The 71,041-nt window shown below is 48.1% G+C and overlaps 2 protein-coding genes and 1 pseudogene across 2 annotated transcripts; 2 read left to right on the top strand and 1 right to left on the bottom strand.

The window, feature by feature from the left end:
- The first annotated feature begins 12,319 nt into the window (after window positions 1–12,319).
- Window positions 12,320–19,633, top strand: NMUR1 (neuromedin U receptor 1). The gene is made up of 3 exons (XM_025405172.1): window positions 12,320–12,450; window positions 13,809–14,703; window positions 17,361–19,633. The coding sequence occupies exons 1-3, from the start codon at window positions 12,448–12,450 to the stop codon at window positions 17,741–17,743; spliced, it is 1,281 nt and encodes a 426-aa protein (XP_025260957.1). The 5' UTR covers window positions 12,320–12,447; the 3' UTR covers window positions 17,744–19,633.
- A 6,470-nt stretch (window positions 19,634–26,103) lies between these two features.
- Window positions 26,104–26,371, bottom strand: LOC112636436 (40S ribosomal protein S27-like). Its single transcript, XM_025405115.1, has one exon. The coding sequence runs from the start codon at window positions 26,356–26,358 to the stop codon at window positions 26,104–26,106; it is 255 nt and encodes an 84-aa protein (XP_025260900.1). The 5' UTR covers window positions 26,359–26,371.
- Window positions 26,372–40,443: 14,072 nt separating this feature from the next.
- On the top strand, window positions 40,444–40,576 carry LOC112636858 (annotated as a pseudogene).
- Window positions 40,577–71,041: the final 30,465 nt, after the last annotated feature.

Genomic DNA, 71,041 nt, shown 5'->3' with positions numbered 1-71,041 from the left:
GCGGGACTTTGATTCCAGCTGCATCTACGGAGGAGGAGTCCCAACTCAGCTTGGTGCCTTGCATCTCCTGCTTTCTGCCCCAGGACCAATTATCTCACACACAGGAGCCCTCCGGACCCTTGTACAAACACAGTCAGAAAGGGCTGCAAAGTTAACATCTCTGGAGGAAGTCAATTATCCACAAATTATCTGATCTTTCAGGGAGATGGTCCTAGGAGGCGTGCAGGACACTCTGCTTTCAGAAGCTAAGACAAAGACAAGTCTCTAGGGACCGAAGACAAGGAAAATTTATCTGGTCTCTAATTTTTCCTTATCACGACAAGGTTATAACTAGTACCACTTATCTCTCTATATTTGAGCAACCATTTATTTATTTTTGAGATGGGAGTCTTGCTGTGTCACCCAGGCTGGAGTGCAGTGGCATGATCTCAGCTCACTGCAGCCTCCATCCCCCCGGTTCAAGCAATCCTCCTGTCTCAGCCTCCTCAGTAGCTGGGACTACAGGCACGCACCACCATGCCCAGCTAATTTTTGTACTTTTTTTTAGTAGAGTTGGGGTTTTACCACGTTGGCCAGGCTTTTCTCGAACTCCTGACCTCGAGTGATCCACCGGCCTCAGCCTCCCAAAGTACTGGTATTACAGGTGTGAGCCATTGAGCCTGGCTTGAGCTACTATTTTTTTCTATAAATTTCTAGAGGAAAAGTTTCAGAGCCAAAAGGATAGACTTTTATATATTGGTACCTGTTGCTAAACTTGTCCTCTAGAAATGTTGTCATTCCCATCTACAGTGATGGAGCGTGTTTCCTTCTACCTGGGAGCCTGGGTGCTGTGAGGAGGGTGTCTGTGCAGTGAGTGGGCGACAGCTCGGAGTGAGGATGCAGAGTGGGTTAGGAGGGGTCTGGTAGGGGCAGTGATGGTAGCAATGGAAGGTGAATTACACACTGAGGAGGTTGGCCCGAAGAGGAAATGTGCCGAAAATAACAGAAGACGAGTTTCTTCCTCTCAGGGAGGTGTCTAGGGATGAATGCTGTGGTATCAAATTGGAATTAGAGGCACTGATGTCAGTGCATGCTTTTCAACGTTTATAGATAGATATAAAAATAAGTATCAGGCCAGGTGCGGTGGCTCACACCTGTAATCCCAGCACTTTGGGAGGCCAAGGCAGGCAGATAGCCTGAGGTCAGGAGTTTGAGACCAGCCTGGCCAACACGGTGAAACCCTGTCTCTACTAAAAATACAAAAATTAGCTGGGCGTGGTGGTAGGTGCCTGTGATCCCAGCTACTTGGGAGACTGAAGCAGGAGAATTGTTTGAACCCAGGAGATGAGGTTGGCAGTGAGCTGAGATCACGCCACTGTACTCCAGCCTGGGTGACAGAGCAAAACTCCGTCTCAAAAAAAAAGAAAAAGTATCAATATATATGTGTGTGTACATACAGTGTGTGTGTATATATCTATATATTTATACATACATATATTCCCTAGCTCAGCCCACTGAGAGGGCCTGGGAGCAGCAACACCCCAACAGTAATGAGCACACTCAGCACACAGATCTTGAGCACTGATTTCATTACCACCAGATCTGACCCAGATCTCATGACTATTATTATATATACATATTTTTTGAGGCAGAGTTTCACTCTTGTTGCCCAGGCTGGAGTGCAGTGGCATGATCTCAGCTCACTGCAACCTCTGCCTCCCAGGGTTCAAGTGATTCTCCTGCCTCAGCCTCCTGAGTAGCTGGGATTACAGGCAAACACTACCACACCCTGCTAATTTTGTATTTTTAGTAGAGTCGGGGTTTCACCATGTTGGTCAGGCTGATCTTGAACTCCTGATCTCAGGTGATCCACCTGCCTCAGCCTCCCAAAGTGCTGGGATTACAGGTGTGAGCCACCACACCTGGCCTTTATTTATCTATCTATTTATTTATTTATTTATTGAGACAGGGTCTTGCTCTGTCCCCACACTTGTGTGCAGTGGTACAATCATAGCTCACTACAGCCTTGACCTCCTGGGCTTAGGTGATCCTTCCGTGTTAGATTCCCAGGTAGCTTGGACTACAGGCAAGCACGATCACACCTGGCTAGTTTCCATATTTTGGGTAGAGATGGGGTTTCGCCATGTTGCCCAGGCTGGTCTCGAACTTCTGGGCTCAAGCAATCTGCTCACCTTGGCCTCCCAAAGTGCTGGGATTACAGGCATGAGTCACCGTGCCCGGTCGATCTTGGTTTCCATCATTCTCCACTAAAAGGAACCAGAACTCCTTGGAAAAATGGCTTATTCCAGGATAGCCCAGAGAAATAGGAGATGAGCCTAGAACATTGTCTTGTGCCAGAAAATACAAAATATTCATAATGACACGTCGAAAGGATACAGGATCCAACTTGAAGGGGCTCCCACTGGTCAAATCTGGGACAAATTTGAACATCAACACAAACAATGATAATGAATTTTTATCCTTTGAATAGAATAAGAAATCATGGGTCCACATGGATATAAATAAAAGTGATAAGAGGAATTTTCTCCTTCTAGTCAAAGTCAGCTCATAAATGAAGGGATGATTTAGAATCACTATTTGGCAGCCAACATAGTAATAATTTTTTTTTTTTTTTGAGATGGAGTCTCTCTCTGTCCCCCAGGCTGGAGTGCAGTGGTGCGATCTCAGCTCACTGCAAGCTCTGCCTCCCGGGTTCACACCATTTTCCTGCCTCACCCTCCCAAGTAGCTGGGACTACAAGTGCCCGACACCATGCCCGGCTAATTTTTTTTGTGTTTTTTTAGTAGAGGTGGGGTTTCACCGTGTTTGCCAGAATGGACTCGATCTCCTGACCTCGTGATCCGCCCACCTCAGCCTCCCAAAGTGCTGGGATTACAAGTGTGAGCCACTGTGCCCGGCCCATCATAGTAATAATTTATGCATACAAGAATCATACACAGGCCAAGCATGATGGTTCCTGAATGTAATCCCAGCATTCTGGGAGGCCAAGGTGGGTAGATCCCTTGGGCACAGAAGTTCGAGACCAGTCTGGGCAATATGGTGAAACCTCATCTCTACGAAAAAATAGAAAAATTAGTGGACATGGTGGTGTGTGCCTATAGTCTCAGCTACTCAGGAGGCTGAGGTGGGAGGATCAGCTGAGCTCGGGAAGTCAGGGCTGCAGTGAGCCATGATTGCACCACTGCACTCCAGCACCTGGGTGACAAAGCAAGACCCTGTCTAAAACAAACAAACAAACAAAAAAAACATAAACAGATGCTAAACTTTAAAGAAAAATGGGATATAGGCCGGGTGCGGTGGCTCACGCCTGTAATCCCAGCACTTTGGGAAGCTGAGGCGGACGGATCACTTGAGGTCAGGAGTTCAAGACCGGCCTGGCTAACTTGGTGAAACCCTGTTTGTACTAAAAATACAAAAAATTATCTGGGCTTGGTGGTGCATGCCTATAATCCCAGCTACTTGTGAGGCTGGGTCAGGACAGTCACTTGAACCCGGGAGGCAGAGGTTGCAGTGAGCCAAGATCGTGCCATTCCACTCCAGCTTGGGCAACAAGAGTGAAACTCAGTCTAAAAAAAAAAAAAAAAAAAAAAGGAAAAGAAAAATGGGATATTGACATAACCTTCAAGTACCTCCCTCCCCACAACCCACCTATTAATTCCCAAAGGGAAAGTAGTAACTCTCCAGAGGAGAAAATGTCTTCAGTATAGTGTGGGTGGACACTTCATGCTTCTTCTTGGGGTGCAGTGGAAAGAATGCACCCCCAGGTCACAGGCCTGCCTTGTCCCAGTGCTGACTCTTGCCTCAGCAGCCCTCCCTCACTGCAAGGAGGCTTTGCCTGAAAGCAGAGCCCTTCCCTGCTCAGAAGTGATGTCTGCTCAGGGAAAGAGCAGGGCCTGGAGCAGGGTGGAGGGGACAGAATCTTCCTGGGGTCCTTCAGGGCCCTGCAACAATTTGGGACCCTTTCCTGCAGCTGGGGCTCCGTGCAGGCCTGCCGAGCGCTGGTCAGCCCTAACAAAGGCCTGTTAATGGAGCCCACTCTTCCCTCCTTGTTTATGGCGCCTCTACACAAACACACTTGAGCGTTTCTTGGGAATTATGAGTGGCCAGAAGGCAGGATCCTAGCAAGACCCCTGCCAAGGGAAGACAAGGACAGCCCAGTCTTTGTGGCTGACGGAGCCTGGGCTCGGTCTGTGGCCTCCTTGTCCTGCAGCCTCACTCTCTCTACCCACCCTTCCCAGGGGCTAAAGAGAGAATCCTTGAGAGTATTTTCACTTGCTGCCTTGGAAGAAACGTATTGAGAATTACTTCCTTGTAGCAATCTCTGAGACCTATTCCCATTTATTTGAAAAATTGTTATGAATGCCCACTAAGTGTCATCTGGGCACTCATTTAATCTTCATAATAACCTCATGAAGTTGGTACTGTTGTCACTCCCGCTTTTCAGATGGAGAAACTGAGGCATAGAAAATCTAAGCAGCATTCCCCCAACAGCATGCTTCCCTAAAGGATGAAGGGGATTAAAACTGCTGTCGCTTTAAAACAAAATTAGTTCTCTAAAACCAGAAAAAAGGAGAAAATAACAACAACAACAACTGCTGCTCCTGGAGAGCATCTCACAGCCTCTCCGAGCTGCAACCACACATTGAAGCCTCTTGGAAGGCACTAAGCTCTAACCAGGGAACTTGAATTTTTACCAAAAGTTGCAGAGCCAGTTTACTACAAACACTAGATCCTTTGGGAAAGGTACTCAAGGGGATTGACTGGTCTTCCCAGAGTAGCTGCCCCTGGGCCAGAAGGTGCCAGGCTAGCCCATGGGAGGTGCCAGGCTAGCCCATGGGAGGTCTCAGGCTGGCTCATGGGAGGTGCCAGGCTGGCTATGGGAGGTGCCAGGCTAGTCCATGGAAGGTGCCAGGCTGACCTATGGGAGGTACCAGGCTGGCCCATGGGAGGTGCCAGGCTGGCCACGGGAGGTGCCAGACTAGCCCATGGGAGGTGCCAGGCTAGCCCATGGGAGGTGCCAGGCAAGACCATGGGAGGTCCCAGGCTGGTCCATGGAAGGTGCTGCCCACAAGCCGTTCAGGAGCAGTTAAGAACAGCACCCAGGCAGGGCAGTTTTTGGAGCAAACATAACCCAGTGAGAGAAAGGGGACATGAACTTCAGAGGGGAATGAGGCCAGACAAGTCTACAAAAATCCTGCTTTCTGAGAGTGATAAATATGCACATGCACCAGAGTCAGAGCTGTAGGTAAAAGGCAGAAAGCTTTGTACCTAGAAACATTTCAATGCAAATCCCAGAGACCAGCCTGGGCAACATGGCGACACCCCATCTCCACCAAAAATACAAAAAATTAGCCGGGTATGGTGGCGTGGGCCTGTGGTCCCAGCTACTTGGGAGGCTGAAGTGAGAGGATTGCTTGAGCTTGGGAGGCAGAGGCTGCAGTGAGCTGAGATCACACCACTGTGCTCCAGCCTGGGTGACAGAGTGAGACTCCATCTCAGTTAAAAAAAAAAAAAAATCCCAGCTCCAACACTTGTGAGCTGTGAGACTTTGGGTGTGTTACTTAACATTAAAGACTTGTTGCTTCTTTGGGTTTAAAGCCAATTTGACATAAACTCTGTCTCAGGGTAGCTGGGAGGGGTAGCTGAAATTTCCTACTTCAGAACAGGCTGTGTAGAATCTGCCGTTGTGAGTTTCATGAGTCCAAATGGAAAAAGAAGTGTTTGAACTTCCAGTTCCCAGATATGGTTCCCCAAATAGGCATGCGTATCGGCCCTTCAGAGTTTTAAAATCTGGATTTTCTTATCTTCTTCGCAGCCACATATTCTCCTGGGCATCTTTTTGCAAAACAGTTTTGCCAACCTTGTGAGCCTGCTGGGACAAGCTGTCCCCCAACCCTGGGTCTCACAATGCCTTGTGACTCCATTGTGCCCACACTAGCTGTGCCTTTGACGAGGGCTTGAATCCCTGAGTGGCAGGGTCATCTGTGGTTTGTTCGGGCTGCTTGGCACCTGGGCTGTCTGCCAGGGGCTGTGGATGACCCACTGGGTGGGTAATCTGCCCTCCTCCCCTCCAGAAGGCTACAAGACCCATGCTCACCCCACCCATGCAGCAAGAGTGCAGCAGCAGAACCTGATTTTGTGGCATCCTGTCTCTCACCCTGGGGCAGGGGGTCCAGGGCAAGTGCTTCAAAAGGCGGGGACATGGTCCCAGCCTGGGGCTAGTGTCCACGAGCTGCAGGGTCACACTGCCGACACTTCTAGCTGCAGCCCCACCGTCTCCCTGCCCCTCCAGCCTTGTTGATTCTGTGAGCTGCCGGATGTTCTTCAGGAAATCCGGCCTAAATCAGCCAGAGCCAGCTCTGATTTTTGAAAACCAAGATCCTTACCTGTTGCAGTAGCTCACACCTGTAATCCCAGCACTTTGGGAGGCCGAGATGGGGGGATCACTTAAGGCCAGGAGTTCGAGACCAGCCTGGACAACATAGTGAAACCCCATCTCTACAAGAAATACAAAAATTAGGCTAGGCACGGTGGCTCACGCCTGTAATCCCAGCATTTTGGGAGGAAGAAGCAGGTGGATCACGAGGTCAGGAGATCGAGACCATCCTAACACAGTGAAACCCTGTCTCTACTAAAAATACAAAAAAGTAGCTGGGCGTGGTGGCGGGCGCCTGTAGTTCCAGCTACTCTGGAAGCTGAGGCAGGAGAGTGGCGTGAACCCGGGAGGCGGAACTTGCAGTGAGCCAAGATCGAGCCACTGCACTCCAGCCTGAGCTAGTGAGACTCCGTCTCAGAAAAGAAAAAGAAATACAAAAATTAGCCAGGCATGATGGCACGTGCCTGCAGTTACAACTACTTGAGAAGCTGAGGTGGGAGGATCGATTGAGCCAGGCAGGTTGAGGCTGCAGTGAGCCGAGATCGCACCACTGCACTCCAGCCTGGGTGACAGACCGAGACCCTCTCTCAAAAAACAAAACAACAACAACAACAAAAAACCATTCAACAGGAACGTCTTCTGGCACCCTGTCTTTCAGTCTTCACATACCTGGCCTTCTCTTAGCTTTAGGCCAACCGTGCCCGTGCTGGTGCCCGCTCCTCCATCACACACCCTCAGTGCACCTGCCTTTGGTCCCCTTTCCCTGTGTCCAACAGTTGCTGTTGATACGCCCAGCACTGTTTACTTACTTCCTGATTCAGTCTTTATTCCTAAGAACACCCCAACCCTAGAAAGACGCATTCCGTATGCATGCACCACTGTCATTTCATTACCACTTTCCAGTTCTTTGATATTATTTCCCCCAATTTAGTGTTATTCCCTTTGTAATGCTGACCTTCCTCGCACTCTGAATATTTACTGCTTTAGTATCTATTGGCTGTGGCAGCAGCCTGCCTTGGGAACAGGCGGTAATGGAGAAGGTTTGGAAAAGAGTAATTGAATTGACTAAAAGTGGCCTGCTTTTTAGTATCACGATGTGCCGGTGGGTGATTCTTTTTTTTTTTTTTTTTTTTTTTTGAGACGGAGTCTCGCTCTGTGGCCCAGGCTGGAGTGCAGTGGCCAGATCTCAGCTCACTGCAAGCTCCGCCTCCTGGGTTTACGCCATTCTCCTGCCTCAGCCTCCCGAGTAGCTGGGACTACAGGCGCCCGCCACCTCGCCCGGCTAGTTTTTTGTATTTTTTTTAGTAGAGACGGGGTTTCACCGTGTTAGCCAGGATGGTCTCGATCTCCTGACCTCGTGATCCGCCCGTCTCGGCCTCCCAAAGTGCTGGGATTACAGGCTTGAGCCACCGCGCCCGGCCCACCGGTGGGTGATTCTAATCATTGTCGGTGACAAACTATTACTCCCGCCAGGCGGACTGCCACCTTAACACCCACTCCCTGGTAGGCCACTGCCTACTGGACAGGAGGAACTAATGGTATTCATAGAACACTTCGAAACTCAACCAAAACAGAAACATCTAGTGGTAAAGGCGCATTATGTCTGCAACTGACTCTCATAGTCCCCCCCAAAATTAGGAATCCTTTGTACTATTCTTTCAACTTTCCTGTAGGTCTGAAATAATGCTAATATAAAAGGTTAAAAAGGTCAGGACCGGGTGCGGTGGCTCATACCTGTAATCCCAGCACTTTGGGAGGCCAAGGTGGATGCATGACCTGAGGTCAGGAGTTCAAAACTAGCCTGACCAAGATAGTGAAACCATGTCTCTACCAAAAATACAAAATTAGCCGGGTGTGGTGGCATGCACCTGTAATCTCAACTACTTGGGAGGTTGAGGCAGGAGAATTGCTTAAACTGGAGAGGTGGAGGTTGCAGTGAGCTGAGATTGCACCATTGCACTCCAGCCTGGGCAATAAGAATGAAATTCCGTCTCAGAAGAAAAAAAAAAAGTTAAAAGGGAAAAGAAAACAAAACTACTAAATTAGCGCAGCAAACTGCTGCAGACTAACAAGTTCCTGAGTCCTGATGCCGGTCAGCTGTTGCTGGGGGAGAAACTTTTGTTCTTAAACCTCCCTCTGATCGTGACTATGATATGAGCATTTATGAACGGGAAGACCCCAAGAGGAGCTTCTGTAACACACCCAAGTGTGGTTTGTTAGCTGGGAAGGCTGGTGGACTTGAGGGTGGCCTTTATTGCTTGGAGGAGTGGGTGCCATGAGCACCCTGTGGGCCCACAGTAAGATCTGGCCCCAGTCCAGGATGGCATGAGGGACACACAGGCCCTAGACATGAGAGACCCAGGCTTTTTCTGGCCTTCTCACTGTGTGACTTGAACATGTCCTCTCTTTGGCCACAAGCGGAGGTTGGGGGCTGGTACACAGGCTGAGCCCCTGGGAGGAGGTGGCTGGTGCCCTGTGCCCAGCACCCTTCCTGAAGCCTGCGTGCTGGCTGTCTCTGGGAGAGCTCAGGAACAGGTCTCACAGCCCTCAGGGGGCAAGGGACTAGACAATCCCCAGTGGTCCCCTCGAGGAGCAGGAGAGGCAGGGGCGACACTCCCCTGAGGTCTCCTCCACTGCTGGTCCCCACCCGACTGCAGGGCCCCGGCTGCCTGCACTGTGGCTGGACTCCCTGCAAGCCTGTATGTTCCCTTCCACTGGGACTCAGCTCTCCTGCCCGGGGTGCTGGGGACCTTGCTCTTCCAAACCCTGCTAAGGACAGCTCCCACGCCAGCCCTGCCTCCCAGCAGCTTTCTAGTGTCTTCCAGAGAATTCCAGGCTCTTCAACCCTGCACTGAGTGTTTAAACCCACATTATCCCTCTTAATCTTCATGGTATCCCTGAAGGACAGGGGCTATTTTTGTGTTTTACAGGCAAGGAAGCTGAGGCCTGAAGTGCAAAGTGGCTTATCTGAGGCCACACTGGCAGAACATGGATTCTCACTCTGGCCTCACAGCGTCCAAAGCCTGTACTCACTGTGTTCCCTGCCTGGCTTGACCATCTCTCCCACCAGTTTCTATGAGCAGACCAAGGCTGGTGGCTCAGGGAGCATGGGTGGATGATCACACACAAGCCACGTGGCTCCCTGAGGTGCAATCCCAGCCCCCAAGTTGGGAGCCCCATCACCTGAGGGGCCCAGACCTTCCTCCTCTTTCTCCTGGCCATGGCCAGGCTGACCCTGCAGAGCAGAGCTGGGTGGGGAGCTCTCTGACCTTGGGAGGTGCCCAGATGGGTACAGTGACTCCCCCTTGCTTCGGATATTTACTTTTCTGGTTCTCCATGTTTGCCCGATGACGCCCAGTGATGGGGGGTCCTGGGTGGTCCCCACTGCCCAGGCTGCAGAACAGTGCCTCCCTTGTGTCCAGAGCTATAGTGTCCCCAAGCTCATCTCATCCTCCCTGCCTCCCCTCTGTAGGCAGTAAAGTGGGATGGGTGTGGGGCGTTTCTAGGGGAACCATGGGCTTGCCAGGAGCTGCTGGTCACCCCAAGGCTGAGAAGGTTCTGGTTTAAACCTGCCCTGGGTTTAAGCAGCCCCTCTTGGCTCTCAGGGAATCAGCCGGGTAAGGAGGGGATACAGAGCTACTCACATGCCTCTGGCCCCATGAGTGCTGCACATGCCTGGGACCTGGGTGGTATCTCAGCAGCTCCTGGAGGTCCTGGTGGCCCCCCCCAAGTGCATTTGCTGTTGTGTAGAGTTGGGTCCTTGACCCCCTCATCTGGGCAGACGCCCACCAGCCAAGCTTAGAAGATGGATGTGTACACCCAGAAAACCGGGGGACGCCACCTCAGGACAGAGCAGGAGCAGCAGGATGTCATACATTTCTGATGGGACACTACCGTGGTGGCCTTGAGCTCAGGCCCAGAGGCCAGGACCCCTAGGGCCCTCTGCACAGTGGCAGAAGTGAGGGCCACAGCCATTGTGGCCACTGAGCCTCTCCTTTATGGGGGCTGCTCTTTAGCCTTTGATGGCTGCTAGTGCTGTGCGAATGATGCAGCCTGCTGTAGGAATTTCTGACTGGCAAGAGTCACTCTGCCTCTGCAAGGCTGGGTGGGTCCTTCCCCATCCCCTTCAGGGCTGTGTGCACCAAAGGGTCCACAGGGACTTTCGGACTGCTCAGAGTGTGTGCGGAGTGGTATGTGTGTATGTGTGTGTGCGGTGGTATGTGCAGAGTGATGTGTGCATGCATGTGTGTGTACATGCATGTGCGTGTGTGTGCGTGCGTGTGTTCCAGTGAAAGGCTGGGGTCCAAATGCTCATCACTTGCTATAAGCAGCCTGTGATGCCACAGTGGGCTCTGTTGCTGAGTGATGTCATCCCTCCTTGCCCGTCTCTTGTGTTGGCAGACCCGTTATTGAGAATTTCTCCTGGACTAGCTCATCCGGGGCTGAATAGTTAATTCTCAGGGCACCACAGAATCCTTTCTCCCAAGGCCCTGGGGACCATGTGCCCCTGCACTTCCCACAACCGTCCCCTGCCTGGGACTCTGTTTACATGTGGAGTTCGTGGGAAGGCCGGCCTGGTGCTGGTGCCTTGAGGGCCTAACTCCCATCCCCAAGCCCAGACAGTGACTTATGGAATTGGGCGGCAGTGGGGAGGAGAAGGGTGCAGGAAAGCTGGGGGAAGAAGGAGCCTCCCACCACTAAATGATGACAATCCTACCCCACATTTCTTGATTGCTGGCCACGTGCCAGCCTCTGTGCTGAATCTTGACGCTCAGTGTCTCATGTCATCCTCACAATAGTGGCGATGGTGGTTAGCGCATTCTACAGGAAGGGGAACTGAGGCACAGAGCTTGGGAGCTCACAGTGGCTCTCGGGGTCCTGCGGCTTTGTAGCCTCTCCTGGCGCTCCTCAAAGTGTGATTCCTGGGTATGGGCTCTCCAGAGAGCGTTGGTCAGACATGAGGATTTCTGGGCCTTGCCCAGACTAAGGAGACCAAACTCTGGGCAAAGGCCCCGGAACCAGCATTTTAGTCTGCGTGATCCGTCGTTTCTAGGGTCCCTAGAAGTTCCTGATGAAACAGCTTCCAGCTAAGGAGCTGATTGCAGGACTAGGGAGTGGGGGCAGGTGAGGCACTGGGATTTGCATGTGCAGTGTGGGGGAGCAGGAGGCTGTGGCTGGGCATCCTTAGCCTTCCCTAAATTCCCTCCATCCTTGTTATACCCCCACCCTTTGTACAGTGATGGGGGCAGAAGAACATTTGAACGGATAAGGGGGACAGTATTTGGGGCTGAGGACCATGGTGAGGAGAGGGTGGCCCAGGGAGGCAGGTGAGGAGTGGGGGGGTCCACCACCAGGCTAGACTTGGGTGTGCTCTTTTTCAGAAGGCAGCGGGGAGCCCCAAGGAAGGGTTTTGAGGCGTGATGCTCATTGGTGGCTGTGGGAGGATGGACTGGGAGGAGAATGGGGGCTCCTGCCCAGTCCCGCAGGGCCGAGCCCCTGGACTTAGGGCCTGGAGGCCCCGAAGGGAGCGGCGGGTGGGAGGGGCTGCGGAGGCCGCAATCGTGGGCCCTGGGACGGAAGAAGAGGGCTGGAGCCTGGGAGGATGAACCCCACCGGCGCATGTCGACTTCAAGGGGCTAGTGGGCCGTCAGTGTCCTTGGAGGTGGGTCTGAATGTGGGGCAGGAGGAGCTGGAGGCTGCAGGGACACTGTGACACAGGGTTATGCTAAACTCAGCACGCTAGAGAGCGGGAACCGCATGTGAGCCCCAGGTCTCTCGGGCTCCTCCTCTGCAGCTCTCTAAGGCTCGGTTTTCTCATCTGTAAAATGGGTTCGCCAGATAACGCTGCTTGTGAAGACGTCGCCTGCGACAGCCGCGTACTTCGCCGGTGCCGGAGGGGGCGCAGCCCGGGCTGCAGGGACTGCACTGCCCCCTGGCGGCGTTCCAGGTCGGACAGGCGGGGCGTAGTGGGGCTGGGACAGCCGTCAGTCAGTCCAGTCCACCGGCTCCCGCGCAGCGTCTGTGTCAGTCGCTCAGAGGGTGGACGCCGGGGTCTCGCGGGCCGCAGGCCGATGGTAGGTGCGCAGGCGCTGGCGTGGGCTAGGGCGCGGCGGCTGGGCCGGGGCTCGGTGCGGGCAGGGTCGTCCTAGAGCGGGAAGAGTTCGAGGGCTCCGTCGGGGCGCCCCCCGCCCCCGCCACTGGGGAGCCTCGCAACTTCTCGGGTCATTTGTGTCTTCCGGCCAGGGGCGCCGCGGGGCTGCGGGCTTGCGACCCTTCCTCGAGGACCGGGGCGCCTCCCTCAAGGACCAGGGTGCCTCCCTTGAACCCAGGCTGGCGCCTGCGCGTTCTCAACTGGTCCCCGAGGCTCTCACGCTACTGTGCGGCAGGGGTGAGGACGGGCGGGAGGAACGGTGTGGGGCTCAATAGAGGAGAGGGAACCCCAGAACTGGCAGTGCCAAGGGCGTCAAATATGGAGACTGAACAGTTCAGGTGACAGAAAACAGAAAAAAGAATCAACTTGTGGATCAAGTTTAATTTGTAGTGTTTAGCCTTGACACTCCCTCACTTGACCCTCATAGTGACTGGGTCCCCAGAGCAAGGGGGTGATCCCCGTGCCCTTCCGTATGCCAGGCAGGCCCTGTGTTAATATCTTTCATGGATTAAACTCCCTGGATCCTCCTAATAGGGAAACAGCCTCAGAGAGGTTACCTCGCTGAACGTCACACAGCCTGGGACTGGGGATGCTGGATTCGAATCCAGGCAGTTGCTTCTAGAGCGCTTGCTCTTGAAGACCCTGCAATACCAGACATTGTGCCCATTTTACAGATGCCCAAACGAGTGCCTCATCTAGCATCATTGCTTGAAAGGGGAGACACCCAAGATCTATAATTTATTCAAAGGTTCCAATAGATCCTGAAATTTAAAATCAAAACCCCACGTGTTTTTTTTTTTAATGTAGATTTTTACTTTTTGTTTGTTTGTTTTTTAGTTTTGAGACAGGGTATTTCTCTGTTGCCCAGACTGGAGTCCAGCGGCACGATCTCGGCTCACTGCAACCTCTGTCTCCTGGGTTCAAACGATTCTCCCACCTCAGCCTCCCAAGTAGAATTACAGGTGTGTGCTACCACACCCGGCTAATTTTTGTATTGTTAGTAGAGGTGGGGTTTCACCATATTGGCCAGGCTGGTCTTGAACTCCTGACCTCAAGTGATCCACCCGCCTTGACCTCCCAAAGTATTGGGATTACAGGTGTGAGCCACCGCACCAAGCTTATTTTCACATCTCTGACATGTGGATGGAAGAGTTTTTTCTCTCAGTGGTACCTAAAATAATGGTCATCTTAGTGCTTATGTCACCTTTGGCTTGATGAGTTAAGACAGAGCCAGCATTCCCTGAATGACCTTTCTGGGCATTTCTCCCCTCTGTTCCACAGATTCCTCCCTGCCTCAATTGCTCTGTCCACCCTGGAGACCTGTACCCAGGGGATGCAAGGAGCCCCATGGCTTGCAATGGCAGTGCGGCCAGGGGGCACTTTGACCCTGAGGACTTGAACCTGACCGATGAGGCACTGAGATTCAAGTACCTGGGGCCCCGGCAGACACAGCTGTTCATGCCCATCTGTGTCACGTACCTGCTGATCTTCACGGTGGGCGCTGTGGGCAATGGGCTGACCTGTCTGGTCATCCTGCGCCACAAGGCCATGCGCACGCCCACCAACTACTACCTCTTCAGCCTGGCCGTGTCAGACCTGCTGGTGCTGCTGGTGGGCCTGCCCCTGGAGCTCTATGAGATGTGGCACAACTACCCCTTCCTGCTGGGCGCTGGTGGCTGCTATTTCCGCACACTGCTGTTCGAGATGGTCTGCCTGGCCTCAGTGCTCAACGTCACTGCCCTGAGCGTGGAACGCTATGTGGCCGTGGTGCACCCGCTCCAGGCCAGGTCCATGGTGACACAGGCTCACGTGCGCCGAGTGCTTGGGGCTGTCTGGGGTCTTGCCATCCTCTGCTCCCTGCCCAACACCAGCCTGCACGGCATCCAGCAGCTGTATGTGCCCTGCCGGGGCCCAGTGCCAGACTCAGATCTTTGCACGCTGGTCCGCCCACGGGCCCTCTACAACCTGGCGGTGCAGATCACTGCGCTGCTCTTCTTCTGCCTGCCCATGGCTGTCATCAGCGTGCTCTACCTGCTCATTGGGCTGCGACTGCGGCGGGAGAGGCTACTGCTCATGCAGGAGGCTAAGGGCAGGGGCTCTGCAGCAGCCATGTCCAGAGACACCTGCAGGCTCCAGCGGCGCGATCGGGGCCGGAGACAAGTGACCAAGATGCTGTGTAAGTGTCACGGCTGGGAAGAGGGGCTGAGCCAGGTACTGGGGCTCCTGGGGTCTGGGAGAAGGGGCTGAGTGTCTGGGTTTACAGGGGGCGAGGAACTCCTCTAGTCTCGTGTGTGTGTGCGTGTGTACATGTGTGCATGTGTCTGAGTTGCACTCTTGTGTACTCTTTTAGATTACCCTACTAGAATCTTACACCAAAAATACCTATTAATGGCTAAATGTAAGACTGACTGTGTAATTTATGGAGTCCAGTGCAAAATGAAAATTCAAGGTCCCTTTTTCAAAAATGAGTAAGACAGCAACAATACAGCATTAAACCAAGCCCAGGACCCTGCTAAGCTTGGGGCCCTGACTCTGGAACCAAAACACAGAAAGGGCAGGGCATGTGATTGGGCTCCAGGATGACAGAAAATGGGATCTGGACCCTCCAGGTCTCAGGTCTCTCATCGTCGTCGTCTTCTTTTTTTTTTTTTTTTTTGAGACAGGGTCTTGCTCTGTCACCCAGGCAGTACAGTGGTGTGACCACGGCTCACTGCAGCCTCAACCTCCCAGGCTCAAGCGATCCTCCTACCTCACTCAGCCTAAGTAGCTGGGGCTACAGGCATGTGCCACCATGCCCAGCTAATTTTTTCATTTTTGTAGAGACAGGGTCTCGCTATGTTGCCAAAGCGGGTCTTGAACTCCTGGGCTCAAGTGATCCTCCCACCTCAGCCTCCCAAAGTGCTGGGATTACAGGCATAAGCCATTGTGCCCGGCTCTTCTTGGTTATTAACGTATCTTGGCCTTGTTCTTCTCGGCAGCAGCCTGCGAGGCATGGCCACCGGCACGTCGTCTTCTTTCCTGAGGAACTGCCCTCTTCCCTTAGAGATGAGTGAAAAGTCCCAAGAAGGATTCTGATGGGTGGGGCCTAGGTCATGCCCCACCTCCTGTGCCAGAGTGGCAGGATGCCAAGGTGCACAGCCCCCAGTGGAACTACATAGTGGGATCTGGGGGAGCAAAGTCCCCCAAAGAAGGGGAGGAGGGTGTTGGAGAGGCCAGGTGTCGAATTTCCCCCATGCCATGTCTGCCGTTCCCTGGGAACCACAGGAGTGACCATTTATCTAAGGAGCCCCAGCCCGAGGCAAGGCACAGGGGATCAGGCTGGAGATGTGCAGATTAGGGGAGGCCAATGTACTGGGATGAGGCTCTGGATCTCTGTGGCCTGGACCTGGCTCTTTTTCAAAAGCTGTGGCCCTGGGGAAGCAAGGCAGACCGATGCTAAGCCGATCAAAGACCCGCCCCATCCACCTACCTGCATCCCAGCTCAGCCCCACCTCAGCAGAGCCTGATCAGGCCAGTGGGGTGAGCCAGGTCAGCAGAGGGCCACGGAGACTTTGGACAGAGCCAGCTAACTGGGGGCCGCCCCATCCCCAGAGTGACTCGTTCCTCTCGCCCCTCAGGCACCGTCCCAGAGCCCAGTCTTTGTGCAGCTCCTGAGGTGGGGCTGACCCCAGAGCTGTGTGCATGCCTCCCAGCTCTGCACTGCTCAGGACCGGCTGCCCGCTGCCGCCCTGCCTCCTGCCTGCTACCCCGTCCCCTCCCTGAAAACATGGGTGGGCAGAGTCTGCAGTAGGTGCTCAGCTTGGATGGCTCACCCCTGGAAGGTGGGCTTCCTGCTTGCTGGCCTTCTCTCTTCCTTCCCTCCCTCCCTTGTCCACTGTCCAGTGGCCCTCTGTGCACCAGGCCAGGTGCCAGGGAGGTTGTGAGCAACGTCCTTTTTGAAATCTGGAATTATGAGGAAAACCATGTTAGGGTATGATGGGGAAGACACTGCCCAGGAAAGCTAGTGAGTTGCAGCAGCAAACCCAAGAAACAAGAAACAAAAATCATGGCTGGCCCTGTGGCAGAAACCCAAGGAAGGGCATAGTTGGGTAAGAACAGGCAGCAGGGATTTGGGGAGAAAGAGTGAAGGTTTGGCCAAACGGTCCTACCTTTTGTTAGGGAGGGGGTGGGCAAGGGCCTGGCAAGTAAGTGGGGGGCAGGTTAGTGCAGGGCGAGACATTCAGATGGGCCTTGGGGAGCTGGGGGCTGGAGTTGAAAAGGCCAGGGGCCAAGGCAGGCAGTGTGTGTGTGTGCATGTGTGTGTCTGTGTGTGCATACGTGTGTGCATGCATGCGTGTGTGTCTGTGTGTGCATGCATGTGTGTGTCTCATGTGTCTCACTCTCCCTGGACCCATGACCTACGGTCTGCTGCTCTCTGAGCACCCATTCTTCTTCTTTTCTGTACTTATGCATCAGCAAGCACGGTCCCCAAGTGGGCATCCAGAGTGGCCCTAGCCCCACAGCCTGTAGCACCCCAGTAGCTCACCCAATTTCATATTCCAGGGTGAGAATCTGATTGGGCCGGCTGGGCTCAGGTGTCCATGCCTGGTCCAGTCGGCTGTGGCCAGAGGCAGGGACATGCCCCACTGCCTACAGTCAGTGACTATGGTGAAGGCAGCCTCTCTGAGAGGCATGGCCAGAACAGGCAAATTTCCAGAAACTTCCACCTGGGTGATAGGTGAGGGTGGCCTGTGGGATAGGAGAGGATGTGAGAATGGGTGACCCAAACTGAAGCTCAGGAAGGCAGCTGAGGGGCTCCGGCGGGCACTCTGCCTCCCTTGTCTGTCCCTGCAGTTGTCCTGGTTGTGGTGTTTGGCATCTGCTGGGCCCCGTTCCACACCGACCGCGTCATGTGGAGCATCGTGTCACAGTGGACAGACGGCCTGCACCTGGCCTTTCAGCATGTGCATGTCATCTCCGGCATCTTCTTCTACCTCGGCTCGGCGGCCAACCCCGTGCTCTACAGCCTCATGTCCAGCCGCTTCCGAGAGACCTTCCAGGAGGCCCTGTGCCTCGGGGCCCACTGCCACCGCCTCAGACCCCGCCACAGCTCCCACAGCCTCAGCAGGGTGACCACAGGCAGCACCCTGTGTGACATGGGCTCCCCAGGCAGCAGGGTCCACCCCCTGGCTGGGGATGATGGCCCAGAGGGGCAGCAAGAGACTGATCCATCCTGAGTGGAGCCTCAAAGTGGCTTTACCTGGAGGGGCCAGAGGGTCACCTGGAGCTGGGGAGACCCATCTGCCTTCCTCTGCAGGGATGCCTTCACATACTGTCCCTAGTTCAGCCTAGAAACTCTGACCAGCACCTCAGTTTCCCTCCAAGGGAAACAGCAGGAGGAAGGATCCCTGATTGCTGAGGACTCACACTGACCAGATGCCACACCGTGCGCTTCTTATCCCTCCACTGCCACTCCCCCAGTTCAAGTCCTTCCCCTGCAGAAATATCACAGTTAGTTGGAGCTCAGCAGTCCTCTCTCTGGGGACTCCCTGCCAGTTTCTGAAACGGTCCCACGGGGTCCTTGCTGTCCTTCCCAGTTCCTGCTCAGGTTCTGGCAGGGGCCCAGGGATCCAGGGGACCTGGTTCCAGTCTCAGCCCTGCTGTTGTCACCTTGTCATGTGCCATCAAGCATATCAGCCTACCTTTCTTTTTTTTTGAGATGGAGTCTCACTCTGTCGCCCAGGCTAGAGTGCAGTGGTGCGATTTTGGCTCACTGCAACCTCCGCCTCCCGGGTTCAAGCGATTCTCCTGCCTCAGCCTCCCGAGTAGCTGGGACTACAGGCAAGCCCCAGCACTCCCAGCTAATTTTTTTTTAATTTTTAGTAGAGACAGGGTTTTACCATGTTGGCCAGGCTGGTCTCAAACTCTTGACTTCAGGTGATCCGCCCACCTCGGCCTCCCAAAGTCCTGGGATTACAGGCATAAGCCACTGCGCCCGGCCAATCAGTCCACCTTTCTAGGCCTCAGTTCCTTGCCAGAAAAATGAAAGAGGCGCTGGCTTTCCACAGTGTCGTGCTTTGGCACTTTAGCTGTGGTTTTCTTTCTCTGTGTGTGTAAGCCACTGCTTGTAATGAAACCAACAATACCCTCAGATTGACAGGGCGGAAATTATTATCTGCATCTTTATCAACCCCAAGCCCTACTTCCTCCCTAACCTCCACATGCCCTCCCCAACCTCTCCCAGCACAAGTAGGGCAGAGCCGGCATGGATGCTGACCCCACCACCACAGCCCACCTCCGTCCTCACGTACGTGCAGACTGGCTTGGGGGTCCAGTGAGCAGAGTATTGGACTTGGCTGGCCAGAGGGTCTCTGAGAGCAAGAGACATGGCCAACCAAGGGCAAGGAGCGACCCTGTGGAGGGTTCTGCCGAACTCAATGCAGTGAGAAGAGGGACAGGGGAGGGACAGGGACAAGTAATCCTTGAAACTGAGACCCATCCTGAATCCCTGCAGGCCAAGTCAGTGCTCAGCCAGGACTCAGTTCATGGAGGAAGCTTGTCCTGCTGCAGTCCCTGAGTCTTGTTCTCCTGAGAGGAAGCCTGGCTTCCATGGCTGGGAGCTGGAGGATGACCTGGGGTCTATCTGTCTGGGTTCTCCCTGCAGACAGCTTCCTAGCTCATGCCCCTTGCTGGTGCTCCCTGCCGAGAAAGTGGAAGACGTGGTACAGGGTTGCAGATAATGTTTAGTTTTAAAAATTCATTTATAAAAATAATAAATGCTCATCATAGAAAATTTGGAAAGTACAAATAAGCAAACATGAAAACATTTTAGAAAATGTAAAACCTCCCTAGTCAGGGGCTGGGGGGAAGGGGAAGTGATGAGTTGTTTAATGGGTGCAGACTTTCAGTTTTGCAAAATGAAAAAGTTATGGAGATCAGTTGTGCAACAATGTGAAAATACTTATCACTACTGAACTATACACTGAAATGGTTAAGATGGTACATTTTACGTTATGTGTATTTTGCCACAATTTTTGTAAAAAGAGGATTAAATCTAAAGGGAAGAAAAAATTAAAGCCACCCATAACTTTACTCTGAAGCAGTAACAGTGGCATGTTTCCTCCTAATGATGTTTCATGTGGTTGTTTTATTTTATATACACAGTACACATACACAATTTTGTATCTGGCCTTTTGTCCAGTGGATGTTCTATCCAAGCTCACGCTTGCACTCATTTGACTGGTGGGCTCCACTCTGATAGGCCTTGGCCAGCCCCAGGGGAGTGGGACTTGCACAAACCATCTGGGTGAATTCCCAGATGCTGGCCAGGAAGGCCTGGATGCCCCCTGCCTACTAAATCCCTGGCTTGGGGGAGGAAGAGCCATCCTGCCTGCCAGTCCTGCCCAGTGGACAAGTTCTGGGAGAAGCACAGGGGCTCCCAGAGAGCAACACAAGCTGGGGGTGGGGAGTGGGGGACACTGAGGACAATGGGAGACAATGGGAGAAGTGGGGACTTCGTGGAGGCCAGAGAGTGGATGAGGGAGCTGAGGGGAGGCTGGTTGAGGGAGGCGGTTTCCTCAGTGGGCCCTGAGCCTGCCCTAACTGAATGCACACAGTCAAGCCCTGAGTGGGGACAGCTCCTAAGAAGTGGGCCTTGGAGGAGAGTGGGGGACAGGGGAGGGGAGTGACTGCAGGGACAGGGGGATTCTGCAGAGAAAGGAGCCTGTGAAAAGCTGTGCAGAGCCGTGAGCACCTAAGCGGTGCCCTTGAGCTCCAGGGAAGTAGCCTTGGGGTGGGAGGGGAGATGCTGGATCCCAAACTGCAGGCTGGACCCTCAAGTTGTTTCCCAAGACCAGTTCTGGACTCCCAGAGGCCTGCTTCAGCCACAGTCAGAGGCGCCTCATGCTTGAGGCCCCCTGGACAGCACTATGAAGGGCCTCCATGTGCAGGCAGCAGGGCGGGTGGGCAGTGGGGTTGTTAGAAGGGTGCCCCTCTGGGCTGGGCGTGGTGGTTCACGCCTGTACTCCCAGCTCTTTGGGAAGCTGAGGCAGGTGGATCACTTGAGCTCAGGAGTTCGAGACCAGTCTAGGCAACATGGTGAAACCCCTGTCTCTACAATACAAAAAAAAAAAAAAAAAAGTAGCCAGGTGTGGTGGCACACACCTGTGGTCCCAGCTACTTGTGAGGCTGAGGTGGGAAAATCACCTGAGCCCAGGAGGTTGAAGCTGCAGTAAGCCAAAACTGTGCCACTGTACTCCAGCCTGGGCAAATTGGAGTGAGGCCCTGTCTCAAAAAAAAAAAAAAAGAGGGGTGCCTCTTTGTGAACACCGTGTATGTCTCCGCAGCACATCAGCAACAAGTCCTGCTTGTCAGTCGCTGGTTCCCATGGAAAATGGGAAGAGCAGCTCTGAACTCAGCCCTTGAGAAACAGGGATGGCAACAGAACAGGCAGAAGCAAGACCTGGCGAAGGCACTGGTCCCTGCCTGTCAAGTACCTGGCAACAGCGACAGCGACAGCCGGAAGCGGCACCCCCTGCAGCCCTCTTAGGATGTGCTGCTTGCTCTTCCCCACCGGTCACGCTGCAGCTGCATTCTCCTGGGACCCCAGTGCTACTCCCAGGCCAGGAGGCCTCCATGCTTTTCAAAGTGTCTAGCTTATCTGGGGCTCGAGTCACCCCCTCTTCGGACTGCGGTCACATCCCTCCTCCTCCTGCGGCGTTTAGGCCCTTTCTACTTCTCCTCTTCTCCAGCCCCGCTGCTTTCCCGGGGGATGTCAGAGTCCATGGGTGACCCCACTGCCGCCCTGGGTGCCAGCTGGTGGTTCCTGCAGCTCTGGAGGCCCCACCCCAGTCTCCTAGCCCCTTGGTCACATCCTCACTCCTAGCGCCTCCAGGAGCTTTCCCATTTCAGAAAGTGTGAGCTCTTGACCGCTACTGCCTCCATCCTGCTCTCCGTTGCTGTGACACATTTATTCTTTCATTTTTGTTTGAGATAGGGTCTTGCTTTGTCACCCAGACAGGAGTGCAGTGGCACAAACATGACTCACTGCAGCGTCAACCTCCTGGCCTCAAGCAATCCTCCTACCTCAGCCTCTCAAGTAGGACCACAGATACACATCACCATGCCTGACTGTTTTCTCTTGTGTTGTAGAGACACCGTCTCGCCATGTTGCCCAGGCTGGTTTGAAACTCCTGGGCTCAAGCAATCCGCCCACCCTGGGCCTCTTAAAGTTCTGGGATTACAGGCACGAGCCTGCATCCGGCCATATGTATTCTTTAACCTCATCTAGACTTCCAGGTTCTACACTGCTTTCTCCCAATCCATCAGCCTCCTGAGCTTCACCTCTTTTCTGACCCCACCATCAGTTATATCTACCCTACTCTGCCAGCGATCCTGAGGGTGAGTATACTGGAATAATTCTTCCCTTCTCAGAAAAAGGCTTAATTTCCTTGAAAATGGAAAGTCCAAGATTAGTCTCATCAACAAATAAAGCCGCATATGCCTACCCTTCCTTCTGTTAGGTATCTACTCAGCAAAGGTAAAGTGTGCAGCACTGCATGTCTGTTCTCTTCATTACCAGATGGCATTTCCAGATCATTCCTGGCATCTGGGAGCCTATCTCATTTTTGTACGCTTCTCCAAGTCTCCCCTTTTCCCTATTTTTGTCTTCCAATGGATCCATCAGTTTCTTGTTCCAAATTTCCTTGTAGCGTGCTCGCTTCAGCAGCACATATACCAAATTTCCTTGTAGAGAGGAGTTGCCTTGTGGGGGAGAGGGGGCACACCCTAGCATTTGAACTCCTTTCTTACTGGGGGGAATCTCTCACTGTGTGACTCGATGGAAGACCAAGCCCAGTCTCCCACTTACAGGGGTGAAAGAGTTCTGGACACTCTCCACTGCTGACATCTATTGGTACATGATGGACCAAGCCAGCTGGGTGACCCAGCATGGGACCTTTATCTGGAGCAAGTGACACTAAGACGCACAACAAGAGGGGCAGGCGTGTCCAGGGGCAGCAGCACTGACAGCAGTATCCTGCCCAGTCTGTCTTGGTTTCTGCCCTTTTTCCCAGCCAGGTTTTCCTGCCTTCCTGTTGATATTTGAGCTACTGAGAGCCTTTGAATAAATTCTTTTTCTGCTGAAGTTGGCTGGAGTCATTTGCAACCAAGAACCTTAACAGATCTATCCACTGGCTTGAAGGTTACACGTTCTGTTTGTTCTACTAGCAGTTATCTTTACAGTCTCTAAGATTAGCAAATATTACTGATTTCTTTTAAACTGCAAACTACGGTCTGTAATATTCCATAATTATTCTCATCCCCCTCCTCCTCCTGGCAGGAAAAATGAGGACAGATTTCAGAATTTGACCCTAGAAACATACGTACACTTTTATTTTATCTTATTTTACGGAGACAGGGTCTCACTATGTTGCCCAGGCTGGTCTTGAACTCCTGGGCTCAAATGATCCTCCTGCGTTGGCCTCCCAAAGTGCTGGGATTACAGGCAAGAGCCACTGTGCCTGGCTCATACTTACATTTTTCTAACGGTCTAAACTTCTTCAGCACAAAAAGAACCCCAGTGTGCTTCCACTAACACACTGAGTGAGTAAAGTGGAGTGTGGAGGTGGTGAGCAAGGACTCTGGGGTCGGGATGCCCAGCTGTGACTCCTGGTTCTGCTGCTAATCATCCTTACATGTCAGAATGACCTTAGGCCAAAGTCAGACTGGACTGAGAGGTACTGACATTACTAAAGAAAGAATGTACAATCTGCCTGCACACAAATAAGAGACTCAGAGGCAAACACTGACAGTCTGCAACATCATTCCAAATGGTGTCCAGGTTTCTAAGTCTACAAGGTGTAGTCTGAGGATGGTAGTGACTCTCTAAAGTAAATGTTCTTTCTGTGGCCTCTTCAAGGCAATACCCCAACCTAACATTCAAGTTTCTGCATAAGGCAGGGCAGGAAAACTGGGGACTGGGCAGGATCAAAGGCCTGATGCCGAGGTGCGGGATGGTGGGGACTCAGGGAAGGCGGAACTTGGGTAAGTAATGTGCCCTGGTCAATAAGAGGAGGCCATGGGCTGGAATTAGACTGGAGAACCTGGAAGCTGCAGCCACATCCTATGGAACATCCACAAGAGTTTCTGCAATCTTTTAATCTAATATTCAAGCCCCTTCTTCAGCTCTAAGCAATATGGGCATCATTCATCCAACATTTATTGAGCACCAGCCATGTGCCAGGCACTGTTCAAGGCTGAGACGGGGTGAAGGAGAGGGCAGATAAACATGCTGGCATATAAGTGTTCTGACAGCTGGAACTCAGGCATCGAAGAGAGGCACCTGCCCCAGCCGAGGGAAGGCTTCCAGGAGGAGGTGATGCGCCCAAGGCTCATAAAGTCCTGGGGAGAAAGGTCTGACTGGCCCCTGAGCTTTGGCCAGGGGAGCAGTTCCACCAAAATGGAATCCCGGGGAGGAGGGGGAGAGCCTAAAGGGCATGAGGGATGTCAGGAGGCAGAATGAACATTGGACAGGCACACACAAAAGCAAAGCAACTGAGGTCCACTGTCATCACTGTGGCGTGTGGACTTCCCTGGCTACCCTTCCTGGAACTTGGATTTGGAACCTTCCCTCAAGTCTTTCTCCCTGTTCATCTCATCTCCTTTAGATGTGTTCGGGCAGGATTTCTTTTATTTGCATTTTAAGAAATTTGAAAAAAGTACAATAAAACAACAACAACAAAAATTGCTTCTATTCTTAACACCCAAATTAACTACTGTTAACATTCTGGCAATTTGATTCCATCATTTTCCTGCATATTACCCCCCTTCAATTTAATGAGTAGGCTGGGCGCGGTGGCTTATGCCTATAATCCTAGCATTTTGGGAGGCCAAGGCAGGTGGATTGCCTGAGGTCAGGAGTTCGAGACCAGCCTGGCTGACATTGCAAACCCTGTCTCTACTAAAAATACAAAAATTAGCTGGGTGTGGTGGCACGCGCCTGTAATCCCAACTAGTTGGGAGGCTGAGACAGGTGAATCACTGGAATCCAGGAGGCAGAGGTTGCAGTAAGCTGAGATCGCGCCACTGCACTCCAGCCTGGGTGACAGAGCAAGACTCGGTCTCAAAAAAGAAAAAAAAAAATTAATGAGTAACAGATTATCCCCAATCATTTGCTTTGTAAAACAACATTGCTGGCCAGGCATGGTGGCTCATGCCTGTAATCCCAGCACTTTGGGAGGCCAAGGCAGGTGGATCATCTGGGGTCAGGAGTTCAAGACCAGCCTGGCCAACATGGTGAAATCCCATCTCTACTAAAAATACAAAAAATTAGCTGGGCGTGGTGGCAGGTGCCTGTAATTCCAGTTACTCAGGAGGCTGAAGCAGGAGAATCGCTTGAACCTGGGAGGCGGAGGTTACAGTGGGCCGACATAGTGCCATTGCACTCCAGCCTGGGCAACAAGAGGGAAACTCCATCTCAAAAATACAAAAACAAAAACAAAACACTGCCTAAAACCATCCATTGGAAGGCTGATGGTTCTCCTGGATGGATCAAGCTGGCAACACTCAAACGGTCTGATCAATTTTCACACCACTGACTGTGGAACCAGATCTGCAGCGGTTAAGTGCCCCCTAGAGGGACATTATAGAAGTACACAGCACCAAAAAGAATTCTTGCAAAACAGCTGAACCTGAATCTAACCAAGCTTCTAGTTTACAAAAACACTGATGAAGGAATATGGGAAAAAACCACAAAGTGTCAACCAAGTCCGGATTAGAGACAATTCTATGGGACAACTAACAGTTTCTTCAACAAATAAAAGGCAATTTTAAAGGCGAGGTTCTCTCTTACAGATTTTTTTTTTTTTTTTTTTTTGAGACGGAGTCTCGCTCTGTTGCCCAGGCTGGAGTGCTGTGGCCGGATCTCAGCTCACTGCAAGCTCCGCCTCCCGGGTTCCCGCCATTCTCCTGTCTCAGCCTCCCGAGTAGCTGGGACTACAGGCGCCCGCCACCTCGCCCGGGTAGTTTTTTGTATTTTTTAGTAGAGACGGGGTTTCACCGTGTTAGCCAGGGTGGTCTCGATCTCCTGACCTCGTGATCCGCCCATCTCGGCCTCCCAAAGTGCTGGGATTACAGGCTTGAGCCACCGCGCCCGGCCTCTCTTACAGATTTTTAAAAGATTTATTGGCCGGGCATGGTGGCTCATGCCTGTAATCCCAGCACTTTGGGAGGCTAAGGTGGGAGCATCACTTGGGCCCAGGAGTTCAAGACCAGTCTGGGCAACAGAAGGCAATCTTCTCTACAAAAAATAAAAAATAAATTAGCCAGGTGTGGTGGTGCCCCAGCTACTTGGGAGGCTGAGGTGGGAGGACTACTTGAGTCTAGGAGGTCGAAGTGAGCCAAGATTGTGCTACTGCACAGCCTGGTGACTGAGGGAGACTCCATCTCATTTTTTTTTTTTTTTTAAAAAAGAGACATATCAACTAAATGTAATATGTGTGTGTGTGTGTGTGTGTGTGTATATATATATATATATATATATATTTTAATCCAAAATGTGTTTATTGAGATGTTTCCCACTCATCTTGATTCAGTGCTTTTAGTGCTGCTTCCTCCTAAAGGAACGTCCTTCTGTAAGCCTTGCTTTTCCTCCTGTAGGCTGGCAGAGGACAGTGGAGCAGCCAACACACAAAACTACCGTTTGTGCACGGCTAAGGACCGTGGTGATTTTACAGCATCCTGGGCATTTCACATCCATGAAGTAGGAACTGGGACTCCGCACCAGGCGTTTCTTCTTGTGTTTCCTCTTCTCCTCTTCTGGGGAGGGATGAAGGAGATCCTTTGCGAGAGGCATGTTCTCGTGTGGGTAGTTCATCACCACCGGAAAGCAATGTGTAGATATTTTAAAATCCTAATTCAAAACAAACCAACAATTAAAAGACACTTTTTATTTTTGTTTTTTAGAGACAGGGTCTCACTTTGTCACCTAGGTTGGAGCACGGTCGTGGGATCACTGTAGCCTCAAACTCCTGGTGGACTCAAGTGATCCTCCTGTCTCAGCCTCCTGTGTAGCTGGGACTACTGGCACACACCACCACACCCAGCTAATTTTTTTTTTTTTTTTTGGTAGAAATGAGATCTCGCTTCAAGCAGGAGGATTGCTTGACCCCAGGAGTTCAACACCAGGCTGGGCAACATGGCAAAAGTCCATCTCTATCTACAGAAACACCACCCCCCCCCCCCAAAAAAAACCCCCAAAATTGACCAGTGCATGCCTGTGGTCCCAGCTACTCAGAAGGCTGAGGCGGGAGGATTGCTTGAGCCTGGGAGGTCAAGGCTGCAGTGAGCCATGACAGCACCACTGCACTCCACCCTGGGTGAGAGCAAGATCTTGTCTCAAACAACAACAAAAACCCCCAAAGTTTGCAATGAAGATTCACGTATATGTCTCTCCAGCAGTCTGAACGCTCTCTAGGTTAGATACATATGCAAGTGGATTTGCTAAAGGAAGGAATGAGTATTTTTACCTTTACTAAAACTGCCAAACTTCTCTCCAAGTGTTTGTAACAATTTGCCGTTTCACCAGTTTCTCCACAATCCCAAAACACTTGTAATTTCTGTCACTCTGACAGATAAAATATAGTATCATATTAAGTTGCATTTCCCTAATAGTTGTATAGTTGAGCATGTCTTCATATCTTTGCCACTGAAATTTCTCCTGAAAATGGCTTTTCATATCCTTCAGTCATTTTTTTTTCTTGATTCGTATTTCATTCATATTACAATATTAAATTTGTGTTGTATATGTTACAAATATTTCTAATTTGTTGTGTTTTAAATCGGTCTATAGAAAACTCCTGCAAGTTGTAAATTGTAACGTGGTCAAATTTATCACCATTTCATTGGTAGGGGAAAAAATATTTTCCTCACCCATCTTAAGGGTTATGACTGACACCCCTATAACAAGATTATTGAGAGAAAGGCATAACAAATTTAAAGTCTTATGTGACATAGGAACCTTCAGAAACGAAGACCCGATGACCTAAAGAAAACTGTATTTTTATGCTAAGTCTGATGAAAGAAGTAGATAGTTGCGGAGAAACATGATTGGACAAAAGGAGCATCATCTAATGGTCATACATAGGGGTGGGAGGAGACTGCGGCATGGCCCATTTGTTCAGGTTCTTTCTTGCGTCTCTGCATGACACTTCTCCACCCCAGGTATGCGGCAAGACTCCTCTGGAATGAGGGTCTTACGACCTACTTCACATGAGGTAGGCCAGTGAATTCTTTTATGACCCTGGTTTATGGGAGAAAGGCGGGAGCAGATCACAGAGACCTTTCTTCTGTGGTTTTCTCAACCGCCAAGGTGCCATATTTTGGCACATTTATGGATTTTGCTTGTGTCTTATCCTGTCTTTGTTATTGATTTTAATAATACTTCCTGGCAGGGTGCGGTGACTCAATTTGATAATACTTTATTTGAACCTTGCCTCTGCTCATAAATGAAATGGGCTTTTGCCTTTTCTTCAGTTGTTCTTGATCAGATATATATAATATTTTCTTAAAGTATTTGGGCTAATCTCATAAAGTAAGCTAGGTAACAAGAGTTTAGTGAGGTACCAAATCTAAAACAGGTAGGCAGATTGCTTTTTCTATTCTCATTCTTTCCCTATTTGGGTTTTTCTGAAGCTAGGATAAGGCCAGGGGCCCTTACTCAAGATCGCCCTTCCCTATCCCCCAAACACACACAATATCCCCGAAGTGTCATTGTTCAAGTTCCAACGTGGGGCTAGCTCCTAGGAGCTTGATCCTCCTACTGGGGCTACTGGTGTTAATGGCCATGGGGCCTTGTGAGAGCACATGTTCATGATAGTCCAACTCAAAGAAACTAGGAGAGAGTATTAAGTGATTGAGAATTACACCTTAACTACCGGGTCTTAACTTCTTTAAATGAAAAATGAAACTTACTACCATCTGTCACACGTGTTTTGAGACGTCCATGATAAAATTTTGAAAAAGCACTCAGTACGCTGGGTGGCACGAACACGCAGCGGGGCGAGGGCCCCTACAGCAGCGACAGCCTTAACGGAGTGACCCTCAGCTGTCGTCTCAGTGCGTCCTTCCCGGCTGGAACCGGCGAGGACGCCAACACAGCCCTCACTGGGCAGGACGCGGCTTGAACTGTTTAACGGCCCCGAGCGCTGGGAACCCATCACGGCACACGCGCCCTCAAGGACCGGTCGCTTGAAAGACTGCTATTCACTTTCCGACTGCCCCACCGCCAGAGGAGCGACGGACTGCGTGACCGTCACCAACTCCTCGAACTCTGGGGTGCCTCGGCCTTCTCCCGCGCCAACCTGGCGCGAAGACCAGGGACACCGCGCGCACCGGGACCAACGAACCCAAACCACTACCACCTGCGTTAGACCGCAGCAAACAGTCCGCCCACGCGCAGGCGCAGCACGTGCATCCCCTTCCACCCCGCCTCGAGACTCCGCCCCCAGGCTCCCGTACCGCCCGCCCCTCCCAGGGTCGCGGCTCAGGATTGGTTCAGGGGTGGTGCGGGCTCTGATTGGGCGAGGCGGAGTCGCCAGGGCGCCGTCGCTCTACGTGGCCGTCTTCCCGGCGGGTCTTGGATGTTGGGCAACGGCTGAGAGGGCGTCCCCAGCGTGTCCGCGCCCGCGGCTTTCTCCAGGCTCTCCGCAGGCGTCGTGCCCGCATTCGTCACGCGTGGTGGCTCTCAGGGGCGCACCGCACAGGCCCTTGCCGGGCGCTGGGAGGGCGGGGCCCTACACCAGCGACAGCCTTAAAGGAAAACGTGTTAGGGACAAGGGCTGCCGTGGGCAGCGAGGGTTGTAGACTCATTTGTGTTCTGAATTCTGGTGGGGGTAGTGATGGATGCTGCCCCAGTTCACAGAATTATCTGACTGGGGAGGTAAAGGTACTTGAATTGCAGGTACTGTTTTTGGCCCTGTGTCCCCTTTATTTTGGCCCAGTGTGCTTCCGTTTGAGTAGTCCGTAGTGGAACTATTTTTTTTTCCCCAAAAAACAGTTATTTGAAAACACGTGATGGAGCAGAATGAAAATAGTAGGGAGGAATTCCTGGGAATTTGCATTTGCCTTTTTTTTTTTTTTTTTTCCTTTCTTAACCTTAAGGAGTTTCCACTTGTCGATTGTGGCAAAAGAAGAGGTATGGGAGACCTCACCTACAACATCAAAAATCACCTTTTCTATTTGTTTTTCTGTTCGCTGGTGTGAGTAAAATACCAAATGAAAATAAAAAGGTGAGGCCTAACATAAGTTTATTCCACATGCCAGTTTACTGTTGGAAATACTAGAGGCAAAACGTGCATGGCTTGGAATGTGTGAAGGCCCCGTGATGTGCCTAATAATAATCCTGTCCATTTTGAGCAGGAAAAAAAATCAAAGTGAACTGAAGAAAATAAGTTCCCAAAACAGGCAGAAGATGTTGGAAGATGAGATGTCAGAAGCTAAGGACAATAGCAGTAGAGATGAGGTAATTATATGTACAGAATTGAGCAGAGTAGCATTTATTATTGTCAACAATTAAAATCCATAGTAAAGCAGTTAAACTGCATTGTTTAATCTCAAAAGTTGGCTGGGCTGGATGGCTGTCGCCTGTAATCCCAGCACTCTGGGAGGCGGAGGAGGGTGGGTCACTTAAGCCCAGGAGTTTGAGACCAGCCTGGGCAATATGGCGAAACCTATCTCTACTAAAAATACAGAAATTAGCCGGACGTGGTGTCTTCCACCTGCAGTCCCAGCCACTCGGGAGGCTGAGGCAGCAGAACCGCTTGAACCTGGGAGGCGGAGGTTGTAGTGAGGGCGCCACTGCACTCCAGCCTGGGAGACAGAGTCTGTCTGAAAGAAAAAAAAAAACAACACACAAACCTCAAAAGTGATATTGCAAACACTTTTCAACTAGTATTACAAGTCCACACTAAACTTGATACCAAAACCTGACCAGGTCGTTTTGAGAAATCACAGACCACTCTCTTTCATGAGCATAGATAAAAAAATTCCAGAAATATTAGCAAATTGAATATCAATGTTATGCAAAGAGTAATACATCATAATGCCTCGTGACCAAGTGTGGGTTATTTTGGGAATGCCAAGGTGTTCTTTGTAAAGTCATATTGGTTGTCTGGAAATACTGGTTTAAAAGAAAATCTCTTCATTCTTTAAATTGATTCATTAAAATCCATTCATTTATGGCCCAGGAGGGCGGTGCTTTCCCTCAGCCCTGCCTGGCTGTTTTAAATTGAAAAAAAAGAAAAGAAGTCTATTACTTTGTGTACCTGCCAAACATGTTTTCGTATTTCTTCTTTTGACAAATATTGAAGTCTTTACTATGTTCTTCTGAGAGCCTCTCCTTTGAAATTTGAAAATAGGTTTAAGTTGAGTCCTGAAAGAATTAAGGTGGGTTAGTGGGTACACAGCTAATGAATATGGAATGCTTCATATGTGCAGCCATTGTATGAGGGCTTTATGCCAGGGGTCCCCAAGCCCTGGGCCACAGACTGGTGGTACTGGTCTATGGCCTGTTATGAACCAGGCCATACAGCAGGAGGTGAGCGGTGGGCAAATGAGGGAAGCTTCATCTGTATTTACAGCTGCCTTCCCATTGCTGGCGTTACTGCCTGAGCTCCGCCTCCTGTCAGATCAGCTGCAGCAATATTGTCTCATAGGAGCACAGACCCTTTTGGGAACTGTGCATGTAAGGAATCTAGGTTTTACACTCCTTATGAGAATCTAATGCCTGATGATTTGTCACTGTCTCCCGTCACCCCTAGATGGGACTGTCTAGTTGCAGGAAAACAAGCTCAAGGCACCCACTGATTCTACATTATGGTGAGTTGTATAACTATTTCATTATATATTACAATGTAATAACAGAAATAAAGTGCACAATCAATGTAATGTACTTGAATCATCCCTCTTCCCTCCCACTGGATGCATGAAAAATTGTCATCCACAAAACCAGTCCCTGGTGCCAAAAAGGTTGGGAACCACTGCTTTATACATTGTTTCATTTCATCCTCACAGTGACCAGGTTAGGTAGGCATCATTAGCTCTATTTTTTAGACAAGAAAGTGTGCTCGCTTCGGCAGCACATATACTAAAATTAGACAAGAAAGCAGATTTAGCCATGAACCAGCTTGCTCATGTTTCCAGAACTAATAAGTGACAGCCAGGGTTATACATAGGTCTGCTGAATCCAAACCCCCTATACCTTTCCCATTCATTTCTCAGTCTTCTCCTAAGCAGCTTGATCTGAGAGGCAGATAGCATTTATTTGTTGTCCACTTTGAGCAGCTGGTTGTGTGATAGAAACTTTCTTCAACCCTCTTCAGTCTAGTTGTTTTAATTAATCAAAAGTAAAAGTGGGTTTTGGGTGCCCTTGTCACACACACTTATTAGGGATGATGGATTTGTTAATTTACTTGACTGTAGTAACCATTTTGCCATAAGTATATTAAAACATGTTGTACACTTTAAATATATACAATTTTTTAAAAAGTAAAAGTAGGGAAATCATGAAAATTATCCATCCATACCTTTTGATTTTAATTTAAGACATATTATGTATTCCTTTGGCGATATTTTGATATGGAACCAAGGCCTTACCTTCGAGTTTGCTGCTGGAGTAGCTTATCTTCCCTGCATAAAGTATACACATAATGCATTGTCTGCAATTTAAAGTTTGTTTCTTTAAAGCAAATGAAAATTCTAACACCCTAGTAAGTAAAGCAGTTTGAATACAGATTCCCACAGTTTTATGGCTTTTCCCATTCTTTTATGGTTGCTCACGCACACTTAATTTGATTGCAGTTTTTTAAGCTTTATCAAGTACTTCCAAAGCATTGAAGTTTGTTTTCATTGACTCAATAACTTTTTGCATTTATTTTCTTTTATTTTTTGAGATGGAGTCTCACTCTTGTTGCGCAGGCTTGAGTGCAATGGCACAATCTTGGCTCACTGCAACCTCCAGCTCCTGAGTTCAAGTAATTCTTTTGCCTCACCCTCTCAAGTAGCTGGGATTAGGGGCATGTGCCACCACACCCGGCTAATTTTTTATTTTTAGTAGAGATGGGGTTTCATCATGTTGGTCAGGCTGGTCTCGAACTCGTGACCTCATGTGATCTGCCCGCATCGGCCTCCCAAAGTGTTGGGATTACAGGTGTGAGCCACTGCGCCCGGCCCTTTTTGCGTTGATTGTATTGGTCTATATGATGTTTAGTTAATTCTGCAGTTGAAACTGCAAATACTATGGTCATATATAGGTTAGCAAACACCACAGCAGGTTCTTATTAAAGATACAGTTCAGCTCACAGGAATAGAGACACTCACATTAGTATGGGTACCACAGAGTAGCCCACTCATGCTTGACATTTCGTAAGCATTAAGTTATTATAGTAAGACCTATTTGGAATTGAGACAGTCATTTAATCCAGCCAGTTGGTTAAGTTGAGAAACGTAAGATAGCATTTACTGTATCGGTTGAGTATCCCTTATCCAAAATGCTTGGGACCAGAAATGTTTTAGACTTCAGATTTTGTGGATTTTGGCATACTTGCAGATATATAATGAGATATCTTGGGGATGGCACCCAAGTCTAAACACAAAATTCATTTATGTTTCATATATACCTTATATACATAGCCTAAAGGTAGTTTTAGTTTTCCCTCTGGTACACTGAATAAACCGTGTTTTGCACCTGCATTTTGACACTGACCCATCATACAAAGTCAGAATTGGGGCTCTAATGACATGAATAATTGATGTATATTCTCTTGGGGCAGTAGCGTCCGTACTCGCAGAAATCTGGATGCTTCCCTGTGGAGAGTCTGGTTTGTTAGTGCTAAGTGAAGTCTGAGAATTTTTCTTTTTTTCTTTCTTTCTTTTTCTTTTTTTTTTTTTTGAGATAAGAGTCTCACTCTGTTGCCCAGGCTGGAGTGCAGTGGTGTGATCTCAGCTCACTGCGACTCCACCTCCCAGGTTCAAGCAGTTCTCATGCCTCACCTGCCTGGGTAGCTGGGACTACAGGTGTGCACCACCATACCTGGCCAGTTCTTAAATTTTTTTTTTTAGTAAGACAGGGTTTCACCATGTTGGCCAGGCTGGTCTTGAACTCCCGGTCTCAGATGATCTGCCCACCTTGGCCTCCCAAGTGTTGGAATTACAGACATAAGCCACCATTTTTTTAATTTTTAAGAAAACTAAAAAAAACACCATTCTGTTTTTTTAAATTTTCTTTCTTGAGACAGAGTTTCACTCTTGTTGTCCAGGTTGGAGTGCAATGGCATGATCTCGGCTCACGGCAACCTCTGCCTCCCGGGTTCAAGCAATTTCCCTGCCTCAGCCTCCTGAGTAGGTAGGATTACAGGCATGCACCACCACGCCCAGCTAATTTTGTATTTTCAGTAGAGATAGGGTTTCTCCATGTTGGTCAGGCTGGTCTCGAACTCCTGACCTCAGGTGATCCGCCCGCCTCCACTTCCCAAAGTGTTGGGATTATAGGCGTGAGCCACCAGGCCTGGCCTTCTTTTTTTTCTTTAGACAAGCATGCCAGGTCATTCTGGTGCTGGAAGACTTTTTACTACATTTCTCTAGGAGAAATCCATCTTAGAGAGATGAAATAGTTGTTGATTTACATGCTTGACCCGAATCTTGCACTTAGCGACTGTGCAGTGTGACTGTAGCTTCATGAAGAGGCATCTTCATTGTTGCTGTTTCTCCTCCAGGTTCTTGTCCCTCATAAGAATTGTGGGAAGAATACTACTGCCCCAGGAAAGAAAGTAGGGGAGGAAAAGTCTCTGGCTCCTGTGTTTTCTGAGAAGTTAATATCACCAAGCAGGAGGGAAGCCAAGCTCAAGGACCATAAGAGCCACCAGGAGAATGACGACCGGAACAGTGAATTGGACCAGGATGAGGAAGGTAAAGAACCCTTCTGCAGGGGGTTCCTGGTGAGTGGCTGTGAGTTAGAGACAAGCTGCTGTGTGTGCCATTCTAGCACTTGGGGAGAGATTCTGTTAAAAATCCATCCTTCTGAAAAATGCCTTGGCAATCCCTGGCTGATTCTTCATGATTGGCCTCATTGAGGAGTTTCAGTGGATGTTTGACCTTTGCTGTCTGCCTGACCCTAGTCAGAGATTTTCTTTTTCTTTCTTTCTTTTTCTTTTTCTTTTTTTTGAGACAGAATCTTGCTCTGTTACCCAGGCTGGAGTGCACTGGTGTTGTCTTGGCTCACTGCAACGTCTGCCTCCTGAGTAACTGGGATTACAGGCACGTGCCACCACACTGGCTAATTTTTAAATTTTTAATAGAGATGGGGTTTGGCCATGTTGGTCAGGCCGTCTTGAACTCCTGACCTCAAGTGACCCGCCCGCCTTGGCCTCCAAAGTGCTAGAATTACAGGCATGAGCTACCGTGCGTAGCCCAGAAATTTTGTCTTTAAATACTATACATTGATGAGTTCTGTCTTTGTGCTTATGAACCACGCAGGTAGGTCGTCTCAGATTTAACTTTCAGTGGTTTGTTTTTGTCTTGATGGAGTCTGTGTAACATTTAAAGTATTGCTACCAAAGCAGTAATTCTTACTATAGTTATTAAAATGCAAGAACCATACATTTAAAATTATTTCATAATAAAGTTAAAATGAGGCTGGGCATCGTGGCTCATACCCTGTAATCCCAGCACTTTGGGAGGCTGAAGCAGGAGAATTGCTTGAGGCCAGGAGTTCAAGACCAGCCTGGGTAACAGGGCGAGACCCTATCTCTATAAGAAATTAATAAATTAGCCAGGTATGGTGGCATACACCTGTCATCCCAGCTACTTGGTAGGCTGAGGCAAGAGGATGGATTGAGCCGGGGAGATTGAGGCTGCAGTGAGTCGTAATCTCACCACTGCACTCCAGCCTGTGCAGCATAAGTGAGACCCTATCTCAAAATAAAAAGTTAAAGTGGCTGTGAAGTTTTTTCTTAGATTTTTATATACAGCCGGATATAAAAGAACAATTGTTCTCTGAAAGGAGAATTTGTCATTCTTAACTAGTCTGTGTAATAGTAATTGATTAGGTGGCTTCCCTTGTGATTCTGGGTGTGGGGGGAAAAATAAAGCTGGGACCAAAGTTAGAGAAGACCTTCCCATGAGGGTTGAAGATGATAAACAGGATGGCGACAGTGGCAGTGACAAAGGCAGTGAGGAAGAGGAGGGGGGGAAGGTCGGATGATCTGGGTCAGCCCTGTTAAGCAGTGTGACTGACATCATGGAATGCTAGTTGTAAGTGAAGCCCATCAGAAGGGGCTGTTGTATTTCTTTGATTAATTTAAATAACTTTCTTACTAATTTAGAAATGCTTTTGAAAGTACCCTGACCAGACTCAACTCATGAGTCTTGTGATAATTAAGTGTAGCTTAGGAATATAAAAGTTTCCAGTTTACTCATTAGTGGCCCAAGCAGATGATTGCAAATGCAATATTCTAGCTTTCACCCACAGAACCTATCAAAGAAACACCTGATAAACAAAAGAAGGAAATGGCCAATCAGAAAGATTCCCCTGGAGCCAAAAAGCAAAAATTAGAAGGTAACTTATTGGCCGTGGTTTAAAGCGCAGGAGATGCATGGAGAATGTCATGTTGGCAAAAACTTAGTCTCCATTAGCCCAAACAAGCAACAATGGGATTTGCCACAGAAGCTTGGTGTTACAATCTTCAATGGATTTTCTTTTAGTGCTACTTTATCTGAACTGAGTTTTTTTTTGGGTTTTTTTTTTTTAACCTTTTTGAGTAGCAACTGAACCATGTGTAGCATTCCAGCTGTTTGTTGGAAACCTGAATTTCAACAAAACTGCTGCTGAACCAAAAGCTGGTCTCAGTTAATTTTTTGCTAACAATGATCTCGAAGTTGTTGGTGTCAGAGTTGGCTTGTCCAGGTAAGTACCAATAAACTAAGAAGGTTTTTAAGAGCTTATCAGCCCAGCACTTACTATTCCTGGAGAATTTAGGAGTTCCAGTAGCTTTATGCTACTTCATGATGGTTCATAGGCTGCTGTCTTCTCAGGTCCTTTTGTTACTGCTCTTCACCTTTTGGTGGGATTTTACCTCAGTCACTTGCAGCTCAAAGTGAATATGTAAAATCCTTCAGTGGCTCATGTTTAGTAAATCTGTTATATTAAACTTTGCTACCCCATTTTCCAACCAAAATATTAAAATAATCCCAAGATCTTCCAAGTCTTAGAGATAGGGTCTCGCTATTTTACCCAGGCTGGTCTCAAACTCCTGGGCTCAAGTGATCCTTCCACCTCAGCTTCCCAAAGTCCTGAGCTTACAGGTGTGAGCCACTGTGCCCTGCCTGTTTCTTAAAAATTAAAAAAAAAAAAAATTTTTTTTTTTTGAGACAGGCTCCCTGTGTCGCTCAGGCTAGAGTGCAGTGATACAATCTCAGCTTACTGCAGTCTCTGCCTTCTAGGTTCAAGCAGTTCTCATGCCTCAGCCTCCCAAGTAGCTAGGATTACAGGCGCCTGCCACCACACCTGACTAATTTTTGTATTTTTAGTAGAGACGGGGTTTTGCCATGGTGGGCAGACTGGTCCTGAACTCCTGGTCTCAAGTGATCTGCCTGCCTCAGCCTCCCAGAGTGCTGGGATTACAAGTGTGAGCCACTGCACCCAGCCAAAAATAAATACATAAATAAATAAATAACTTTTTTTGAAACAGGGTCTCACTCCATTGCCCAGGCTGGAGTGCAGTGGTGTGATCATGGCTCACTGCGACCTCTGCCATCTAGGCTCCCACAGTCCTCCCACCTCAGCCTCCTGAATAGCTGGGACTGCAGGCACACATCACTATGCCTTTTTTGTACACATGGGGTTTCGCCATGTTGCCCAGGCTGATCTTGAACTCCTGAGCTCAAGTGATCCTCCCACCTCAGCCTCCCAAAGTGCCGGGATTACAGGTGTGAACCACTGCGCCCAGCCAAAATTGGTAATTGCAAGCCACACTTTCTATAGCTTTTGGTTAAATTTTGTCAGTTGTTAAGCAGAAAACTAATAGAGATGTCAGTAGGCAAACTCTGTACTGATTCTCAATCCTTGCTCTAGAACGTGGTTTCTTGATTTCAGCACTACTGACATTCTGGACTGGACAATTCTTCTTTTTTTGGAGACAGGGTCTGGCTCTATCACCCAGGCTGGAGTGCAATGGTGCGATCTCGGCTTACCGCAACCCCTGCCCTCCGGCTCAAGCCATCTTCCCACATCAGCCTCCCGAGTAGCTGGGACCACAGGCATGCACCACTATGCCCGGCTAATTTGTGTGTGTGTGTGTGTGTGTGTGTGTATTTTCTGTAGAGACAGGAAATATGTGTTGACCCGGCTGGTCTCAAACTCCTGAGCTCAAGCAGTCTGCCCACCTTGGCCTCGCAAAGTGCTGGGATTGCAGGCATGAACCACCACGCTGGGTCTGGGCTGGGCAATCTATGTTGTGGTGTCTGTCCAGTTCGTTGTGGGATGTTTAGCAACCTCCCTGGATCCTACCCTTTAGATACTAGATGCTTCCCTATTTGTAACAGCCAAAAATGTCTCTAGACATTGTCAAACTTGCTCCCTGGGTGAGAACTACTACTCCATAGTTACTTCACAGTACTGACTGCCAGTTTGTGGAGCCTTGGTTTTAAATTGTAAATTAGGCAGCTGCTTGTGACTTAGTGCTAACTTCTATTCCAACAGCTAGTGTGATTAGTTAACCAGAGGCAAAGGCGCTTAATCTTACCTGGGTGTGCTTTTTCCCTTTCCTTCTACATCTCTGTAGGAGATTTGGTTATGTGAATTTTAAATCTGCTGATGATCAAGAAAAGGCCCTGGAACTAAGTGATACAAAAGTCCTTGGGTTTGAAATTAAATTTAAGAAACCAAAGAGAAAGGAAACAAAGGTATGCAAACAAGGTAATTTGTTCAAAGATATCGATGTATCTAGAAGATTCTGGGTCAGGCAGGAATATCACATTCTTTCTAATTTGATGCAAGTAGTCCTCAGTTTCCGACAGGCCACCTGCCTCCGTGGCACCTTGCCCTCTCTCCTGTGCTCGAGCTGCATGGCTCACCTTTCTCTGTCATAACATTATTTCCAGGACTCAGTCCCTGGCTACTTGAAACCCATCCATCCAGTTTCAGCTTAAATATAACTTCCTCAGATCCGAAAACTCTTTCCTTACACCCACACTAGGGTAAGTCTTCTCTACTGGACTTCCTCATTGCCCCTGTTACTTGTCCATCCTGGCACTTGTCAAAGTTTATAATTACGTGACTCTTCATTTACCAGTCCTCTCCAACAAGAACGCATGCCTGAGAGCAGAGGCCAAGTTCGTGTTTTCACAGCGAGCATGTAGCACAGGCCCTAGCCCAGAGTATGTATTCAAATGTTTGTTAAACAAACGAAGATGTGTGGTTGTTTCCGCTTTGCAACTCTTTGAGGGGTGTTTTTTCTTTTTTCTTTTCTTTTTTTTTTTTTTTTGAGACAGAGTCTCGCTCTGTCGCCCAGACTGGAGTGCAGTGGTGCGATCTTGGCTCACTGCAACTTCCACCTCCCATGTCCAAGCGATTCTCCTGCCTCAGCCTCCCGGGTAGCTGGGATTACAGGCACATGCCACCACGCCTAGCTGATTTTTTGTATTTTTAGTAGAGACAGGGTTTCACTGTGTTAGCCAGAATGGTCTGCATCTCCTGACCTCGTGATCCGCCCACCTTGGCCTCCCAAAGCTGGGATTATAGGCGTGAGCCACTGCGCCCAGCGTGAGCCACTGCACCCGGTGTGGGCCACTGTGCCCGGCCTAAGGGGTATTTTTTCTATCTTAGGGGACTTTAGATGCTTAGTAAATCTAAACTCACCAAAAATATTCTTTTGTTTTTATGCAGATCAAAATGCCAAAACACTTTTGCTCAAGAACCTGCCTGACAAAGTCATTCCACATGAAACACTTCTTGTGTTTGAGGATGCTTTTCAAATCAGATTAGTGAGCAAAGATGGGATGAGTAAAAGGTATGTTTTACACCTTGTACTGAATAAGCATGTATGTCTGCTGGATACAAAATAATGGAATTTCTTTACATTCTCTCAAATCTCTTATGCCTGATTGTAGAGAAGGAAAGAGTAGTAATCCAGATTTCTGCCAGTAGGCATTTAAAGCCAAAGGAGACATCATAAAGGGACAGCCAAAACTCCTAGAAAACTGTAGTGGTGCTATAGCGAAATAGAGACTTAATCTGCTACCAAGTACAAGATTGAGATTGGAATTTATTCATAGATTGTGTACATTCATTCTTCTTTCTCCAGGGCTGACTCTGCTAGAATAATGTACTTGGTAGCTTGCTTGGACAGGTACCAAAATAGAACATAGAATTGAATTGTTAGCTTTATGTTGTAACCAATTAATGAAACACTGTCCTTAGGTATCTAGGCTTTGGTAGAGTAAGAGAGTGAATATGGTGATATTAGAGAGGGTGGAGTATAATATATTTTGAAGGGATTGTCATTGAGGCGAAAACTGAATATTGGGTTTATAGATACATTTGAGCTAAATGTGTTGGTGTAGGTGAACTCTAAAATAATCTGTAGCAGTATGTTCTAATGAACGTAATCTCTAGAAAGAATACTACAGATCTAACAAGCATAAGCTAGAACTATATGTGTTGACCTGGAAAGCCATGATAAATACAGGAAAACAAATCTGAAAGAATAAATTCCAAATTATTAGCAGTGTTTACCAGGAGGAGATTTGGGAGCACTCTGCTTATAGTCTCCAGAAAACAAGCAAACAAATTCCTGCCAAAAGTTATATAATTTCTCGAAGTTTAATTAGGTTTTAATTAAATATACTTAAATCTTTATAATCATTTCTCTACCTGAAGAATTATCGTATCACTTCTCAACCTTTTGGCTAAGATCAAGTGTAGTATCTGTTTTCTCAGTTTAATATCTGATATGTCCTAAATTAAAAATAATTAAAAAGAATGATTGTAAAGGGGAGATACGAGAAACCAGAGAATCCATGCCCATGTGAAATAAAGCATAGTACCTATGCCAGAAAAGAGTGTGGTGCAGGCTGGGCATGGTGGCTCATCCCTGTAATCCCAGCACTTTGGGAGGCCGAGGCCAGTGTATCATGAGGTCAAGAGATTGAGACCATCCTGGCCAACATGGTGAAACCCCATCTCTACTAAAATACAAAAAATTAGCCAGGTGCGGTGGCGCGCTCCTGTAGTCCCAGCTACTCGGGAGGCTGAGGCAGAGGAATTGCTTGAACCCGGGAGGCAGAGGTTGCAGTGAGCCGAGGTCGGGCCACTGCACTCCAGTCTGGTGACAGAGCGAGACCCCGTCTCAGAAAAAAAAAAAAGAATGTGGTGCATTATGTTTAAAAATGTGACTCAGACCGGGCACAGTTGCTCATGCCTATAATCCCAGCACTTTGGGAGGCCGAGGCAGGGGGAAAAACCTGTCATCAGAAGTTCGAGACCAGCCTGGCCAACATGGTAAAACCTTGTCTCTACTAAAAATACAGAAAATTAGCCACATGCTGTGGTGCACGCGTATAATCCCAGCTACTCAGGAGGCTGAGACAGGAGAATCACTTGAACTCGGGAGGCAGAGGCTGCAGTGAACCAAGATCATGCCACTGCACTCCAGCCTGGGTGACAAGAGCAAAGGAAACTCTGTCTAAAATATATATATATATATTTTTATATATATATATTTGACTGCAGAAATATAGTTTTACATGGGGGAAAAAATCCCCATAAGCAAAGTCAAAAGACAAGTGACAAACCAGGGAAAACTATTGGTAACTCATCAAAACTGAAGACTGGTTTTGCTGATATAAAAGTGCAGCAGAGGCTGGGTGTGGTGGCTCACACTTGTAATCCCAGCATTTTGGGAGGCTGAGGCGGGTGGATCACCTGAGGTCAGGAGTTCGAGACAAGCCTGGCCAACATGGTAAAACCCTGTCTCTACTAAAAATACAAAAAATTAGCCAGGCATGGTGACAGGCACCTGTAATCATAGCTATTCGGGAGGCAAAGGCACGAGAATCACTTGAACTGGGGAGGTGGAGGTTGCAGTGAGCCAAGACCGCACCATTGCACTCCAGTGTGGACAACAGAGCAAGACTCCATCTCAAAAAAAAAAAAAGTACACCAGACCAGGCATGGTGGCTCACACCTGTAATCCCAGCACTTTGGAAGGCTGAGGCAGGTGGATCACCTGAGGTCAGGAGTTCGAGAGCAGTCTGGCCAACATGGTAAAACCCTGTTTCTACTAAAAATACAAAAAATTAGCTGGGCATGGTGGCAGGCACCTGTAGTCCCAGCTACTCGGGAGTCTGAGGCACGAGAATCACTTGAACCCAGGAGGCGGAGGTTGCAGTGAGCCGAGATTGCACCATTGCACTCCAGCCTGGGCAACAAGAGTGAAACTCCGTCTTAAAAAATAATAATAGTGGCCGGGCGCGGTGGCTCACGCCTGTAATCCCAGCACTTTGGAAGCCGAGGCAGGCGGATCACGAGGTCAGGAGATTGAGACCACGGTGAAACCCCGTCTCTACTAAAAATACAAAAAATTAGCTGGGCGCAGTGGTGGGTGCCTGTAGTCCCAGCTACTAGGGAGGCTGAGGCAGGAGAATGGCGTGAACCCGGGAGGCGGAGTTTGCAGTAAGCTGAGATCGTGCCACTGCACTCCAGCCTGGGTGACAGAGCGAGACTCTGTCTCAAAAAATAAATAATAAATAATAAATAGGTAAAAATAAAGTGCGTCCCCATGGTGAAACCTTCTGAAGGGCAGGCGTGGTGGCTCACGCCTGTAATCCCAGCACTTCGGGAGGCGGAGACGGGCAGATCACCTGAGGTCAGGAGTTCCAGACCAGCCTGGCCAGCATGGTGAAACTCTGCCTCTACTAAAAATAGAAAAAATTAGCCAGGTGTGGTGGCAGGCACCTGTAATCCCAGCTACTCGGGAAACTGAGGCAGGAGAATCGCTTGAACCTGGGAGGCAGAGGTTGCAGTGAGCCGAGATCACGCCATTGAACTCCAGCCTGGGCAACAGAGCAAGATTCTGTCTCAGAAAAATAAATAAATAAAATAAAATAAAAGTGCACCTAACAAGTGAGTAAGAAAAATACCAACAACTTAGGAGAAATATAGGCAGGTTGTGGACAGACAGAAAAGGAGTTTTAAGCATAGGAAAAGGTACTCATCCTCACTCGTAGTAAAAGAATTGTAAATGAAATCTACACTGAGATACAACTTTTTACCTATCAAGTAGTCACAGATCAAAAGGTTTATTAGCACAGTGGAGAAGAGGGTAAAGAAACTGGCATGCTCATACTTTGTTATTGGAAGTGAAATTGGAGAAATCTCTATGCAGATTAGGTACTTAGCCATATCTATCAAAGTTACAGTTGCAATTATCATTTTGTCTTGCAGTTCCACTCTTAAGAATTTGTCCTACAGATAGTCTCAGACAAGTGTGAAATAATGTATTGCAAAGTTGTTTGATGCAAAATTAGAATTAACCTGAATATCAAGCAACAGGTGGCTAAAATTGTCTGGCAGATCCATAAGATATTTTTCTATATAGCTGTAAAAAGGAATGAAATCATATTTTGTGTACTGATGGGAAATAATCTCCATTATACATCATTGGAGAAAAAAGACAAAGTGTATATTAAATGAAAAAAGACAAACTGTGTGTACAGTATTCTGCTTTTTATGTAAAAACATAATGGAGAACACACTGTATACAAAAAAATAACTCAACATGGATCAAAGACCTAAATGTAAGAGCTAAAACATAAAATCCTTAGAAGAAAACACAGTTTTTGCACAAGTGATTAAAGAAAATTGAGAAGTTGGGCTTAATCAAAATAAAAAATATTTGTGTTTCAAAGGCCATATTTAAAAAGTCAGAGGAAAATCTATAGACTGGCTGGGCACAGTGGCTCATGCCTGTAATCCCAGCACTTTGGGAGGCCGAAGTGGGTGGATCATCTGAGGTCAGGAGTTAGAGACCAGCTTGGGCAACATGGCAAAACCCTGTCTCTACTAAAAATAAAAATACAAAATTAGCCAGACGTGGTGGTGAGCACCTGTAATCCCAGCTACCTGGGAGACTGAGGCAGGAGAATCGTTTGAACCTGGGAGGTAGAGATTGCAGTGAGCCGCGATTGCGCCATTGCACTCCAGCCTGGGCAATGAGAGTGAAACTTCGTCTCAAAAAAAAAAGAAAAAAGAGAAAATCTATAGACTGGAAAAAAATATTTGCAAAGCATATATTCTATAAGGGACTTGTGTCCAAATATATAAATAACTCATAGTACAATTCAACAATAAAAAGGCAATCCAATTAAAAAATGGGCAAAGGATTTCAATGGACGTTTCTCCAAACAAGGCATATGAATGGCCAATAAGCACGCAAAAAGATGCTCAACATTAGTCGTTAGGGAAATGCAGATCAAAACTATGATGTTTTTCACATTCATTAGATTTCACATTCATTAGAATGGCTAGAATAAAAAGCAAACAGTAGCAAATGTTGACAAGGATGTGGAAAAGGTAGAGCCCTCATATGTTGGTGGTGGGAATGTAAAATAGTTCAGTTGCTTTGGAAAAGTTTGACAGTTTCTCAAAATGTTAAACAGAATTGCCATATGGTCCAGCAATTGTTTTAAGTATCTACCTCAAAGAAATGAAAACATATGTTCATACTTTCCTACAAATGTTCATGTCAGCATTATTTAATAGTCAAAAAGTAGAAATGACCCAAAATGTCTATCAGTTGATGGACTGATAAAGTGTAGTATGTCATTCTGTATATGACATGTCCAGTATAGCCAAATCTATACAGACAGAAACTAGAGCAGTACTTGCTTGTGGCTGGGAGTGAGAATGGGTTGAGAGGAACGAGGAGTGACTGCTGATGGGTACTTTTGGGGACAATAAAAATGTTCCAAAGTTAGTTTACAATAATGATCGTACAGTTGTGTAAACATATTAGAAACCATTGTAAAGTTTAAATAGGTGAATTTTATGATATGTAAATTATATCTCAAGCTTTTTAAGAAAAGTTGTGTGTGTATATACATTTGTTTTTATATACACAGAATGTTGCCTCTATGGTTAGAAATTGGGTGGCCTGGAATAGGAATATAAGGAAGACTACACTGTATCTTTTTTTTTTTTTTTTCCTTTTTCTACATGTTCTAAACCATATCCTTTTCTACTTTTTGGATTTTGAATCTTGTATATTACTGATTGAGAAGACAAATAACAGTCTGTGGCCCTAAATGCTAACTATTCTTCTCTCCCTCACCTCATCGCCACAATTGCAGAATCGCATATATTGAATTCAAGTTACAAGCTGAGGCAGAGAGAGCCTTGGAAGAAAAGCAGGGAACAGAGATTGATGGGCTTGCCATAGTTCTGGACCATATTGGAGAGAAAAGCCAGGGGCAAGAAAATAGAGATAGAAAGAACAGTACCTGGAGAGGTGAGGGGTCTCAGAGCTCTGTGGATTGAGATTTACCAGGATTGTCACAGGGGGGTCCCAAGGAAGGGGCTGGTATGAGGTTAGGGGCACTCGGCACTTTATTCTTTTACTATTATTTTGAGACAGGGTCTCACTCCCTTCACCCAGGCAGGAGTGCAGTGGCACAATCATGGCTCGAGGCAGTCTTGATTTCCTGGGCTCAGGTGATCCTCGCACCTCAGCCTCCCGAGTAGCTGAACTACAGATGGGAAGGCCACACAACACTTTATTTTTTATTTTATTAATTATTATGATTATTATTTTAGACGGAGTCTCGCTCTGTCGCCCAGGCTGGAGTGCAGTGGCACAGTCTTGGCTCACTGCAACCTCTGCCTCCTGGGTTCAAGCGATTCTCCTGCCTCAACCTCCCAGGTAGCTGGGATTACAGGTGCCCACCCCCACGCCCGGCCAAGATCACACCACTGTACTCCAGCCTGGGTGACAGAGCCAGACCTCTTGTCTCAAAACAAAAAAAAAGGAAACTCATCAGTTTATTTTTTCTTTTTTGGTCACCCTCTAAGATTTTGTTTGAACAAGCTCTTATACCTGTGGTTTCAGAATTAGATATTTAATTATCTTCAGATATTAATTTTCTTCAAGTAGTGTTTTTGCAGGTTTAAACCAGTGACCCCAAACCAGTGTCCCTAATTTGCCTTATCTAATCGGCAAACATGTTGGCTTATACAGTAAGAGACCATTGAATTTGTTATGAGTATTTCAAAAAATCAAAAAATTTCACATAAAACCCTGGATTTCCAGCTTCTTTTGATACAGCAGAAAGTCTGCACAGGTGCAGTGGTTCACACTTGTAATCCCAGAACTTTAGGAGGCTGAGGTGGGTGGATCGCTTGAGCCTAGGAGTTCAAGACCAGCCTGGGCAATATGGCGAGACCCCATCTGTACAAAAAAAAAAAAAAAAATTAGCTGGGCGTGGTGTTGCATACCTGTAGTCCCAGCTAACTCAGGAGGCTGAGGTGTGAGGATTGCCTGAACCTGGGAGGTCGAGGCTACAGTGAGCCATGATGGTGCCACTGCACTCCAGCCGAGGCGACAGAGTGAGACCCTATCTGTCTCAAAGAAAAAGGAAAGAAAATCTGGTGGCACCGTGGCTGCATTCCCACATGGCAGCAGTTGGCTGGTGATCAGAAGTAGCTGCTTCCTTTTAGGTGTGGCCTTTGCTCTTATTTGCTGGTAAACCCCACAGTTCCTGAGGGTCTCCACACCAACAGTGGTGGGAACAGCACAACACTTACACTTTTAAACATAGAGTTAATAGTTTATTCTTAGAAAATGGCCCTTTTAAAAATATATTGTAAAGATGACATGGCTGGGCATGGTGGCTCATGCCTGTAATCCCAGCACTGTGGGAGGCTTAGGAGGGCAGATCATGAGGTCAGGAGTTCGAAACCAGCCTGGCCAACATGGTGAAACCCCATCTCTATTAAAAATACAAAAATTAGCTGGGCATGATGGCGCATACCTGTAATCCCAGCTACTCGGGAGGCTGAGGCAGGAGAATTCCTTGAACCTGGGAGGTAGAGGTTGCAGTGAGCCAAAATCACACCACTGCACTCCAGCCTGGGCGACAGAGCGAGACTCTGTCTTGGGGCAAAAAGAAAAAAAGATGACATTTTGATATTTCTTATGCATTTGTCTCTTTCACAAGTGGAAAGAGAAAGTATAGAACAAGACAATCACACTTTTCAAGAAAAATGGGAGAGAGACTGTTTTTTTTGTGGAGGTAAAGAATGTTCCTACATGTTTAATATGCAAACAAAGTCTGTGTTGAAAGAGCATACCCTAAGACACCATTGTGAAACAAACCATAGCAAGAACCACGATGGATATATAGAAGAGATGCGTGACAAAAAAACTTAACGAACTGAGAAAAAGACTGAGATTTCAACATGATTTGCTTTTGAATGTGAATAAAATAGGTGATGCTGCTATGAAGTGTAGCTGTATATTAAGTGAGAAAATTGCCCGGGAATCAAAACCTTTTACAGATGGGGAGTTCATAAAAGAATGCTTGTTGAGTGCAGCAGAAATTATGTGCCCTTAACAGAGACAAGCATTTGCAAATATAAGACTGACTGGTAATATTGTTGCTCAGCCTGTTGATGATATGGCTGAAAACTTACAGGGCAGGTTTCAAGAAAAAGTGAAATCATTTGTGGCTTTCTCTATCGCAGCTCATGAGAACACTGATATAAATAATGCTCCCTGGTTGTCTGTGTTCGTTCGTGGTGTTGACGAAACTTTTTTTTTTTTTTTTTTATGAGATGGAGTCTCACTCTGTCGCCCAGGCTGGAGTGCAGTGGCGTGATCTTGGCTCACTGCAAGCTCCGCCTCCCGGGTTCACGCCATTCTCCTGCCTCAGCCTCCTGAGCAGCTGAGAGTACAGGTACCCCCCACCAGGCCCGGCTAGTTTTTTGTATTTTTTAGTAGAGACGGGGTTTCACCGTGTTAGCGAGGATGGTCTCGATCTCCTGACCTCGTGATCCGCCTGCCTCGGCCTCCCACAGTGTTGGGATTACAGGCGTGAGCTACCGTGCCCAGCCTTGATGAAACTTTTGATGTGACCGAAGAACTTTTAGATATGGTACTCATAACAGGCACAGCATCAGGAAATGACATATTTTTATGTGTTGAGAAAAGTCTTAAAAAATTTAATGTAGACTGGTCAAAATTAGTAAGTGTTAGCACAGATGGTAATTCTGCAATGGTTGGTGTTAAACAACTCGGTACAAAACTGAAATCTAAGGTGGCAGGGCTTTGCAAAAGCACAGAACTTAAGTGTGTGCATGGCCTCATTCTCCAGGAGTCACTTTGTGCTAAAAAGTTAAAAATGGATCCCGTCATGGACACAGTAATTTACAGCATAACCTGGATACATTCCCATGGCTCAAACCACAGAAAGTTCAACACTTTGTTCAGTGAGTTAGATGCACAATATGGAAGCCTGTTCTGTGACATGGAAGTGAAGTGGCTGAGTCGTGGTATGGTGCTAAAGCAGTTTTTTGAACTGTTGGAAGAAATTGACTTTTTCATGTCTTCTAAAGGAAAATCTGTGCCTCAGCTCACTAGCAAAAATTGGGTCAAAGACTTAGCCTTTTTGATTGACATGACAACACATCTAAATACATTGGATATTTCTCTGCAAAGGTGTTCACAAGTGGTTATACAAATGTATGATTCAATTTACTAATTCCTAGCAAAATTATGTCTTTGGGAAACTCATTTGACAAGGAACAATCTGGCCCACTTCCCTAAACTGAAATTAGTTTCTGAAAAAGAAAGCGATGGCCTGAACTATATTCCAAAAATTAAAGAATTGAAGACTGAATTCCAAAAAAGATTCTCTGATTTCAAACTTTATGAAAATGAAATTATATTGTTCAGTTCACCTTTCTCAATGAGTATTAATCATGTGAATGAAGAGCTGCAAATGGAAATTATTGAATTGCAGTGCAACACTATACTGAAAACTAAATATGATGATGTGGGAATCCCAGAATGCTACAGATACCTGAGTAATGGTTACCCTAAGTAGAAAACACATTGTGCAGAGATTCTGTGCATGTTTGGAAGTACCTATGTTTATGAGCAGCTATTTTCTCTTATGAAACTAAGTAAAACTAAATATTGCTCCCAGTTAAAGGAAAGATGAATTCTCTGCTGCACGTTGCTATACAAGATTCACAACCTGATGTTGATTGACACCTTGGGCCATAAGAAAGGAATGTTAGATTTTGGATTTCAAATCTGAGAAGTAATAAATTATGAAACTTGAGATAATTATTTCTATTTTCAAATTACATTTTTTCAATATGAAGTTTAGAGTACAATCTATGGCATTATATATGTTTGTTAAATCTTATACCATATAAAATAAGGTTGGATTATACTTTTGGTGGTTTTTCACACCTCGCCTCTCTGGCCTTTATTCAAGTTTATAAACCTCTGCCTTAAAAGAAGCCACATTTTTCTTAAAGGCACTTGTGAGCCTGGGATGTGAACAAAGGAGTCAGCTGGATGAATTGAATATTTCCTATCCCTAAGCACAGTAGACCTGCCACAGTCATCTTGGGGTTCAGGCCAGGGTAACTAACCCCCTTCCCTGTACAGGCTGGGTGTCAGAGCCATTACTAGCCTCTGGACTTTTTTGTGGTGCTTCTATTTGGATTTACACATTTCTTTTGAAGTTCCAGCGTTGTTGGTCAGCTTATAATCAGTGTGGCTGGCCCAGAAACATTCTGCCTCTTACAGGCAGGGATGCTTGTTCCCTTGACATTGGGGCACCCAGGGTAGTGCACAATGGGGTGTCGATGTGTGAAAGAGCAGATGAGCATTTTTCCAGGGAGAAGGCCTGTAGCCGCCAGCAGAGTCTTAGGTCTGTGACTCAAACAGTGTTTTTCCACTGACATAGTGACATGTCTACTCACTACTGTAGAAGCCGTATCTTAAAAAATTAGTCTAGCCAGGCATGGTGGCTCACACCTGTAATCCCGGCAGTTTGGGAGGCTGAGACAGGCAGATCACCTGAGGTCAGGAGTTCGAGACCAGCTTGGCCAACATGGTGAAATCTGGTCTCTACTAAAAATACGAAAATCAGTTGGGCCTGGTGGCAGGCGCCTGTAGTCCTAGCTACTCAGGAGACTGAGGCAGGAGAATTGCTTGAACCCAAGTGGCAGAAGTTGTAGTGAGCTGAGATCACACCATTGCACTCCAGCCTGGGTGACAAGAGCAAAAGTCCGTCTCAAAAAAAAAAAAAAATTATGCAAGTAATGTATACTATTGTAGAATATTTGGCTATTTTTCTAAAGAAATTTTGGGCCGGGCGTGGTGGCTCATGCCTGTAATCCCAGCACTTTGGGAGGCCAAGGCAGGTGGATCGCAAGGTCAGGAGATCGAGACCATCCTGGCTAACACAGTGAAACCCCGTCTCTACTAAAAATACAGAAAATTAGCCGGGCATGGTGGCAGATGCCTGTATTCCCAGCCACTCAGGAGACTGAGGCAGGAGAATTGCTTGAACCCGGGAGGTGGAGGTTGCAATGAGCCGAGATCGCGCCACTGCACTCCAGCCTGGCGACAGAGCAAGACTCCGTCTCAAAAACAACAACAACAACAACAAAAAACGAAATTTTGGGGAAATACTTGTAATCTCAGCAGAGGAAAGTCCTGTAAATATTTAGGCATGCTTTCTTTCCATTTTCTTTTCTTTTTTGAGACAGAGTTTCGCTCTTGTTGCCCGAGCTAGAGTGCAGTGGCGCAATCTCAGCTCACCACAACCTCCGCCTCCCGGGTTCAAGCGATTCTCCTGCCTCAGCCTCCCGAGTAGCTGGGATTACAGGCATGTGCCACCATGCCTGGATAATTTTGTATTTTTAGTAGAGATGGGGTTTCTCCATGTTGGCTAGACTGGTCTTGAACTCTTGACTTCAGGTAATCCGCCCACCTCGGCCTCCCAAAGTGCTGGGATTACAGGTGGTGAGCCACCTTGCCTGGCCTTCTTTCAATTTTCGATGTGCGATTTTATGTTGTTGAACGCATTGTGGATGGACCATAGTGTATCCTGCTCTCTGCCCTCCCTCCCCCACTCAACAGTAAGCCCTAAACAGCTCTTAGTCTTCAGGCTCAGGTTGTGTTTATTTGATTCCTCAAGGAGTGCACTGATGGGCTTTGCTAGCTGGTGAGTTCTCTCAGCAACACGTGAGCATGGCTGAGTTGATTTCTCAATGCAGGGTCCCTCTTCCTTTCTGCCAGGCTCATAGAAGGCTGGAAAAAAACCCTAGTTATTCCGGGAAGGAGAGGCAGATCTTACCTCTGGAGATCCTCAGGACAGCCTCAGTGCAGAAGTCTTGGGACTGCTAATGAGTGAGACTGAGTTCCAACAGCTGCAGCAGAGCAAAGAGATGAAGACGGAGTGGCTTTAAGGCAGGGCAGTGAGGTCTTATGGCTCTGATAGCCTCTGAGAAAGCCAATTTAGATGGCAAACCCAGATTCAGATTCCCTCCCTTAATAAGAGAGACTTGACTATAAATGTGGGTGAGAGTGTGGTGGTGAGGACTAAGGGGGCTCTCACAACAGGCCTCTGGAGGATGAGTGAGATGGCAGGGCAGGGCCAGGCTCTTCTGCAGAGGAAACTTGAGGACTATTTTGGAAAGGATGAGTGACTAAAGTCACAGAGTGACTTTGAGGACGACAGTGCAGCCGATGACAAGGCAGGGCAGTGGGAAGAGGGTCCAGGCATGGAGATCAAAGTTGGGATTAAGGACGGGGAGATTGGCTAGGCAAGGGGCCTCTGAACTTCAGGTCATTATGGTTGAGCCTTTCGGCTCTGGGTGAGCGAGGTACAGGCCCGAGCTCTGCTTTCAGCTGCATTCCCCTGTAGGAGTGGAAGCAGTCAGTCTCATAGCTGCACTCTTACACGTCTGACTCCTGGCTCCTTGGAGGCTCATGCCATCTGGCCCTACCCTTCCCCACTCAACTGTGGTCATCTAGAACCCTATCTGACTGTTTTGTTTTTTCGAGACAGGATCTCACTCTTGCCCAGGCTGGAGTGCAATGGCGTGATCACAGCTCACTGCAGCCTCGACCTTCCAGGTTCAAGCTGTCCTCCCACCTCAGCCTCCCAAGGAGCTGTAACCATAAGTATGTGCCTCCACAGCTAGTTTTTAAAAATTTTTGTAGAAAGGGGGTCCGGCTATGTTGCCCAGTCTGGTCTCGAACTCCTGGACTCAAGTGATCCTCCTGCCTTGGCGTCACAAAGTGATAGGATTACAGGCATGAGCCACTGCACCTGGCCCCCTATCTGGCATTTGTTAAAGAGCCTGGACCCCTGGCTCATGGGCTTCTCTCCATCCCTACTCCTGGGACCTCAACCTCCCAGCTGGTCCTGGATACTCAGGTCCCAGGTATTTACCTGCCTTAAGAAGTCCATAGGTGGAGCTGAGTGCAGTGGCTCACACCTGTAATCCCAGCACTTTGGGAGGCCAAGGCAGGTGGATCACCTGAGGTCAGGAGTTCGAGACCAGCCTGGCCAAAATGGAGAAACCCCGTCTTTACTAAAAATACAAATTAGCTGGGCATAGTGGTGCATGCCTGCAATCCCAGCTACTCGGGAGGCTGAGGCAGGAGAATCACTTGAACCTGGGAGGTGGGGGTTGTGGTGAGCCGAGATCGCGCCATTGCACTCCAGCCTGGGCAACAAAAGCAAAACTCTCTCTCAAAAAAAAAAAAAAAAAAAGTCTGTAAGTGTTCCTTCTCCCGTGACAATGTGAATGGAACTCCTCACTCAGTTACTTGCCCTATTCTTAGGTTCTTTTCCCCTCAGTAACATCTCCAGCTCTCTGATTCCTCTACTTTCTCCCAAATCCATCGGTCCCCTTCAAAATCTCCTTTCGGATGCACCCTACCCCACATGGACCAACTTACCACTCTTGCCACTACTCTAAATCTCTGATCTTTCCAGCCCCTCTGTCACCTGCTCCCTAGAAATTTCTACCCTGAGTCAATTAATATATGTCCCATGCTCCTCCCCTATTTTGGGGTGCTGGCAGAAACCCCACCTCAGGGGCAGCTTGATTTCATTCTAAGCTTGTGGCTCCAGTCTCATCTGGGCCAGCAGTGCTCCCCTACAAGCTTCTATTTCCCGTCCTCCTGTTCTTCCCTGGAGTCAGAGCCGCCATCTCATTTTTATTAGGTAACTTTATCTCCTGATAAAAGCCATTTGAGAGAAACCTCCCCACCATCTTCCTGCTCCCATATACTCACCCTACACGCTTGCCTGCTGTGACGTCTCCAGCGTCCTGCCTCCTGTCCTCAGTGGCCTTCCTCCTGACTGTGGCAGCTCCCTCTCCCTACACTGCAGTCTACATCCCCTGCCCTCAAGGGCTCAAGGACTTCCCTCCTTCCGCTGTCTGCTTTCTCTCTGTGTTTTTAGAAGTTTTGTTTCTACTGGCTCTTGTAATAAAATGCCGACATCTCTGGCACACTCCCTTTACATTTCTATTTTTAAAAATGTATAAAATTGACACTATTCAAAATTCTGGGTACAAATGGAAGTCTCCCACTCATCATCTAGCTACCCAGCTCCTTTGTATAGAAGGAGCCAATATTATTGGCTTCTTCTTGTCTTCCACTGTTTAAGACAAGGAATTATGTTTTCCTACTGATTTTGTTTTGTTTTGTTTTGAGACAGAGTCTCGCTCTGTCACCCAGGCTGGAGTGCAGTGGTGCAGTCTCTGCTCACTGCAACCTCCAACTCCCGGGTTCACGCGAGTCTCCTCCCTCAGCCTCCCAAGTAGCTGGGACTACAGGTGCATGCCACCATGGCTGGCTAATTTTTTGTATTTTTAGTGGAGACGGGGTTTCACTGTGTTGGCCAGGATGGTCTCGATCTCCTGACCTCGTGATCCACCTGGCCCGGCCTCCTACCGATTTTTGACACAAAGCAACAAGCTATAACACATTTTCCTATACCTTGCCTTTTTGTCATTGAAAGTATTTTGGAGATCGTTTCATATCTGTAATGAACAGCTGCTCCCTTTGTTTTTATAGCTGTAGTGCTCCATTGCATGGATGTACAAGAATGTCCTTAGCCAGTTTATTAGGTTAACTCTACCTGCTATAGTGGATGGACCCCAATTCTTAGCAGTGCAACACAGTAAGTGTTTATTTCTCACTCATGCTACATTCAGAGTGGGGTATTCCTGGGCAGGCGGCCTTCTGTGTGGTCATCTGGGGACCCAGGCTTCCTCTGTTTTGCTCCTCTGTCCTGTTCTGGGTCATTGGAAAGATCTTCATTCAGCAAGTAGAAAGGAGAGAACAAGGAGGATGCATCCTATCCCACTTGGACTACCTTACCACTCTTGCCACTATCCCTAAATCTCTGGTCTTCCCAGCCCGTCTGTCACCTGCTCCCTAGAAATTTCTTCCCTGAGTCAATTACTACTCCAGCAAGTAGATAGGAGAGAACAAGTGGGAGCACTTGGTGCAGGCCGGGCTTAGATATGTTTTCACCACTCATGGTCCTGTGCCACACCTCTAGTCCCAAGGAGGCTGGGCAGGCACTGCAGCTACACATCCAGGAAGAAGAGGGAATGGGTTGACTGAGCAGCTAGCCTGTCTCTACTGCCCTTGGCTCCTGTTGAGGCTGCCATTTTCTCAAGAGAATCCAGAACCAAGACTCTCCTTGAGCATGTGCCCACTTCCAATCCTGCCCTCTCCTTCCGTTCACAGGCAAAGGTCTTGAAATAGTCCCCCAATTCCCTGACTGCCATTCTTCATCTGCAGCTACTCCGTGCGCCTGTGACAACTGTCGTGCCTCCTCACCCCCCCATGAAAACTCTTTTCTCAAGGACACCAGGGACATCTGCAGCAAAAGCTTCTAGAAAGATGGTTTTTAGATCTGATCATACTCTCAGCAACATCTGACACCACCACCCTTTCCTCGCCCTTGAAGTCTCCTTCTCATTTCCCTCCTCTCTGAAGGCTTCGCAGGCTGTCCCCTCCCTCTACTGTCCCCTCCATGCTGATGTTCTGATGCCTTTCCCCACAGCTTGTCAGAGGCTTTGCCTTTTGGCTCCACAAGATGTTGGAAGCTCAGCTTGTACTTTCCTTGCCATAGCCCTGGAAATACTCATTTCTCCCAGAGTCTTGGTGCCTTTTATTGAGAAGAGCATTCAAAACCAAAATCTGGCCGGGTGTAGTGGCTCATGCCTTTAATCCCAGTACTTTGATAGGCCGAGGCAGGTGTATCACCTGAGGTCAGGAGTTTGAGACCAGCCTGGCCAACATGGCAAAACCCCGTCTCTACTAAAAATACAAAAATTAGCCGGGCCTGGTGGTGTGCACCTGTAATCCCAGCTACTCAGGAGGCTGAGGCAAGAGAATTGTTTGAACCCGGGGGTGGAGGTTGCAGTAAGCCAAGATTGGGCCACTTCACTCCAGCCTGGGTGAAAGAGCTAAATTCCATCTCAAAACAAAACCAAAAAACAACAACAAAAAACAAGATCTGGGTGCTGGGTGAGTTCACTGGTCTCAGGTGTTAGTACTTTTAGGCCTTTAACAGTGGATAGAGTTAGGAAATACATGTCCACACATGTGCATTTCTAAAGCGCTTTCTATATCTGTATGTATTTTAAAAACCAGGAGTTCACAGTGATGTCTCCAATTCCAGTCCAACACCATAATGTTTATTCTAGCCTACTCTTCTTATTAATTTTTTAGAGCTATGGTCTCACTATGTTGTTCAGGCTGGACTGCAGTGGTGCGATCATAGCTCACTGTGGCCTTGAATTCCTGGGCTCAAGTCATCCTCTGCCTCAGCATCCCAAGTAGCTGGGACTACAGGGGTGCACCACCACACCTGGCTAAATTTTTTATGTTTTATCTTTTTTGTAGATATAGGGGTCTTGCTATGTTGCCCTAGATGGTCTTGGATTCCTGACCTCAAGCAGTTCTGCCGCAGCTTCTCAAAGTGCTAGAATTACAGGCATAAGCCACTGCGTCTGTCCCCTTTCCTTATTTTTAGCCCATTTTCCTGATGGTGAGAAATCTGGCTCTTGCTAGCCGCAGTATATAGACTTGCTCAGTGCCAGAATCCACATCAAGTAGTTCATGGATTTCTAACTCACATCTCTGTGAAAAAGAGAGATGTGAGTTCGATGTGAGATGTGTGCTCCTCTACCAATGGCACAATACTGTGCAATTTTTTTCACCTCTAATTGTAGAGCATGTAGTCAAAATACTGTTTCTGAAGCTACATAGGTTACTGCTCCCCGAGGGTGCCTGAGTGCATGTTATTCATTTGTAAAACAGCAGGTTCACTTGTTTCTGTTCGTATTCCATTTTGGGTCATCTCTACCACCCTTCTTCAATTCCTTGTTGATTTAATTTTTTTTTTTTTTTTTTTTACTATGAAACATAGAAATAGTTCTAAAAGTTGGAATTATACAAAGATGTACTGTTGACTATTGAACAATGTAGGAGTTAGAGGTGCCAACCCCCCATGTAGTTGAAAATCTACGTATAACTTTTGATTCCCCAAAAACATAAGTACTGATAGGCTGCTGTTGACTGGGAACCTCACCAATAACACGAACAGTCGATTAACACGTTTTGTATGTTATATGTATTACATACTGTATTCTTACAATAGAGAAAACATTATTAAGAAAGGCTGGGCACGGTGGCTAACACCTGTAATCCCAACACTTTGCGAGGCTGAGGCGGGCAGATCACTTGAGGTCAGGAGTTCGAGACCAGCCTGGGCAACATGACGAACCCCCATCTCTACTAACAATACAAAAAAAAAAAAATTAGCCGGCCATGGTGGTGGGTGCCTGTAGTCCCAGCTACTCAGGAGTCTGAGTTAGAGAGAATTGCTTGAATGCAGGAGATGGAGATTGCAGTGAGCCAAGATCATGCCACTGCACTCCAGCCTGGGCAACAGAGCAGACTCCGTCTCAAAAAGAAAAATCATAAGGAAGAGAAAATTTACTATTCATTAAGTGTAAGTGAATTATTATAAAGGGTTTCATCCTCATCTTCACATTGAGTAGGCTGAGGAAGAGGAGGAGGGGTTGATCTTGCTGCCTCAGGGGTGGTCAAGGCACACATGTGGACTCACAGTTCAAACCCATGTTGTTCAAGGGTGAGTTGGACTCAGAGAGGTGTTACCTCTCCTGTCCCTTCTCCCCCTCCCACCTTTCACAAGAGGGAATCCCAAGTAGCTGGGATTACAGGTGCGTGCCACCATGCCCGGATAATTTTTTTTTTTTTTGTATTTTTGGTAGAGATGAGGTTTCACCCATGTTGGCCAGGCTGGCCTGGAACTCCTGACCTCAGGCGATCCACCCGCCTCGGCCTCCCAAAGTGCTGGGATTATAGGCGTGAGTCACCGTGCCCGGCCATGATTCTTTTATTTCTAAGGGCAGGGGAAACAGTAAACATTTTGATAATCAATTTTAATACAAGGATAGAGGCTATAAAATCTAGGCCGAAAAGCATCCCTCTCTTATGGAAGGTCTTTTATATGGTTTGTATATCAAGAATCCCCACAGATATCCTGCAAAGTCGTCGATCCTATTCTTCCATTTTACAGATGAAGGAAGCCTGAGCCTCAAAGAAGTGAGGTAACTTCCCAGGGTCGTATAGCTGGGAAGTCACAGAGCAGACGCAGACCACCCGACTGCTCTTGCCCCACCCCCCACCCCCATATGCTTTTGAGTTCACACTGCAGCTGTCTCTGCCCCGCCACCTTCTGTCACCCACAGCGCCCCCACGCTGGGTCCGCAGGCCCCCACGTCCAGACCACAGGAAGGGACACTGGGAGGGCGGGAATCTGTGCACCCGCTGAAAAGACGGCCTGGGAAACCACACCCCAGAGGCTGCCAACCCAGGGGCAGAGGGCCTCGGGGTCTCAGCGCCTGCAGGTGGCAGGTGGCGTCAGGTCTGCACAGCGGACACTGGGAGGCCTGCAGACTGCCCAAGGAACCCGGGTCACCCTGTCCGCTTCCTGGGCACACTCGAGAGGCCCGTGTCCTGGGCAAACTGCCTGGACTGTGCTCCGCAGGTGCCGCGGCCTCTCCCCGTTCGCTTTTGAGGCCTCTGCGGCCCCCGCCCTACCCTACCGCAGCTCCTCCAGCAAAGGTCCCCGAACCCCCCGAGGCTTCTGTGCCGCCTTGACAATGGCAGCCCTCCTCTGCCACCGCGGAGAAGTCCCCGGAGCTCCTAGACTTTGGCCTCTTCTGTTCCCGCCGGGGGCTGCTCGGGAAGCACTCTCAGGGCCGGCCTCCAGCCTTGGGCTCCCGCCCGGGCCTCACCACGCGCCTTCCGCTCTCCACGGGGCCGCCTGGGGCCTGCTGCCCGCCACCCGCTACCCAGGGCTTCCTGCCGGCCGCCAGCACCACCTGACCCTCCGACGAAAGCCCAGCACTGCCCAACCCAGGCCTTCTGTAGGGTCCCCTCCTCTCCACGTATGACCCCATTATCCCCACGTGGTCCCCCTCCTCCCCATGGCTGCCCCCTGCCCATGCAGGGTCCCCATTTTCCTTGCGTGGGTTCGCCGCCCTCCCCATGTGGGGTCCCAGCCCTCTCCAGGCTTCTGGAAGGCCGGTGAGCTGGAGACAAGCATGGTCAGGGAGCCCCGGGAAGGCTGAGCAACGGCAGGAAAGGGACGGGCTCAACACATTTCTGGGAAGTAAAGTGGCGGGATCCTGAGGCAGCAGGAGTCCTGGCACCGAGGACCACAGTTTGAGAGGCCTGGCGCAAAATGAAAATGCAGGGCTCCTGCTCAGCAGTAACTCAGAGACAAGATGGCGACAGCAGAGCTTACAGCCAAGCCCAGAGCCCCGCCAGGTGCAGGGCGCACACCCGCGAACCCGCCCTGCTGTATCTGCGAGTCGGGCGCCCAGGGAGGCGCGGGGCTTTTGGGGGCTGCCTGGAGAGGCCGGACCCCTTGCTTCCCCGGAGGCCGCTCCCAAGCTGTGCCAAACCCGGACTGCCACGGCGCTGCCACCTGCTGGCCAACTCGGGCCCCTGCCGCGCCCCTCGGAGAGAAGGACCTTGTGTGGAGTGGTCAAGCGGCTTGGTGACCCGGACCGTACCTTCGCAGATGAGAAAAGAGGCGGGGAGGGAGCATTCTGCAGGAGTTCACATCGGCTACAGCACCCCAGTGACGGTGGCAGCACGTTACTGTCGCTCTTAAACTGTCCTGTGCCTTACGTCAGCAAGGTAGAGATGATGACCCCCACTATAGGTAAGGAAATGAATTAAGAATTGGAGTTTTCTGGCCGGCGTGGTGGCTCATGCCAGTAATCCCAGCACTCTGGGAGGCTGAGGAGGGCGGATCACCTGAGGTCAGGAGTTCGAGACCTGGCCAACATGGTGAAATCCCAGCTCTACTAAAAACAAAACAAAAATTAGGCAGGCGTGATGGCGGACACCTGTAATCCCAGCTACTCAGGAGCCTGAGGCAGGAGAATCGCTTGAACTCGGGAGGCGGAGGTTGCAGTGAGCCAAGACTGCACCACTGCACTACAGCCTGGGTGACAGAGTGAGACTCCGTCTTAAAAAAAATAAATTAATTAAAAAATGGAGTTTTCTGGCTGCAGAGGCAGCGGAGCGGCCTCCCATGACCCTTCTCTGTTCTCCAACTCTCTCCTGATCATTCTCTGGGTACCCGTCTCCCCTCCCCCACTCCAGTGCTGAATCCCTGGGGCTGGGGGTGGGGCAGGTGGCTCAGGAACACACTGACATTACCATAACTACTACCTTGCCTGGGCACAAGGGAGGGGCTGTAATCCAGGGACAGTCTGGGGAGCTCCTTTGTGGGAGACAGCTTCTGGGAAAGATGTTTTCTAGCTCCCTCTGGACTCTAAGATGTGTAGGCATGAGGTTCATTGCTTGAACCACAGCAAGAGACATTCTGCCACCATGACGAAAGCTGACCTGAGATGACGCTGGCACAGAAGTGGAAAGAAAGACAGGGAGATGGCTGCAGGGTGACACCTGTGAGCTGCTGGATCAAGCCGGGCCTGCAGGGCTGAACTTTGCAGTGAACCCCCTGAACTGTTTAAGTCATGCTGACCAGCCACTTGGGATGAAAGGTGTCCTGACACTTTGCCCAAAGCCTCCCAAGTTAGACCCAGGACCAAAGACATCAGAGGCCACAGTTTTCTCCCACGGATAACGTGCTGCTTGGAAGATTAATTACTGTCTGAGAAAAACAGCAGGAGAACAGGTGGAGAATAGGGCAGGGACTTGCCTTGGGTTCAGATGCAGCTTCGTGCAGAATAGTGACACGGGCAGTTTGTCTTCACCTTGCCCCTATGCTGGGGTCCTTTGCCCACTTGCACCTACCTCCCCTAGCTCCAACTTTTCCCCTGCCTCTGTGTCATCCTGTCTCCACCTGAGGGAGGGAATGAGCCATGTGTTCGTGGCAGCTTCTTCGTGAGACCAGCAGTGCTAAGCTGGGTGTTGAAGAGGTTGGTGAGTGAGCAGGGCATGTTGGCTTATGCCTGTAATCCCAACACTTTGGGAGGCTGAGGCGGGCAGATCACTTGAGCTCAGCAGCTCGCGACCAGCCTGGCCAACATGGTGAAACTCTGTCTCTACTAAAAATATAAAAGTTAGCCAGGTGTAGTGGCAGTCGCCTATAACCCTAGCTACTCGGGAGTCTGAGGCAGAAGAATCACTTGAGCCCAGGAGGTGGAGGTTGCAGTGAGCTAAGATTCCACCACTGCACTCCAGCCTGGGCGATAGAGGGAGACTCCGTTCCCACCCCCTACCCAAAAAAAAGGTTGGTGAGTGAAACTTGGGCCCCTGCAGGAAAAGCGCTGTGGTCCCAGCGGGCTGATGGGTACAGGGACACAGCCCAACAGTCAGATGCTGAGCCCCCTGCCCACTTGGAACCCAGCCCAAGAGCTTTTCTTCAGCCCTGGACCCCTGGCGCTGGTGAGCTCTGGTTTCTTCCTGACCTCCACTGGCCACCGGGCTGGAGCTCCCCTGTGGGACCCCACCCCAGCCCTGGGGAGGGGCCAGAGGGAAGCTGGAGGCAGAGTGGGCAGCTGCTGAACTCTGAGCTGCCAGAGGTAGTGAACAGCGTTGTCAGACTGTTTCAACTCAAATTCCAACACTGACACAAAAACCCAACAACAATAATAATCCCCAATAAATAAATTTAACATTTCAGTCTCTCTCTCTTTTTTTTTTTTTAAAAAGATAGGGTCTTGCCCTGTTGCCCAGGCTGGAGTGCAGTGGCACAATCACAGCTCACTGCAGCTTTGAGCTTAGCTGGGACTACAGGCGTGCACCACCACATCCAGCTCATTTTTTAAAAAAATTTATTTGTAGAGACTGGATCTTGCTTTGTTGGCCAGGCTGGTCTTAAACTCCTGGACTCAAGTGATCTGCCTACCTCAGCTCCACAAAGTGATGGTATTACAGGTATGATCCACTGCACTTGATCCAAAATGTTTAAATTACATAAATCCCAAATGCAGGCCCAGTGCAATAGCTCATTCCTGTAATCCCAACACTTTGGGAAGCCTAGGCGGGCGGATCACCTGAGGTCAGGAGTTGAAGACCAACATGATGAAACCCCACCTTTACTAAAAACACAATAGTTAGGCCGGGTGCTATGGCTCACGCCTGTAATCCTAACACTTTAGAAAGCCGAGGCAGCAGATCACATGGGGTCAGGAGTTCAGGACCAGCCTGGCCAACATAGTGAAACCCCGTCTCTACTAAAAATACAAAAATTAGCCGGGTGTGGTGGCACACGTCTGTAGTCCCAGCTACTTGGGAGTCTGAGGCAGGAGAATTGCTTGAACCCGGGAGGTGGAGATTACAGTGAGCCAAGATAGCACTACTGCACTCCAGCCAGAGTGAGACTCTGTCTCAAAAAAAAAAAAAAAAAAAAGAAAGAAAAAAAAAGAAAACCCTAACAAATGCAAACCCTAACCCTATTAAGAAGAAAATGAAAGTTTGTTTCATCTCCCCAGCCTCCTCACTGCCCCATCAATTTCCAGTTACATCTTTTGTTTTTTGAAGTGGAGTCTTGCTCTGTCACCCAGGCTGGAGTGCAGTGGTGCGATCTCGGCTCACTGCAAGCTCCGCCTCCTAGGTTCACGCCATTCTCCTGTCTCAGCCTCCCAAGTAGCTGGGACTACAGGGGCCCGCCACCACACCTAGCTAATTTTTTGTATTTTTAGTAGAGACGGGGTTTCACCATGTTAGCCAGGATGGTCTCGATCTCCTGACCTCATGACCCACCCACCTCGGCCTCCCAAAGTGCTGGGATTACAGGCGTCAGCCACCGTGCCTGGCCTCCAGTTACATTTTGTCACATGTTTTATGGGAAGTTTTCCAGTTACCGACATTACAGCCAAGAGTTTCTATTATATTGCATGACCTCTATTGATTTTATTACTATTTCTGTTTCTTTTCTTTTCTTTTTTTTTTTTTTTGAGACGGTGTCTCACTCTGTCACCCAGGCTGGAGTGCAGTGGCGCGATCTCCGCTTGCTGCAGCTTCCCCCTCCCAAAGCGCTGGGATTACAGGCATGAGCAACCATGCCTGGCCTATTATCTTTTAAAGCTCACTTCTTACTATCTAACCAAATCTGTTGTTACCATCAGTTTACTTAAGCGTCTTTCCACGGTGGTGATTGACACAGGCGGTAAAAGGGAATACTGAAGTGGATTTAACAACGTGCAATGGAGGGAGGTGTTTCCTGGAGGGAACCTGCTGACTCCTGTAATAGGAGGGTCTGAAGGGAGCTTTTTCTTTCTAGACTTCCCATGTCCCCTGGGCAGTGGCCACAGCCACTTCATTGTTCTGAAGCTCACCCTCTAATCCAGCCTCCATGAAGCACCCAGAGGGATCTTCTCAAAATGCTATAGAAGATTGTGTCACTCTCTGGCCTGAAACTGTTCAGTGGCTCCCACTGGACTTCAGTCCCTCAAAGCCCTACCTGCCTCTCCAGTCCCATTTGCCACGTCTTCCTCTCCCCTGGATAAGATTGGGATCCTCAGTCTCCAAGCCCCTCCGTCTCCCTTGAGGCTCCGAAGGTCCCAGTCCTCTCGGGCTGCCTACAGTGCTTTCCTCTCCCCGACCTGGCTAACAGATCCCACGGCCCTTCCAGGCCCACCTGAAATGGCATTTCCTCTACAAGGCTCTCCCCAATTCTCAAGTTCACTCCAGAAATGCTCGTGGAGCTCCTGCCTTGTGCCAGACACCAGACTAGGCCCGAATCCTCCATGGGGAGCATTGTAGATGCTGGTAATGGGGTGCGGAGAGGTGGTGGGAGTCAAATGCTCACCCTTATGTCCTTAGAGGGAGAATTGAGACTTGGCACTGGGCGTGAGTGTGGCTAGGTGAATTGGAAGATTTAAAAGATAGCCAGTGAGGCTGGAGGGCAGAGAGTCGGGGCAGTTGGGAGTGGATCGAATTGCCCTGGTAGTGTGGAGGTGGTGAGACCGGTTAAAATTCTGGAGCTCCTGTGGAGGTAGAATCGACTGGCATTGCATGTTTGCCAAGCTACTTTCTCATTCAGCCTCTGCTGTAGGTCTGTAAATAATCCAGTCCTGGTCCAGTGAGAGCTGTATTTCTCCTTGAAGTTAATACATTTTTAATATGAAAATTTTTATTGGAATATAATTCATAACTATAATAGCCACCCTCTTAAGGGTACAGTTAAGTGGGGCTTTTTGGTATATTCGCAAAGTTGCACAACCATCACAACTATCTGATTCTAGAACGTTTTCATTACCTCAAAAAGAGATCCTATACCCATTAGCAGCCACTCCCTATTCCCCTCTGCCCCGGCAACCACTAATCTGCCCTCTGTCTACAGATTTGCTGATTCTGGATATGTGATATAAATGGAATCATAAAATATTTGGTATTTGCATCTGGCTTCTTTCACTTAGTGTGTTTTCAAAGTTTATCTATGTTGCAGATCAGTACTTTTTTTTTATTGCTAAGTAACATTCCACATATGGATAGATCACATTTGTTTATCCGTTCATCAGCTGATAGACATTTAGGTTGTTTTACTTTTTCTTTATTACAAATAATGCTGCAGGGCTGGGTGTGGTGGCTTATGCTGCTAATCCCAACACTTTGGGAGGCAGAGGTGGGAGGATCGCTGGAGCTCAGGAGTTTGAGACCAGTGTGGGTAAAACAGTGAGACCTCAATTCTACAAAAAATTAGCACAGTGTGGTGGCAAGTGCCTGTATTCCCAGCTACTTAGGAGGCCGAGGTGGGAGGATCGCTTGAGCCCAGGAGGCAGAGATTGCAGTGAGCTGAGATCAAGCCACTGCACTCTAGCCTGGGCAACAGAGCAAGACTGTCTCATGGAAAAAAAAAAAAAAAAAAGTTGCTGTGAACATTTGTGGACAAGTTTTGTATGAACATGTGCTTTCATTTCTCTTGGCTATATACCTAGGAGGAGATTTGCTGGATTGTAATATTTTCTCCTATTCTGTAGATTATCTTTTCATTTTTTTCTTTGTCATTTATTCCAGTTAATCTTTCTATTTTCTTGATAGTGTCCTTTGCAACACAAATGTGTTTTAATTTCCTGAAGTCCAAGGTGCTTATGTTTTCTTTTGTTGCTTATGCTTTTGGTGTGATATCTAGGAAATCATTGTCTAATCCAAGGTAAGGAATATTTATGCATGTATTATCGTCTAAGAGTTTTATAGTTTTACCTCTTACATTTATATTGCTGATCCATTTTGAGTTAATTTTTCTATATGGTGTGAAGTAGGGGTTCAATTTTATTCTTTTTCATTGGATATTCTGTGTTTAACCATTTGAGGAACTGCCACACTGTTTTCCAAAGCAGCTGCACTATTTAACATTGCCATCAGCAGCACACGAACGTTCCAATTTTGGCCGGGCTCAGTGGCTCACGCCTGTAATCCCAGCACTTTGAGAGGCCAAGGCGGGTGGATCACCATGTCAGGAGATCAAGACCATTCTGGTTAACACAGTGAAACCCTGTCTTTACTAAAAATACAAAAAATTAGCCAGGCATGGTGGCACATGCCTGTAGTGCCAGCTACTCGGGAGGCTGAGGCAGGAGAATCACTTGAACGCAGGAGGCAGAGGTTGCAGTGAGCCAAGATCATGCCACTCCACTCCAGCCTGGACGACAGAGCAAGACTCTGTCTCAAAAAAAAGAAAGAAAAGAAAGTTCCAGTTTTACTACATCCTCACCAATATCTGCTTTTCACTGACTCTTTTTCTTTTTGCAGAGATGGGGTCTCACTATGTTGCCCAAGCTGGTCTTGAACTCTTCAGCTCAAGCAATTCTCCCATCTCAGCCTCCCAAAGTGCTAGGATTACAGGTGTGGGCCACTGTGCCCAGCCTTAGCTGACTTTTTTTTTTTTTTTTTTTTTTTTGAGACGGAGTCTCGCTCTGTCGCCCAGGCTGGAGTGCAGTGGCCGGATCTCAGCTCACTGCAAGCTCCACCTCCCGGGTTTATGCCATTCTCCTGCCTCAGCCTCCCGAGTAGCTGGGACTACAGGCGCCCGCCACCTCGCCCGGCTAGTTTTTTGTATTTTTTTAGTAGAGACGGGGTTTCACTGGGTTAGCCAGGATGGTCTCGATCTCCTGACCTCGTGATCCGCCCGTCTCGGCCTCCCACAGTGCTGGGATTACAGGCTTGAGCCACCGCGCCCGGCCAGCTGACTTTTTAATTATAGCCATTATACTGGGTGTGAAGATGTAGCTTTTTTTTTTTTTTTTTTTTTTTTCTGAGACAGGGGTTTTGCTATGTTGCCCAGGCTAGTCTTGAACTCCTAGCCTCAAACAATCCTTCTGCCTTAGCCTCCAGAGTAGCTGGGATAGATGTAGTTTGTTGTGGTTTTGATTTGTATTTCCCTGATGGCTAATAATGTTGGGCATCTTTTCGTGTTCTTATTCACGATTTGTATATATTTGGAAAAATGCCCTTTGCCCATTTTACAATTGGCTTACTTGTTTTCTTGTCATCAGATAGTAGGTCTTTATATTCTGGATATTAACTCTTTATCAGATATATGATTTTCAAATATTTTCTCCTATTCTGTAGATTATCTTTTCATTTTTTTTCTTTGCCATTTATTCCAGTTAATCTTTCTATTTTCTTGATAGTGTCCTTTGCAACACAAATGTGTTTTAATTTCCTGAAGTCCAAGGTGCTTATGTTTTCTTTTGTTGCTTATGCTTTTGGTGTGATATCTAGGAAATCATTGCCTAATCCAAGGTAAGGAATATTTATGCATGTAATATCGTCTAAGAGTTTTATAGTTTTACCTCTCATATTAATATTGCTGATCCATTTTGAGTTAATTTTTCTATATGGTGTGAAGTAGGGGTTCAATTTTATTCTTTTTCATTGGATATTCCGTCACCCCAGCATTGTATGGTGAAGAGACTGTTCTTTCCTCATTGAATTATTTTGGCACCTTTGTCAAAATCAATTGTCCATAAATGTATGTGTTTATTTCTAGATTTTCAATTCTATTCCATTTATCTATATGTTTATCCTTATGCCAGTACCACACAGTCTTATAGTTAAGGTTTGCAGTTGAAAAGTGTGTCTTCCAATTTTATTCTTTTCAAGATTGTTTTGGCTATTTAGGGTCTCTTAAACTTTTATATAAATTTTAGGATCAGCTTGTTGATTTTTAGGATCAGCTTGTTGATTTCCACAAAAATCAATTCCTGAAATTTGACAGGAATTGTATAGAATCTGTTTATTAATTTGGGGAGTATTGCCATCCTAAGAAAATTAAATCTTCTGATCCATGAACATGGGAAGTGTTTCCATTTATTAGGTCTTTATTTCTATGTTGTTTTGCAGTTTTCAATGTTTGTCTTGCACTTCTTTTGTTAACTTTATTTATAAGTAACGTTTCTTTTTGATGCAGTTGTAAATTGAATTGTTTTTTTAAATTCAAGTTTTGATTGTTCATTGCTATTGATGGAAACATCCTTGATTTTTACATATTGATTTTGTATCTTTTGTATCTTGCTGAACTTTTTATTAGCTCTAATAGTTTTGTGTGGGTGTGTGTATCCCGTTGGATTTTCTATACACAAGATCATGTTATCTACAAATACAGATAGTTTTATTTCTTTGTTTTTTTTCTTGCCTAATTGCCCTGGATGGCACCCCCAGTACAATCTGAATAGAAGGTATGAGAGCAGACACCTTTGCATTGTTTCTGATCTTAAAGCTTTCAGTCTTTGACACTGGGTTCCACGTTTTTGTAGATGCCCTTTATCAGATTGAGGAAGTACCTGTCTACTGTTTTGTTCAGTGTTTTGCTTTTTTTTTTTTTTTTTGAGACAGAATCTCGCTCTGTTGCCCAGGCTGGAGTGCAGCGGGCTCACTCACTCACTCTCGGCTCACTGCAAGCTCCGCCTCCCGGGTTCACGCCATTCTCCTGCCTCAGCCTCCTGAGTAGCTGGGACTACAGGCGCCTGCCACCGCACCCGGCTCATTTTTTGTATTTTTAGTAGAAATGGGGTTTCACCGTGGTCTTGATCTCCCGACCTTGTGATCCGCCCACCTCGGCCTCCCAAAGTGCTGGGATTATAGGCGTGAGCCACCGCACCCGGCCCAGTGTTTTGCTTTTTATTAAACATGAAAGGGTGTCAGTTTTTGTGAGCTCTTCCTGCATCTATTGAGATAATTATATGCCTTTTGTCCTTTATGGTTAACACATTTTTATTTATTTATTTATTTTGACACAGAGTCTTATTCCGTCACCCAGGCTGGAGTGCAGTGGCACAATCTCAGCTCACTACAACCTCCATCTCCCAGGTTCAAGTGAGTCTCCTGCCTCAGCCTCCTACAGAGCTGGGACTACAGTTGCATGCCACTGTGCCTGGCTAATTTTTGTATTTTGGATGGAAATGGGGTTTCACCATGTTGACCAGGCTGGTCTCGAACTCCTGACCTCAAGTGATCCGCCTACCTCGGCCTCCCAAAGTGCTGAGATTACAGGCATGAGCCAGCATGCCCAGCTGATTAACACATTTTTAAAAGCAGTTACCTGGACAGGGTAGAGGAGTAGGAACCAGGAAAATCGAAGAGACAAGTGCAAGAGAGACTTTTAACTGTCTTTTAAAATTTTATTTTATTTTAGTTTGAGATGAGTTATCTCTATATGCAGTGGCTATTCACAGGCATGATCTAGCTTGACAGGGCATGGTAGCTCACACCTGTAATCCCAGCACTTTCGGAGGCTAAGGCAGGCAAATCACGTGAGCTCAGGAGTTCGAGACCAGCCTGGCCAACATGGTGAAACCTCGTCTCTACTAAAAATACAAAAATTAGCCAGGTGTGGTGGTGCATGCCTGTAATCCCAGCTACTCGGGAGCCTGAGACAGGAGAATTGCTTGAACCTGAGAGGCGGAGGTTGCAGTGAGCCGAGATCACACCAGTGCACTCCAGCCTAGATGACAGAGCAAGACTCTGTCTCAAAAAAAAAAAAAAGAATGATCTAGCTCACTACAGCCTTGAAATCCTGGTCTCAAGCTAGTCTCCTGCCTCAGCATCCTGAGTAGCTGGGACTATAGGCACACCACAGCACCTGGCACCTTTTATACTTTTTGGTTTCTTGAATGTATTTATTATGCAAAAAATTAAATTACTATTATTTTTGTTTTGTTTTGTTTTTGAGATGGAATCTCGCTCTGTCACCCGGACTGGAGTGTAGTAGTGCCATCAGCTCACTACAACCTCTGCCTCCTAGGTTGAAGCAATTCTCCTGCCTCAGCCTCCTGAGTAGCTAGGATTACAGCCACCACACACAGCTAATTTTTGTATTTTTAGTAGAGATGGGGTTTCACCATGTTGGTCAGGCTGGTCTTGAACTCCTGACCTCAAGTGATCTGCCCACCTTGGCCTCTCAAAGTCCTGGGATTACAGGAGCGAGCCACCACTAAATTATCTTTAAAAAATTTTATATATGGTATTATATGTATCCATGAAATAAATATTTTGATAAAATTAAATAAAATGTACTATCTTAACCATTTTTAAGCGTATAGTTCAGTAGTGTTAAGTATAGTCACATTGTTGTGTAACCTATTTCTAGAACTTTTTCATCTTGCAAAACTGCAACTCTCGGGCTGGGCACAGTGGCTTATGCCTGTAATCTCAGCATTTTGGGATGCCAAGGTGAGAGGATTTCTTTCTTTTTTTTTTTTCCTTCTGTTGCCCAGGCTGGAGTGCAGTGGCCCCATCTCAGTTCACTGCAACCTCTGTCTCCTGGGCTCAAGCCATCCTCCCACCTCAGCCTCCCAAGTAGCTGGGACTACAGGAATGCGCCACCATACCTGGCTAATGTTTGTATTTGTTTGTTTTTTGAGGTGGAGTTCTGCTCTTGTTGCCCAGGCTAGAGTGCAATGGCGCAATCTCAGCTCACTGCAATCTCTGCCTCCCACGTTCAAGCGATTCTCCTGCCTCAGCTTCCCGGTAGCTGGGATTACAGGTGCCTGCCACCACGCCTGGCTAAGTTTTGTGTTTTTAGTAGAGATGGGGTTTCACCATGTTAGGCTTGTCGCGAACTCCTGACCTCAGGTGATCCACCCGCCTCAGCCTCCCAAAGTGCTGGGATTACAGGCGTGAGCTACTGCACCCGGCAACATTTTTGTAATTTTTGTAGAGAAGGGGTTTTGCTATGTTACCTAGGCTGGTCTCAAACTCCTGAGCTCAAGTGATCCATCCGCCTTGGCCTCCTAAAGTGTTGGGATTACAAGCGTGAGCTACTATGCCCAGCCCGGGAGTATTTCTTGAGTCGCCAGGGGTTCAAGACCAGCCTAGGCAACATACAGAGACCTTGTCTCTACCAAAAAAAAGAAAAAAGAAAGAAAGAAAGAAAAAATTAGATAAGCGTAGTGGTGCAGACCTGTAGTCCCAGCTACTTGGGAGGCTGAGGTGGGAGGATCACTTGAGCCTGGGAGATAAAGGCTGTAGTGAGCCAGGACTGCACCACTGCACTCCAGCCTGGGTGACAGAGTGAGACACTGTCTCAAAAAAAAAAAAACAAAAAAAACACACCCCTGAAAGTGTGTACCCATTAAACACCTCCCATCTCCCCAGCCCTTGGCAACTACTATTCTACTTTCTGTTTCTTTGAGTTTCACTACTCTAGATATCTTCTTTAAGTGAGATCATACAGTATTTTTTGTGTGTGTGTGACTATCTTATTTCACTTAGCACAATGTCTTCAAAGTTCATCCACATTGTAGTGTGTGTTGGATTGGATTTCCTTTATTTTGTCTCTCTCTTTCTCTCTCTATCTCTTTCTTTCTGAGTCTCGTTCTATCACCCAGGCTGGAGTGCAGTGGCACAATCTCGGTTCACAGCAACCTCCACCTCCCGGGTTCAAGCGATTCTCCTGCCTCAGCCTCCAGAGTAGCTGGGATTACAGGCAATCGCCACCATCCACAGCTAATTTTTGCATTTTTAGTACAGATGGGGTTTCACCATGTTGGCCAGGCTGGTCTCAAACTCCTGACCTCAAGTGATCCACCCACATCGGCCTCCCAAAGTGCTGGGATTACAGGCATAAGCCACTGCGCCTGGCCTTCTATTTTTTGAGGAACTGCCTTACTGTTTTCTCTGGCAGCTGCACCATTTTACAGTCCTACCAGCAATGCATAAGGATTCCAATTTCTCCACATCTTCACCAACAACTGTTATTTTCTGTCGTCGTCGTCTTCTTCTTCTTCTTCTTCCTCTTCTTCTTCTTCTTTTCTTCCTCTTCTTCTTCTTCCTCCTCTTCTCTTTTCTTCCTTCTCCTTCTTCTTTTTTTTTTTTGAGACAGACTTTCGCTCTTGTTGCCCAGGCTGGAGTGCAATGGTACGATCTCGGCTCACCTCAACCTCCACCTTCTGGGTTCAAGTGATTCTCCTGCCTCAGCTTCCTGAGTAGCTGGGATTACAGGTGCATGCCACAACACCCACCTAATTTTTGTATTTTTGGTAGAGACAGGGTTTCACCATGTTGGTCAGGCTGGTTTCGAACTCCTGACCTCAGGTGATACACCCGCCTCGGCCTCCCAAAGTGCTGGGATTACAGGCATGAGCCACTGCACCTGGCCCCACCTCTCTTGAAAAAAAAAAAAAAAAAAGCAGCAGCTCACAGTGGAGTGGGGAGACACCCATGAGCATGCTTACCCATGAGTGTTGTGCAGCTGGTGCAGTAGCACAAAGAGGAGGACCTGACCCAGCCTGGGGATTACAGGGAGGACCCCAGGAAAGTGGTTTAGTCCTGAAGGACAACCAGGAGGCCAGAGATGGAGGGGGTCATATCGGGCAGGGGAAGGAGTACAAGAAGAGGTGGAGGCGGGACAGAGGCCAGAGGGCCCCCTGGAAGAAGACGGATAGTCCAGTTGGCTTGGAGTCTGGACACAGGACC

Source organism: Theropithecus gelada, chromosome 12, assembly GCF_003255815.1.
Source record: "Theropithecus gelada isolate Dixy chromosome 12, Tgel_1.0, whole genome shotgun sequence".
NCBI classification, from domain to species: domain Eukaryota; kingdom Metazoa; phylum Chordata; class Mammalia; order Primates; family Cercopithecidae; genus Theropithecus; species Theropithecus gelada.
This window is presented reverse-complemented; position numbering and strand designations above follow the sequence as displayed.

Bases quoted from the DNA above. Each gene is read 5' to 3' on its own strand.
- NMUR1 (XM_025405172.1), top strand. The intron at 14,704-17,360 runs GTAAGTGTCACG...CTGTCCCTGCAG, and splicing joins ACAAGTGACCAAGATGCTGT to TTGTCCTGGTTGTGGTGTTT.
- LOC112636436 (XM_025405115.1), bottom strand. From the start codon at position 26,358: ATGCCTCTCGCAAAGGATCTCCTTCATCCCTCCCCAGAAGAGGAGAAG.